Genomic DNA, 72089 nt, shown 5'->3' with positions numbered 1-72089 from the left:
TCCCGGGATGACCTGTCAATTGATGAGAGTGGGGTGTTAAAGTCACCCACCAACACTGTGTTTGGTGTTATCTGTGACCTTAGTTCTAATAGTGTTTGTTTGACGAATTTGGGAACCCCCATGTTAGGTGCATATATGTTTAGGATTGTAATGTCCTCCTGTTCGAGTGTGCCCTTAATCAATATAAAGTGACCTTCCTTATCTTTCTTGACTAATGTCGGACTAAAGTCTACCCTGTCTGATATTAGGATAGCAAACCATGCTTGTTTTCTAGGCCCATTTGCTTGAAACACCGTTTTCCAACCTTTCTCCCTAAGATAATGTCTGTCCTTTGTAGAAAGGTGAGTTTCTTGGAGACAACAAATTGTAGGATCCTGCTTTTTAACCCAGTCTGCAAATCTATGTCTTTTCATTGGGGCATTGAGGCCATTGATATTAAGAGATATTATTGAAAGGTGTGTATTTTTGTTTGCCATTTTTGTATATGTGTGTGTGTTTCTGGTTCTACCTGCGCTCTCTTCTCTTAACTAGTATTTGAGTATTTCTTGTTTTTTCTAGGTTCCTTATATGTGTGCTTTTCCTTTTCTTCAGCATGGAGGATTCTATCAAGTATTTTCTGTAGAGCTGGTTTTGTCTTCAAATACTCCTTTAACCTGCTTTTGTCATGGAATGTCTTTATTTCTCCATCTATTTGAATGGATAACTTTGCAGGATAAAGTAACCTTGGTTGACAGTTGTTATCTTTCAGAACTTGGAATATATTACTCCAAGCCCTTCTGGCTTTAAAAGTTTGTGTTGAATAATCTGCTGTAATCCTGATGGGCTTGCTTTTGCAGGTAACTTGATTTTTCTCTCTAACTGCTTTCAATATTTTTTCTTTGGTGTGTGTGTTTGGAAGTTTGATTATAATATGGCGAGGAGTGGTTCTTTCTGGGTTTTGTCTGGCTGGGGTTCTAAAGGCTTCCTGTATCTGCATTGGCACCTCTTTCCCAATTTGGGGGAAATTTTCCTCTATGATTTTGTTGAAAATGCCTACAATGCCTCTGGAGTGGAGTTCTTCTCCTTCTACTATGCCCTCAATTCTTATATTGGATCTTTTCATAGTATCCCGAATATCTTGAAATTCCCAGTCATATTTTTCAATAAGTTTGTCTTTCTCTTTGTTGGACCGCATTAGGTCTGCCACCTGCTCTTCTAGCTTAGATATTCTGTCCTCTCCCTCATCCATCCTACTGGTGAGATTTTCTACAGAGTTTTTTATTTCATTAACTGTGTTCTTTATTGCTAGTAATTCTGACTGGTTTTTCTTTATTATTTCTATTTCCTTATTTATGTCTTGTATTGCCTTCTTTATTTCATGAAATTGGTGTCCTGCGTCTTCTTTGATTCCTTTGATTTCCTCTTTAAGTTCCTCTTTGACTCCTTTGATTTGTTCTCTGACTTCTTTGAACATATTTACAATCATTCTTTTGAACTCTTTCTCAGGCATTTCCTCTAACTCTTTCTCACTGGAGGACATTTCTGATGCATTAATATTTTTAGGTGGGTTTATATCGTCTTGCTTTTTAGTGTTTCTTGTGTTATAATGTATATATTTTTGCATCTTGGATTAAGTTAATGCTTGGATTTTCTAGCTAGCTGTGTATTCTTAGCTGTATCAATTGATTTCATGTAATATATTTTCAGGGTAGGACCTTAAGGTGTTAGGTGTGGCTCTTAAGACTCTCGGAGTATCTACTAAGGTGTTCCTAGGGGTTGAGTTTTCCTACTATAGGAGTATTCAAGCAGGCTGAGTGGAATAAAATACAGGTAGGTTCTAAAATTTAACTAAACACTGTACACATTCAATCCAAAACAGCCCCAGGTATGTATGCAACAGTAGTTATTATAACGACCAGATCCTCTATCAACAAAGAGGTTAAGATTTCTGGTCTGTTGAGGGATCCAAGTCAGCTTGCGACCAAGTGAGACCCTTCCCTGGTGCAATCCCAGTTACCTTGGATGATTTTGGTCTCAGTCAAGTTGCTGCCTGGGCCGTCCGGCTGCTGTTCTGATTTCTGGAGCTGGGCACTTGCTTTTCCTGCAGGGCAAACCAAGCCTGGCAAGTGTGGCCCTGCAGATCAGCACCCCTGCTGCTGGAACTGCTGCTGCTCAAGCTGCCCCTGCTGGGACTATAGCCACTGCTGCTGAAGGTGTTGCTGCTGGACCCACCGCTGCTCCTGCCTCTGCTGCTGCTGTAGCTGCCACTGCTGGAGCCACCATTGCTGCTGAAGCTGCTGCTGCTGTGTCCACTGCCGCTGCTCCCCCTGAAGGTGCTGCTGCCGAGTCTGCCGCTGCTGCCACTCCTGGGTCTGCTGCTGCTGGGGCCGCTGTTACCGGTGCCAGAGCCGCTGATGTTGCTGCCAAACTCTGCTCCTGCTTGGGTCCCGCTGTTGCCCTGGCTGGGTTCCGGGCTGCTGCTCTGTTCAGGCGGTGGGGGAGGGAAGGGAGCCGCAGCTGCTCTGGTTCTCTCGCTGCTCCACGTGTTCTTCTACCTTGCGGTCTGCTCCTCCGTTGCTTGCTGCCGCTCTCCCCTCACGTTTCCCCAGTTGCGGAGAGCGTGGTGTGAGGGAAGCGCCCGCACCTGGCTTTTCCTGCGGCTGGAGCCGAGTCTGGCGGCTTTCTGGTGCGCCGCAGCCGCGGCGGTTGGCCGAGCTGCCGGAGCCGCTTTTCCCGCCTGTGCAGGCTCTGGATGCTCTAGAACTCTTCTACTTCTCCGCTGCCGCTTCAATTTCCTATACACCTCACTTTTTAGTAAAAGTGTGTATTTTGCTGAGTTTTTTTGGTCTTTTTCCCCAATAGGCTGCTTTGGCGTGGAACCTATGCCGCCATCTTAACCGGAAGTCCTGGATTGTTTTTTGTTTTTTTTTTGTTTGTTTCTATTTCATTAATTTCTGCCCTAATCTTTGTTATCTCTTCCCGTCTACTGATTTTTTGGTTTGCCTTGTTCTTCTTTTTCCAAGGCTTTAACGTGAAGCATTAGGTTGTTTACTTGCGACCTTTCTAATTTCTTTTTTTTTTTTAATTTTTATTAACATTTTCCATGATTATAAAATATATCCCATGGTAATCCCCTCCCTCCCCACCCCCACACTTTCCCATTTGAAATTCCATTCTCCATCATATTACCTCCCTATTACAATCATTGTAATTACATATATACAATATCAACCTATTAAGTATCCTCCTCCCTTCCTTTCTCTACCCTTTATGTTTCCTTTTTACCTTACTGGCCTCTGCTACTAAGTATTTTCATTCTCATGCAGAAGCCCAATCATCTGTAGCTAGGATCCGCATATGAGAGAGAACATTCTAATTTCTTAATATAGGCACTTAAGGCTATAAATTTATGTTGCAGTCTGGGTCGCATTGCTGGTAGAAATCACCCAACCAAGAACAGCTTCTGGGAAAAAGAGATTTATTTTGGGAAGAGATTTATTTATACAGGCTCGAGGGGAAGCTCCACGATGGCAGGGGAAAACGATGGCATGAGCAGAGGGTGGACATCACCCCCTGGCCAACATAAGGTGCACTACAGCAACAGGAGGGTGTGCCCAACACTGGCATGGGGAAACTGGCTATAAAGCCCATAAGCCCGCCCCCAACAATACACTCCCTCCAGGAGGCATTAATTCCCAAATATCCATCAGCTGGGAACCTAGCATTCAGAACACCTAAGTTTATGGGGGACACCTGAATCAAACCACCACATTCCGCCCCTGGGCCCCATAAACTGATAATCATACATGATGTAAAATGTAATGCATTCAGTCTGACTTTAAAAGTCCCCATAGTTTTTAATCAATCTCAATGATGTTCATACATCCCCATAGTTCAAGATCTTTTAACTGAGCCATAATACCAAAATATAACCTCAAAAAACCCAGAATGGCACAGAATAAATATTCACACTGCAAAAGATGGCATTGGGCATAGCAAAGAAACATTCAACCAATACAAGATTTAAAATAACCAGGGCAAACATCAAACTCTGTAGCTTCAAGTCCAGCAACTCTAGCCAGTGACAAGTCTTCAAGTCCGATAATTCTAACCAGCAACAAGTCTCTGGCATTCCAGTTCCGCCCCTCCAGCTAGGCTACTCACAGTCCTGGGAAACCTCATCGGGGCCGGCAGCTCCTCGGCAGCCATCTCATGGTCCCGGCATCTCCACTGTGTCTCCACTGCAAGCCACAGTTCATCCTCATGGCCCCATGGGGTCTCTATGCAGGCAACCAGCAAACCCGCTTCACACTGCCCATGGCCATTTCCAAAACACAAGACCATGTTGCAAACTCAATGACCCTCTTTCCAGCATTTCTTATACTCCATGATACCAGGTAGGGTGCCAATTTGTTAATCCAGGGGGGAATAAAGCAGACTTTGAAGAACAGGACACTCCTTGAGCACTCAGGCCCCTTCTAAAGAGTTGACATTCTTGTTGCCCCAGCGCAGGTCAGCTAGCCCAGTCTCAAAGGTTGTAATCTCTCAGTTGCAGCTGAACGGGCAGCAGTTCACCCAAAGATTTTTCTTTCTGTGCCATATCCCTCTGCTCACACCAGTTCATTTCTACGCAAAGCAACCCTGTACAACTTCTTAGGACATGGGCACAAGAGCAAGCTTCTCACACAGACTGCTAGCCCAATCCAGGCAAAAGCTCTTTCTCACCCTCATAAGCCAAACCTCACAGTCCATAGTTCTTACTGCCTTCAGGTCTTTCAGCTCTGACCAGGATAGACCATCAAGCTGTACTTACAGCACTGCAAGGCATCTCTTAGGCCAAGGTTTCAACTCCTTCCACATTCCTCTTGAAAATCAGCTTCAAAAGACTGAAGCCACATAGTCAGGTGTCTAGCAGCAATCCCACTCCTCGGTACCACTTTACTGTTGCAGTCTGGGTCGCATTGCTGGTAGAAATCACCCAACCAAGAACAGCTTCTGGGAAAAAAAGATTTATTTTGGGAAGAGATTTATTTATACAGGCTCGAGGGGAAGCTCCACGATGGCAGGGGAAAACGATGGCATGAGCAGAGGGTGGACATCACCCCCTGGCCAACATAAGGTGCACTACAGCAACAGGAGGGTGTGCCCAACACTGGCATGGGGAAACTGGCTATAAAGCCCATAAGCCCGCCCCCAACAATACACTCCCTCCAGGAGGCATTAATTCCCAAATATCCATCAGCTGGGAACCTAGCATTCAGAACACCTAAGTTTATGGGGGACACCTGAATCAAACCACCACAATTTACCTCTTAGAACTGCCTTCATTGTGTCCCAGAGATTTTGGTATGTTGTGTTCGCATTATCGTTTGACTCTATAAGTTTTTTGATTTCCTTCTTGATTTCTTCATTGACCCATTCATCATTTAGTAGTGTATTGTTCAGTTTCCATGATTTTGTGTATGCTCTATAGCCTTTCTTGCTACTGATTTGTAGTTTAATTCCATTGTGGAAAGATAGACTGCAAGGACTTATTTCAATTTTCCTGAATTTGTTAAGATTTGCTTTGTGTCCTAATATATGGTCTATCTTAGAGAATGTTCTATGTGCTGCTGAAAAGAATGTATATTTTGCAGCCTTTGGATGAAATGTCCTGAATATATCTATTAGGTCCATTACTTCTATGACCTCATTTAGTCCAGATGCCTCTCTGTTTATTTTTTCCCAGGGTGACCTATCAATTGATGAGAGTGGGGTGTTAAAGTCACCCACCACCACTGTGTTTGGCGTTATCTGTGACCTTAGTTCTAATAGTGTTTGTTTGATGAATTTGGGAGCCACCATGTTAGGTGCATATATGTTTAGGATTGTAATGTCCTATTGTTGGAGTGTGCCCTTAATCAATATAAAGTGACCTTCCTTATCTTTCTTGACCAACATTGGACTAAAGTCTACCTTGTCAGATATTAGGATAGCAAACCATGCTTGTTTTCTAGGCCCATTTGCTTGAAACACCATTTTCCAACCTTTCACCCTAAGATAATGTCTATCCTTTGTAGAAAGGTGAGTTTCTTGGAGCCAACAAATTGTAGGATCCTGCTTTTTAACCCAGTCTGCAAACCTATGTCTTTTTGTTGGAGCATTGAGGCCATTGATATTAAGAGATATTATTGAAAGGTGGGTATTTCTGCTTGCCATTTTTTTTGTGGTTCCAGTTCTACCTTTGCTTTCTTGTGTTAACTAGTATTTGAGTATTGCTTGTTTTTTCTAGGTTCCTTATATGTGTGCTTTTCCTTTTCTTCAGCATGGAGGATCCTATCAAGTATTTTCTGTAGAGCTGGTTTTGTCTTCAAATACTCCTTTAATCTGCTTTTGTCATGGAATGTCCTTATTTCTCTGTCTATTTGAATGGATAGCTTTTCAGGGTAAAGTAACCTTGGTTGACAGTTGTTATCTTTCAGAACTTGGAATACATCACTCCAAGCCCTTCTGGCTTTAAAAGTTTGTGTTGAATAATCTGCTGTAATCCTGATGGGCTTGCCTTTGTAGGTAACTTGATTTTTCTCTCTGCTTTCAATTTTTTTTCTTTGGTTTGTGTGTTCGGTAGTTTGATTATAATATGGCGAGGAGAGGTTCTTTCTAGGTTTTGTCTGGCTGGGGTTCTAAAGGCTTCCTGTATCTGCATTGGCACCTCTTTCCCAATTTGGGGGAAGTTTTCTTCTATGATTTTGTTGAAGACGCCTACTATGTCTTTGGAGTGGAATTCATCTCCTTCTACTATGCCTTGAATTCTTATGTTTGATCTTTTCATAGTGTCCCAAATATCTTGAAATTCCCACTCATACTTTTCTATAAGTTTGTCTTTCTCTTTATTGGACTGTATTGGATCTGCCACTTGGTCTTCTAGCTTAGATATTCTGTCCTCACCTTCGTCTATTCTACTGGTGAGATTTTCTACAGTTTTTTTTATTTCATTAACTGTGTTCTTCATTGCTAGTAATTTTGACTGGTTTTTCTTTATTATTTCTATTTCCTTATTTATGTCTTGTATTGCCTTCTTTATTTCATGAAATTGGTGTCCTGTGTCTTCTTTGATTCTTTTGATTTCCTCTTTGACTCCTTTGATTTGTTCTCTGACTTCTTTGAACATATTTACAATCATTCTTTTGAAATCTTTCTCAGGCATTTCCTCTAACTCGTTCTCACTGGAGGTCATTTCTGATGCATTAATACTGTTAGGTGGATTTATATTGTCTTTCTCTTTAGTGTTTCTTATGTTATAATGTATATATTTTTGCATCTTGGATTAAGTTAATGCTTGGATTTTCTAGCTAGTTGTGTATTCTGAGCTGTATCAATTGATTTCATGTTATATATCTTCAGGATAGGAGCTTAAGGTGTTAGGGGTGGCTCTTAAGGCTCTCAGAGTATCTACAAAGGTGTTCCTAGGGGGTGAGATTCCCTTCTATGGGAGTATTCAAGTAGGCTGAGTGGAATAAAATACAGGTAGATTCTGAAAGTTAACTAAACACTGTACACATTCAATCAAAAACAGCACCAAGTATGTATGCAAGAGTAGTTATTATAACAACCAGATCCTCTATCAAGAAAGAGGTTAAGATTTCTGGCTGTTGAGGGATCCAAGTCAGTTTGTGACCAAGTGAGACCCTTCCCTGGTGCAATCCCAGTTACCTTTTTGGATGATTTTGGTCTCGGTCAAGTTGCTGGCTGGGTCTTTGGGCTGCTGGTCTGATTTCTGGAGCTGGGCACTGGTTTTTCCTGTGGGGCAAACCGAGCCTGTCAACTGTGGCCCTGCAGATAAGCACCCCCGTTTCTGGAACCGCCACTGCTGCTAAAGCTGCTGCTGCTGGATCTGCGACTGCTGCCTCTGAAGCTGCTGCTGCTGTTGCTGGATCTGCCACTGCTGCTGCTACTGGATCTGCTACTGCTGGGGCCGCTTCTGCTGGTGCCAGAGCTGCTGATGTTGCTGTGAGACCCTGCTCCTGTTTGTGTCCCTCTATTTGCTCAAGTTGGAGTGGCTGGGTCCCGGGACCGCTGCTCTTTTCGCTGGAGCTGGGCACAGGTGGGCTGTGGTCTTCTCACTGTTCCATGTGTTCTTCTACCTCATGGTCTGCTCCTCCATTGCTCACTACTACTCTCCCTTCATGTTTCCTGAGTTGCAGAGAGCGCCAGTGTGAGTGGAAGCTCCCCATACCTGGCTTTTCCTGCGGCTGGAGCAGAGCCTGGCAGCTTTCCAGTGCGCTGCTGCCGAAATTAAGTACCTTAGTTTCCTCCTTACTCCCACCTCATGACAACTAACCCTAGATTGTAAACAGCATCTTCACTCCCTCTCCCCTCCTACCTCTAAAGAAGAAATCCTATCTTTTCTTGGTTTCACTGGGTTTATCAGAACACGGATTCCCAGTTTTTCCCTCCTGGCATAACCCCTCTATGACAAAACTAAGGGGCACACATGAGTTGCTCAATCCCAAGACTGAGACAGACCCTGTTTTTGTTTTTTTTGTTTTTTTTTTTTTTTGTTTTCTCCCGCCTATGAAACGCTCTCCTGACAGTACGAGCCCTAGCTCTTTCTGATCTCCAACAGGCATTTCTTCCCTATAGCTCTGAAAAGGGGGGAATGGCACTGGGAGTTGTGGGACAGATGAAAGGCCCCCCTTTTGCCCTGATGTATTAGACTCTCCAAGGAGTTAGAAACTTCTGTCCTGGGCTGCTAACCTTGCAAGACTACTACTGTCTGTCTTATGATCCCCAGGCTACTACCATATTAACCCACTTATATAATCTTTTCCATATCAGTGACAACCCCCTACAAAGATTCCTGACTCCACTTCTTTTGCATCCTTGCCTCTCCTCTCTGGTTTCCTCTGTGACACGGCCTGCTTTCCTTGCACTAAGGCATCCCCACAAGGTGGGGCCTGACCCTCTCCTTCCTTCAAACCTCACCAATACTGAGGCTTTCTCCCCAGGTTGATTGAAAAATAGACTTCACCCACATGCCCCTTCACAAAATGACTAAATACCTTCTCACTATGGTAGATACCTTCTTGGGATGGGTCAAAGTTTCCCAAAAACTCAGGAGAGTGCAAGCCTGATTATCTCTCACAGTCTCAAGTTCATTCTACCTCACTTCAGCCTTCCCCCTACTATCCAGTGAGACAATGGACTGGCTTTCATCTCTAAGGTCCTGGGAGTGGACTGGAAGCTCCACATTTCACATAGGCTCCAGTCCTTGGGTAAGGTAGAATGGGTCAATGCCATTCTCAAGACCCATCTTTCAAAGCTAACACCTGAACTTCACATAGCCTGGACTAGCCTCCTCCCTCTTGGTCTTACCTGAATCTTATCTACTCCATATGCTCCCTCTTTCTTCAGCCCATTTGAAATTATGTATGGCCACCCTTTCTTACTAGGAAACCTTTCTTCTTTACAAAAAAACTCTTCCATGGGTACTTGCCAGATTTCATACTTGTCAGAAAACTCCTTTGAGAACATGTTGATCATCTCCTACCTCAACCTTCAAAGGGATCCATCATCCTCTCTCTTAAACCTGGTGACCAGGTATACCTCAAACAATCTCACACACAGAGCCTCACACCATGTTCGACTGGTCCTCATTTAGTCATCCTCACCACCCCTAAGGCTGCAAAGCTCCAAGGCATCAGCAAGTGGATCACAGCTCAAGTAAGTGAAGACACTTCCACTTGACTCTATCTCATCAAGGGATAAGTACACCTCCACCTGAACCAGTCCCCTCAGACTCAAGATTTACCATGCTCTTAATGCTTTCTCTGATCCCAGAATGTTCTCCCTAAGTATGCTGACATTCCTCTGCCTCATCTCCCTCACCCTGAACTGTCTCTCTTCTGAATGCTCATCTCTGCCTTATGCCTGGTGTTTCAACATTGTAGCCATGGACAAAGACAACAAACTCCTTAAATCTTCCTTCTGCACTCTCAAGGATGTACAGAGCCTTTCCCTGTTACTTTCTCCATCACAGATGCAACTAATGAGTGTCCTGAGGCTAGTGCTGAAAAGAATAGGATGCAAGAAATCTCTTCTTTGCCTGGGATAAGGTTGACTCGACATGTTACACTGGTACCATTTGGGGATGCTGTGCCTCCATCTCAGACTCAAGATTTACCATGCTCCTATGCTTTCTCTGATCCCAGAATGTTCTCCCTAGGTATGCTGACATCCCTCTGCCTCATCTCACTCTCACTGAACTCTCTCACTTATGAATGCTCATCTCTCCCTTATGCCTGGCATTTCAACATTGTAGCCATGGACAAAGACAACAAACCCTTTAAATCTATCTTCTGCACTCTCAAGGCTGTACAGAGCCTGTCCCTGTTACCTTCTCCATCACAGGTGTAGCTAATGACTATCCTGAGGCTAGTTCCATAAAAGAATGGGATGCAAGAAATCTCTGCTTTGCCTGGGATAAGGTTGACTCCACATGTTACACCAGTACCATTTGGGGGTACTGTACCTCAATCTCAACACTGCTGATTCCATTTCAACAACCCTATCAGACAGGTTTCAGTGATGAAAAAGGCAACATCACAACAGATACCAGATAAATTAAAAAAATCATAGGGATATACTATAAAAACATATACTCCACTAAATATGAAAATCTGAAAGAAATGGGTGATTTCCTTGATTTATATGATCTACCTAAATTAAATCAAGATGAGATTAATAACTTAAATAAACCTATAATAAGTATGGAGATCCAAGCAGTTATCAAAAAGCTCCCAACTAAAAACAGTCCAGGCCCAGATGGATTCACTGTTGATTTTTACCAGACCTTCAGGGAAGAACTAATAACATTGCTTCTTAAGCTTTTCCATAAAATAGAAAAAGAAGGAATCCTACCAAACTACTTCTACGAAGCCAGCATCACCCTGATACCAAAACCAGGCAAAGATAGAACAAAAAAAGAAAATTACAGACCTATCTCCCTCATGAACATAGATGCAAAAATTCTCAACAAAATATTGGCAAACAATATAAGAATATATCAGAAAGATCATTCACCACAACCAAGTAGGCTTTATCCCAGAGATGCAGGGATTGTTCAACATACGCAAATTGATAAATGTAATACATTATATAAGCGGACTGGAGGACAAAAATCACATGATCATCTCATTAGATACAGAGAAAACATTTGACAAGATCCAATATCCTTTCATGATTAAAGTCTTACAGAAGATGGGAATAGAAGGAACATATCTCAATATCATGAAGGCTATTTATGACAAGCATACAGCCAACATATTACTAAATGGGGAAAAACTGGAAGCTTTTCTGCCAAAATCAGGAACAAGACATGGGTGTCCACTGTCTCCACTTTTATTTAATATAATACTGGAAGTCTTAGCCATAACAATAAGGCAAGAGAAATACATAAAGGGGATACAAATTGGAAAGGAGGAGATCAGTTATCATCATTTGCAGATGACATAATTCCATGCATAAAGGACCCTAAAGACTTTACCAGCAAACTGTTAGATCTGATAAACACCTATATCCAGGTAGTAGGCTACAAAATAAGCACACAGAAATCAGTAGCCATCCTATATGCTAAAACAAACACAGAGGAAGAAATCAGAGAAGCACACCCATTCACAATTGCATCAAAAAAAATTAAAGAAATAAAGTAACTTGGAATAAACCTAATTAAGGAAGTGAAGGATCTCTACAATGAAAACTTTTAAAACACTCAAGCAAGAAATTGCAGAAGACACTAGGAAATGGAAAGACATTCCTTGTTCTTGGATTGGAAGAATCAATATTGTGAAAATGGCAATCTTACCAAAAGCAATCTACATATTTGATGCAACCTCATCCAAATTCCAATGGCATTCTTCACGGAAATAGAAAAACAATTCAAAAATTCATTTGGAAGCACAAAAAAAAATCTCAAATATCTAAAACAATACTGAGAAACAAAAATAAGGCTGGTGGTATCATCATACCTGATTTTAACCTATACTACAGAGCCATAGTAATAAAAACAGCATGATACTGGCACAAAAGCAGGCAAATGGATGAATGGAACAGAATAGAGGACCCAGATGTAAGTCAGGGTAGATATAGCCACTTGATATTCAACAAAAATGCCAAAAACACTCATTGGAGAAAAGACAGCCTCATCAGCAAATGGGGTTGGGAAGACTGGATATGTATCTGTAGAAGGATGAATGTAGACCCTTCTTTCTCTACATGCACACAAATTAAGTCCAAATGGATAAAAGACCTTAATATCAGACCTGAAATTCTGAAACTGCTAGAGGAAATACTAGGAGACACCTTTCAACACAATGGTCTTGGCAAAGACTTTCTGAATATAACCCCAGTTCTCAAGCAATAAAACCACAGATTAACTGCAGGGACCTCATGAAATTACAAAGATTTTGTATGGCAAAGGACACTGAATAAAGCAAAAAGTAAACCTACAGAATGGGAAAAAATCTTTGTCAGCTATACATCTGATAGAAAATTAATATCTAGGATACACAAAGAACTCAAAAAATTAAATAATAAGAAATCAAACAAGCCAATTAAAAATGGGATATGGAACTGAATAGAGAGTTCTTAAAAGAAGAAATACAGATGGCACATAAACATCTCTAGTCATCAGGGAATGCAGATTAAAACTATGTTGAGATTCCATGTCACTGCTGTCAGATTGGCTACCATCATGAAATGACCATATGAATGAACAAATGACCATAAATGTTGGTGAGGTTGCAGACAAACAGGAACCCTTCTACACTGTTGATGGGAATGCAATCTGGTCCAGACACTGTGGAGGTTCCTAAGACAGCCAAAAATAGATCTAACATATGACCTAGCTATAGCTTACCTAGACATATATCCTAAGTACTCATCTCACTACCTTAGAGATAGTTTGCTCAATCATGTTAATTGCCACTCAATTGACAATAGCTGGGAAATGGAACCAGGCCTAGATTTCCTTCAACTGATGAGTGGATAATGAAGATATAGCACATTTACACAATGGAGTTCTACTCAGCAGTAATGAAAAATGAAGTTATAAAATTTGCAGGAAAATGGATGGATCTGGAAAGGATTATACTAAGTGAGGTAACCCAGACCCAGAAAGCCAAACATCACATGTTCTCTCTCATATGTGGATCCTAACTATAGATGATTGGACTTCTGTATGAGTAGGAAGAAAACTCAATATCAGAAGCCAGTAATCTAGAAAGGAGATATAAAGGGAATAGAAAGGAATGTGGGGGGTCCTTTATAAGATGGTATTACATATATATATATGTATGTATGTATGTATGCAAGCAGAAGAATAGATTATTGGGGTAAAAGGCATAAGTGAGATCAGAGGAAGAGATTGAGTAAAGGAAAGGTAGAGGGATGTCAAATCAAAATACAAGGGGGTATAAATAAATCATGTGGAAACCTACTTTTTTTGACAATGGAACACTCAAAATCCCTAGATTGTTACTAGAAAATTTTCAGTGCCAGGGATGGACTACCTTCCAGTGAGTTGTTGGCCAGAGGGGTCCCTGATGCCCATAAAACATTATAGGCCATTGCTGACGCTCTTGGTTTCCTACCAGGAATAGATGGTAAGACCCTATTGCCAAAGACTCCACATACTTGGGCTGAAAGGCCACTAAGAAATCCTCCTGGAACTGAGCTGATAAGCTCCTCCATGTAGACTGGGTGACAGAAACCTGGAAGAAGCCATTCTGCATGCAGTTCATTGGGAGAGAGAGAAATCACCAGTGAAGATACTCAACAGTGGACACTGCAGGCCTTATATTTGGCTAGCCAGGGAAAATGAGCCACGGGTGCAATAGGGGCATGTCTGTCATGGGGGAAATGAACTACATTCTAATTTTACTGGAGTCCCACTCCATGTGATGGAATACATCCCTGATACTGAAAACCTACATCATGGGTAGTCATGAGCCCTAGGGGTGTAACGTCTGCTGCTGCCTGGCTAAATGTATATACTATGCTTATCAAACTGCCCAGTAAACACTTCTCTTAATGTTCATACCTATATATTAATGCTACTCTCACTTTTGGTAGAGAACCTTCTCTTTTCAGTTTGCAGTGACCTTGGGATGACTCAGAAGGCATCATGGTGCTGAGAAGTGACAGAGAAGTGTTCAGCACTCCAATATCTCTATCACACCTTCAAAGGCTCAGGGTCCATTGAGGAAGAGGTGGTAGAAAGAATGTAAGAGCCAAAGGAAGGGTAAGACTCCTTACAACATGCTCCTCCAAACATAAAATGGCCTGTATATTCATGACCTCATAGTGCCTGATACTACCTACACAAGACCATCATAATAGGAGGTAAAAATGATGACATCAAAATAAAAGAGAGACTGACTGAGAGATGGAGAGGATACACTGGAGAATGAAGTTTCAAAGCGGAAACTTTTGGGAGGATGGGCATTACCGTGGGATATTGTTTATAATCATAGAAGTTGTTAATAAAAAATAAATTACTTGCCGGGTGTGGTGGCGCACATCTTTAATCCCAGCACTTGGGAGGCAGAGGTAAGAGGATTGCCATGAGTTGAAGGCCACCCTGAGACTACAGAGTGAATTCCAGGTCAGCCTGAGCTAGAATGAGACCCTACTTCGAAAAACAAAAAAACAAAAAATAAACTAAATTACTTAAAAAAAGAAGAACAAGCCAGGCGTGGTGGTGCACGCCTTTAATTCCAGCACACAGGAGGCAGACTGAGACTCCATAGTGAATTCCAGGTCAGCCTGGGCTAGAATGAGACCCAAACTCAAAAAAGAAAAAAAAAAGCCTAAAAATCTGGCAGAACAATTTCAGGTAGGAATACCAAGTACTGCAGGGTCATGGAATATTTTTGGAACTGTTAGGCTTTGGCTCTTGCTGCTACTGGGACCTCTGAGTATAGTATGCCTACTGTGTCTCCTGGCCCCTGCCTCCTGAAGTGCATCAAAATCAGGTAGACAAACTTACCCATCAAAAGTTTAACCAACTATCACTGACCTCTCCTTTTCCTAGTTCATATCAGCCTCTAGCCACTGTGGACCAATTTTCCACTGCCAACTCCAAGGGGACCCACCAGCCACAGGATCCAGCATCCCCTAGAGCAATAATGGCTCTCACTCAGCAGGAAGTAAATACAGAAGTCAAAATGGTGCCCAATTATTATTAATAACAGACTGGAAAGGTAGGTCAGACCAGGTCCTAAGACGGAGTTGCTGTGGATGAAAAAGTAGTGATGAGAAGCAGCCTTACAGAAAAACGAAGACCCAAATTGACTATATCCCTCAGTAACCACATGACCCATTCTTTCCCCTCGCCCCTAGGCCACAATTTCCTGTTTACCTTATCTCAAGAGGGAACTGACCTCTGTTTTATTGACACACCCTAACTGCCTGACCATAATCTTGTGATTAACAGAAAAATTCCCCTGAAGAAACTCCCCTACCTGACTTCACAATCAAGTCTCTTATTCTCCTATCCCTCACCCAGCAGAAAGGCCTTATAAAACCTAACCCATGCAAACCCAGGAATGCTGTGCTATTCTTTCATAAAACAGTCTGGCAGCTGATGTCTTTCATGACTAAAACTTTTACTTTGCTTCAGAGTGGTCTTGTGTGGACTGGTCATTCACAAGGCTTACAGTCCCATTCATAAACCCAAGCAAAGAGAGAAACCACCACCAGCCATCAACCATCAGAAGCAGAAAAATAGCAGGAAATTGTAGCAGGTAGGACCTCTCTCCCCCACCCCAGCTCAGACCTCTCTGCTTACCTTTGGGCTGGAAATCAGACCCACCACTGCCAGTGACACCTTAGGGTTAGACTCCAGAATCCACCCCCTAGTGACATCTCCTCCAGGTAGGAGGCTGGACATACAAGTTATAAGCTTTTTTTTTTTTCTTTTCTAAGTTATAAGCTTTAATAAAATGCCTGAGTCTATGGGGGACATACATTCAAACTACCACAGTGTCTTCCCCACCATGATGGGCTGAAATCTAACTGAAACCATGATCCAAAGTACATATTTCCTCCCCTAAGTTGTTTCTGTCAAGTAGTCACAGCCATATGAAAGTAATGAATACATAGCATGAAGCAGGATAGATAGTGAAAATCATGGGGATATGAGAAAGGAAAGGAACCCCTCACCCTGGAGTCTGGTTGAAGCCTCTTACCAGCTGAGAGTCAAAAATTCTAGCACAATTAATATTTGCTATGGAGGTTACCAACATACGGAGAATATTCCTCCTATAAATAGAGACATTTTTAAATAAGAATGTTAAATAACAATGAACCATGTTCATGGTTTTTATGCCTATATGACATTCTTTTTATCCAAATTTAGTTTATTTCTTTGAGGCAGGTTCTCACTGTAGCCCAGGCTGACCTGGAACTCACTGTTTATCCCAGGCTGGCCTCAAATTTAATGGCAATCCTCCGATGTCAGGCCTCCTGAGTGCTGGGATTAAAGGAAGGTACCACCATGCCCAGCTATTTTTTTCTTTTAAATCTTGAGACAGGGATTTACTCTAGCCTAGGCTGATCTGGAACTCACTCTATAACCCAGGCTGGCCTCAAACTCATGCCAATCCTTCTACCTCAGACTGGAGTTATAAGTGTGAGTCACCCAGCTTCTTTCCCAATATTTTCCGGGAACCTCACAAACAAAACTATTAAGATTTGTTTACATAAAAACATATTTTACGAGCTAGGCATGATGGTGCATACCTTTAATCCCAGCACTCAGGAGACAGAGGTAGGAGGATCATCATGAGTTCGAGACTACATAGTGAATTCCAGGTCAGCCAAAGCTAGAGTGAGACTCTACCTCAGAAAACAAACAACAAACAAAAATAAATACATTTCACAGTTGGGGACTGGGGAGATGGCTCAGTGGTTGGGAGCACTTGCTTGCATGGCTGGCCAGCAGGGGTTCAATTCCCCAGTACCCACATGGAGACAGATGCAAAGAGTGGTGAAGACATCTGGACTTCTTTTGGGAGGCACTGGCACACCTATTGTCATTCTATCATTCTAATTTTTTTCTCTTCATGCAAATAAAGAAGTAATATTTTTTAAAGTCTTATGTAGTAATCTACAGCACCACAGAAAACCAGGTGTGGTGTGGTGTGAGAGACCAAGAAATAACATGCTGCATCTGGCTTCTGTGGCCTCACTTAATGGCTGGACAGTGGTGCTGCCATTTTAAATCAGACAGCCATTTTGAGTAAATAAAGAGCCCAGGCCCGGCTGAGATGAGGAACTAGCTGACTAATGTGCTAGTTTTGCTTCTGTATCCATGCTTGCTTGGCTATAGCCCCCCCACCCAATTTCTGGGAAGCCTCCACCCAGGATATTCCAGAGATACCTAGCCATGAAGGCCCCGGCCTCTTGCAAAAGATAGGTTCTGCAAACAAGTTACTGACCTAAGATAAGTAGGCTGGAGTTCCCAGGTACGCCCTCTCTGAAATTCCCATGCGCTGCCTCTTAGAACCAGTCATTTTATATCTTCAGGGTAGGAGCTTAAGGTCTTAGGTGTGGCTCTTAAGACTCAGAGTATCTACAAAGGTGTTCCTAAGGGGTTGAGTTTCCCTGCTATGGGAGTATTCAAGTAGGCTGAGTGGAATAAGATACAGGTAGATTCTAAAAGTTAACACTGTACACATTCAATCAAAAACAGCACCAAGTATTTATGCAAGAGTAGGTATTATAACAACCAGATCCTCTAGCAACAAAGAGGTTAAGATTTCTGGTCTGTTGAGGGATCCAAGTCAGCTTGTGACGAAGTGAGACCCTTCCCTGGTGCAATCCCAGTTACCTTTTTGGATGATTTTGGTCTCAGTCAAGTTGCTGGCTGGGTCGTTGGGCTGCTGTTCTGATTTCTGGAGCTGGGCACTGGTTTTTCCTGTGGGGCAAACTGAGCCTGTCAACTGTGGCCCTGCAGATTGCCCCCCCCCCCCTTTGCTGGGAACCGCCACTGTTGCTCCTGAAGCTGCTGCTGCTGGATCTGTCGCAGCTGCTGCTAAAGCTGCTGCTGCTGGATCTGTCACAGCTGCTGCTAAAGCTGCTGCTGCTGGGTCTGTCGCCTCTGCTGGGTCCACTGCTGCTGCTGCTGCTTTAGCTGCCACTGCTGGATCCTCAGCTGCTGCTGCTGCTGCTGCTGGATCTGTGACTGCTGCCTCTGAAGCTGCTGCTGCTGGATCTGCTGCTGCTGCTGCTACTGGATCTGCCACTGCTGGGGCTGCTGCTGCTGGTGCCTGAGCCGCTGATGTTGCTGCTGGACTCTGCTGCTGCTTGGGTCCTGCTGTCGGCTCAAGTTGGCGTGGCTGGGTCCTGGGACTGTTGCTCTGTTCACTGGAGCTGGGCACAGGTGGTGTTCTAGTTCTCTCACTGTTCCACATGTTCTTCTACCTTGTGATCTATTCCTCCATTGCTCACTGCCATTCTCCCTTCATGTTTCTTGAGTTGCAGAGAGCTCCAGTGTGAGTGGAGGCTCCCCTCACCTGACTTTTCCTGTGGCTGGAGCTGAGCCTGGTGGCTTTCTGGTGTGCTGCCGCCACTGCGGTCAGCAGACCTTCCAGGGCCACTTTTGCCGGCCTGTGCGGGCTGTGGATCTCTTCTACTTCTGCACTGCTGTTTTGATTTTCTATACACCTCATGTTTTAGTAAAAGTGTATTTTGCTGAGTTTTTTTCATTCTCCCCCCCCCCCCCAGGCTGCTTTGGCGTGGTACCTAAGCCGCCATCTTAACCGGAAGTCAGAACCAATCATTTGAAAACTTGCAATATGATATAACCTTGGTGGTCTTTTTTCTTTATAAACCCCTTCCCTCTGAGGACTGAGGCTCTCTCCCTCACTACTGCTGTGCTGGATTGTAAGGCTTAGGCTTGCAACAAAGAAATCTGCTGCTTTTATATTCATATGTCTCTGTTTCTGTGGTGGTTCTCTGGGTGACTCCTGGGTGACTGGGGGAGTTGGCTCCTGGTCAGGGGTCTTGGCACAACATGGGGTGTTGCATACCTGTAATGTCCAACACAGTTGAGGGCCCTAGATCACTGCAGGCTTAAGCAGACCTGAGATGTCAGGCACAGCTAAGGGCCCCAGGCCACAGGAGGTTGTACCAGGCCTAGACCCTGATAATCTCACCTCAAGACTGGCAGGAGTGAGGCCACTCCCTCCCCCTCCTGGGGCACCTGGACGTACTCATAAGACTTAGGTTTCAGTTTTTCCATGGCCATGTGACCTGTACTCCCATCCTAACACTATGTTAATAAGGTATCATCCAGCAGCCTTCACACAGCCAATCCCGCTGTGACCCATACCCCATACCTTTTCCCATCACTACATGAAGCTTATAAGCCCATTCCCCTAACAAATAAATGATCTGTCCTCTGACACAGTCTCCTGGGTGTTTCTTCCTGTTGCACTCATGGCCACTCAAGACCCTGCTCCACAGTTGCCTGGGGCCAGGAACCACAGCTAGTACCTGAACAGGAACCCTCTGAGACATGCCCAGATAGGTGAGTGCTCTCCCTGAGGGACTTTGGCCCCCTATGGCCTTGCCTCCATGGCTGAGGGCTGACAGCTTTCTCCCTTTTCTCCTTTACTTTCAGTTCTCACCATTGCAAGGGACCAAATGTGGTGCCCTCTGATCTTAATGTCTCCATTCTTTTTCTATCATGGGTAACATCACCTCCCACCAAAAGGAGTCACAAATTCAAAGTTTATGAGTACTTCTCAAGGCTAGAGACACTAAGCTTTCCCAGAAGGAAGCCATCTCTTTTGGGAGGATGTCCTCCAGATTGCCCCCTGGATGATTTCCTGGGATCCATATGACCCAGACATATGGACTTGCATATCTTATCTGGCTAGGAGATGAGAAGTTCAGGAAGGAAATCCCCCCCCCACACACACACACACTCCCTTTTCATCTCCTTTCAAGCTTCTCCACTAGGGCAGTGACATGGCTGCAAGCTGGCCAGTGGTGGCTCAAGTCTATTGGTGGGCTCATGTATGCTGGGACAGTGGCACCTCAGCCAGCACAGGTGCAATGTCTCTGCTTCCCTCCCCAGGAGCCCTGGTCCCCTCCCACTTTTTCCCTTCACAAAGCTGGTACTGGGGCATACTTGCCCTGTGAGGAGGTTGGACTCCCTGGGAGGTGCCCTCTTCACTCCCAAAGACCATGTGCCACCTGGGCCAGTGGGCAGCCCAGTGTTTTCAGCCACTGCCTCTGTGCCTACCAGTCCTGACCCCAGGTGAGACCCTGGGAGCTGGGTGGGGCTGGTCCAAAGGTAGTGAATAATCTCAATTGATTCTTCATAGACAGTTATAGATTGAACTCCTTGTTCTACATTCACCCCTTTTTCCTCCCAATTATATCAGCTATTGAAGGACTCAGAAACTAAATGATGCCATGACAGGCTTCAGTAGAGTGCTGCCCTGGTTAGGCCTAAGTTACAAGTTTCAGCTTACACAAAGAAACTAAGGGGCAGCTGCCCTGCCCCAGGACACCTGAGACTGGCCAAAGACTTGTCCCTCCTACCTCCCTGTCTCGGCCAATCAAAATACATACAAATGTTATTTACTGCTTGTTGCTTAGTTACCTAGCTCCTGCCCACCAACCTTGCTGCCAATGTCCTAAGAAATCAACCAATCATGTAGCCACTCCCTACTTCTTTGTTCAAATCCCTATAAAAAACCTGCCCCCTGCTGCTCGGGGCTCTTGTACAGACCCACTGCATTGGTGAAGTCAAGAGCCTGAAAATAAAGCTCCTTGCCCTTGCATACATGTTTGGTTCTCCTTGGTGGTCACTGGGGGTGCTGAGAACTGGGCATAACACTATTAGATACCACCATACCAAAATCTGATGATGACATCGATGAGGAGGGCCCCAAGGACCAGCCAGTGGTCCTTAGTCTTAAAAAGTCTTAAAAAGACTATAGAACAAATTAGAAAAAATGACCCCATACTCTTCCACAACCACTTCACTTTACCCATCCATGCCACCCTACCCACCTCCTGATCTGGGCTGTCCTTCTGGGCTGTGACTTATGTTACACAGACCAAAAGAATCTCAACATGATAAATTCCCCTGACTAGGACCCTTCTCCATCCACCCCCTTACTGACAATCACACAACCATGTGAGCTCCTCCCTGACCAGCCTCCACCACTACGCCATGTCCTTTTGTTCAAGATGGAAGTGGCGCTGCTTTCTGGGCTGCCACTGCTGCTGCCGCAGGCCACCCACCCACCACACATGAGTGAAACTCGAGCCTCAGTGGGCATGGTCCATTGTCTGTCAAGCGATGGGAACTGACATCTCTTGGTCGAGGCCACCCTGAGAATACAGAATGAAGTCCAGGTCAGCCTGGGCTAGAGTGAGACCCTACCTCAAAAAACAAACAACAAAAAAAAGGTCAGATGTTACTAAAGCCTATGGTGGGCTGCAATTTTATGTAAACAATGCCATACTTTGTTACATGGTATCATAAATATAATTACTTAGTTATGTCCTAGGTCAACTTCAACTTACATAGAAGATTATTGAAAACAACAGAATTCTCTCTGAGGTGGTGACTCATAATTTGCCAGGTATTTTTAAAAGATTGTAATATCCTGTTACTTAAGAGGATGAGGCAACTGGTCTGAGTTCTAGGCCAGCCAGCCTCATTAGAGAAACAAAAATTTGCCTTAGTTACTCCTAATAAAAGCATTTCCAAATGTGATAGAGGCATTGAAAAAGAGTATCCCCAAAACGGTTGTCATATTTTGTCTGTATTCATAGACTTATAACTTTAAAAAGTGTATTTCATGGAGTTTATTAATAGGAGATATCTCAAATTAATGGGTTATATAAGATCTATAGGTATATATACTGCTATTATAATGCAAATCTGGTTGGTAGGTAGAGATTTTTGATGCCATAAAATTGTCTTGATCTAGACTACTTGCTTGTCAGTGAGTAATAGGATTAATCAATTTGGTGTAGTTTCTCTTAATAGTCTTACAAGAAATATGGGTAACTATGGGGTGAGATGAGTTGATTGAAGGAACTGAGAATGAATTTTTCAATGTTGGACATAGGATGCTCATTAAATATGCTTTCTGAGTGAAACTTAGATCAGAATGTTAAAGTATATGGATGAAGGTGTGTGTATGTAGGAAAGATATAGGAGATCCAAAAAACAAATTTTTCCTAAAATTAATTTCCTTTTATAAAGAACAGAAAGCTAACTTTCAGGCTAAACCTAAACACCATGCCTAAAGTTAAAGATTTTTCAACTGTTTATAGACTCTAAAGGAAGCTCTAAAAGTTATATAGGGGCATAGACTTAATCTAAATTCAGCTTACATTAGACACAGGTTCAATGCTAGTTAGATCACAAAGTCATAAACCCAGGTGTAGTTCACATTCTTTGGAGGTTTAACCAGATTAGACATAGACGAGACCCTATCACCTTACTTAAAAATGAAGTAAAATAAATTTCGTAGGTAAAAACAAGCAACTTCAGAGTAAGACAAGAAATGTCAGGGCCGTCTCCGCAGGCCGCTCTCCCAAGATGGTGGCTCCTCCGGGTCAGTTCTTTGGTGTTGAGAGCCAGGTGCCATGCTGGACGTGCCAGGAGCTGCGGCTACAGGGCGAAGTGGTAGCCTTTGACTACCAGTCCAAAATGCTGGCTTTAAAATGTCCCTCTTCCAGTGGAAAGCCCAATGGTGCAGACATCTTGCTCATAAACTTACAGTATGTTTCAGAAGTGGGAAATAATTAATGACCAAACAGAAACCCCTCCTCCCCTAGCTTCACTCAATATTAGTAAGCTTGCCAGCAAAGAGCTGATGGAGGAGGAGAAGCTGAGCCAGGCCTATGCAATCAGCGCTGGGTCTCCCTGGAGGGCCAGCAGCTCTTTAAGACCATTCACAAGACCATTAAAAAATAAATGGCAAGAAAAAAACATGGTAGTCATGGAAGAAGTTGTTATTACACCCCCATATCAAGTGGAGAACCGTAAAGGCAAAGAGGGGAGTGCACTGAGTCATGTATGCAAAAGAGTTGAAAAACATTTTTAGAGATGTGGAAAGCCAAAAGATACTGCAGCGCCCACAAGCCCAACAACCACAGAAGAAGGCCGCCCTGTCGTCCTGAGTCCACCCCCGGAGGGCTCTTCCAGCATCCAGCCACAGAGGTAGTAGTGGCTTCAGCGCAGGCAAGCTGGGGGAGAGAAGGGATCTTGTATTTCCTGTTGGCTCTTGTTAAAGGGTCAGCATTTTCAAAATTTAGACTTGAACCAAGAAAACACCCAACAAAAAGAACAAGAGAATAATTTAAAAGTTGAATCATTACTTGACTAACAGACTTTGGTCCATGTCCTTTTCACAGCCCCCTTCTGGAGCAGTCTTCTTGTTAATTTTATTTTTGAAAATTCCTTTCCCATGCTGTCCTTTACCTTTGACTTTCCTTTCTCCTCTCTTTCTGCCATTCTGTTTTTATAAGTGGATACACTTGCCTTCTATGATTGAAGAAACTTTTACATCTTTTCTTCCAAAATAAAAGTAACAAGTTGACTGTGATTCTTAAGTTGAGACCAGAGCAGTAGAGGTCTCACTTTAAATTATTCTTTTTATTTTGTAACTTTTTTTTTTTTTTTTTGCACAGGGCATGCATGGCTTGAATTAGTTTTATTTTTCTTAACTTTAAATATATATATGGAAATCTATATTAAAATGTTCTCTAAGTATTTTCTGCTTCTTTCAGGTCTCTTTTTACTAGATCATGGCCATTCTTCCCACCTCTTTGCTCTGAAAAAAATAAAAATAAAATGAAGAGTAGCCCTTTCTACTGTTGTGCCAAGACCCCTGACCAGCAGCCAAGTCCCCCGGTCACCCAGGAGTCACCCAGAGAACTGCCACAGAAGCCAAGACACTCAAATGTAAAAGCAGCAGGTTTCTTTATTGCAAGCCTAGGCCTGGGTTCTGCCCCCACAGTCTGGCACAGCGGTAGTGAGGGAGAGAGCCCCGACCCTCAGAGGAAAGGGGTTTATAAAGGAAAGGTTACGTCATATTGTAACTTTTAAAATGATTGGTTCTAAGAGGGCACGAGTGGGAATTTCAGAGAGGGTGCGCTTAGGAACTCCAGCCTACTTATCTTAGGTCGTAACTTGTTTGCAGAACCTATTGCAAGAGCGTTTTGCAGAACTTATCTTTTACAAGAGGCCGGAGCTTCCATGGCTAGGTATCTCTGGAATGTCCTTGAAGTGGAGGCTTCCCAGGAATCAAGGGTGGGGGGCGGGCTATAGCTAAGCAAGCACAGACACAGAAGCAAAAATAGCACATTAGTCAGCTAGTTCCTCATCAGAGTCAAAATGGCTGTCTGATTTAAAATGGCAGCACCACTGTCCAGCCACTAAATGAGGTCACAGAAGCCAGATGCAGCACATTGCTTCTCCTTGGTCTCTCACTACCACCCATAGCCAAATAATTAATTTGAGTTAGTTCACAACAAGGATCTCCTGCAGCATTTTGCAGAGCCAGTGTATGCAGATAGGATTTGGCTTTGAGGGTTCCTGATGGCTTTCTAGTTTTAAACTGTGTGTACCTGTCTCACATTTGGCCTCAACCTCAGGATTCCCTCTGCCTTTGTCTTCAAGGTAGTCGAAGAATCTCTCACTGGTCTACCTGGGAGTCAGCGACCCTCCCTCGTGCCTCTACAGGAAGAACTCACTTGCATGGCACATCTCAGCTCTTCATCCTCCAGGGCTGATTTTCTCTTCTAAGAAACCTGGAGTCCATCTACTCCAGCCTTTCTTTAAGTCTATATCCAGAGCCTCTAGCCCAGGAAAAAGCTCGAATGATCTTTAGTTTCTCTTCTCCTGCCACACTCCTGCTTTTCGGCCCCCTCTTACCCCCTATGATCTTACAAGCTGATGTGTTTGTATGTGCTCAGCCAATGGGAAGAAAACCTGGGAAGACTTTCTGGACTTTAGCCCACACCAGTTTGTCTGGTTTGACTATCCTGCTGAGCGCTGAAACTGGCACTTGTTGCTCCTGTGCCCTCAGGGTGGTCTCATGGGACACAGTGTGCCAACACCTGAATATCAGGCACTGAGTGGGACATGGTGATGCTCATGTGACTGGCTAGAGCTTTGGGGGAGGGATGGGGGTTAACTTTTCTTAGCCATGATCTCTTTTCCCTTTTCTTAAATAAATGGATCAAAGCTAAATAATTCAATCCCTACCTTCAAATGGAAATATTTTTGTGTTGTTTAGCAAAAACAATAAAACCCAGTTTTTTTTTAACCATCACTCATGTCTCGGGTTTGTGTGTAATTTAGAGACTCCAGAGAAAGTGGATCCAAGTTATAGAGAAGGGTATGTCTGCTTGGTTGATCTTCTCTTCAATTTCTATGTTTTCTTTCTTTATCCTCTCTTCTCATTCTCTGGGAACTCATCCAGAAACACACTGCAACATGGTTTATGAGAAGGACCCAGGATTCTGAGTTGTAAAGTGACATGGGAAAAAAAGGTGGATCTGTACAGAAGAGTATTCATTCTAGGCTGTTTACTAGAATAGCTGAGAAGTCAACCTGCAAATCTACCTGCCCTTGGTTGAAACTTGATTTCAAAAACAGAGAGGAGCTGGGAACGGTGGTGCACACCTTTAATCCCAGCACCCAGAAGGCAGAGGTAGGAGGATTACCATGAGTTTGAGGCCACCCTGAGACTACATAGTGAACAGGTGAGCTTGGGCTAGAGCCAAGGCCCTACCTTGAAAAACAAAGCAAAACAACAACAACAACAACAACAAAAAGAGGGCAGGAGAGATGGCTTAGGGGTTAAAGCATTTGTCTGCAAAGCCAAAGGACCCAGGTTTGATTCCCTAAGACCCATGTAAGCCAGGTGCACAAGATGGCACATATGTCTGAGTTCGTTTACAGTGGCAGATGGCCCTGGAGTGCTGATTCTCTCTCTCTCTCTCTCTCTCTCTCTCTCTCTTTCTCAAACAAAATAGGGCAAAAAGGGAGGGGGCTGAAGAGATGGCTTAGCAATGATCAAGGCACTTGTTTGCAAAGCCTAAGGGCCCAGGTTTGACTCCCCAGAAACCGGTAAGCCATGCACACAAGGTGGTACACACATCTGGAGTTCAATTTCAGTGGCTAGAGACCCTAGTGTGCCAGTTCTCCCTCTTTCTCATGCACACATCTGCTCTCATAAAATTAAAAAAAAAAAACAAAAAACTGAGAAGACCGGTATCCTGGGGTGCAAGATGATAAAGGAGTAGGAGAGACAGAGGGTGTGGGACTTCCAAGAAGGGAAGCAGAGGGTTTTCCATAGTCAAAGGATCTGGTCTGATTTTAGACAGCTGCAGTAGAACTGAAAGGCTATTCTGTGCTAGAAGGCTGCTGTGGTGGTCAAAGCAGGAAAATGATGGTGGCCAAAAAGTGGTTTTAGTGCCTGTAGGATCTAAAGAGCAACATGGTGAGGCACTGAGGAAGTGAAAATGATGGGAAGCAATAGGAGAGGCAGGGGGTTCTGGGACTAAAGGGGACTCTGGAGGTGCTGGGACTAAAGGCATGTGCCATCATACTTATTTCGACATTAACTTTGTTGTGACGTAAGAGAAGATGAGGGGATAGGATCTATGCCCACAGTGTGTGTATTTGCCTCTTATACAAACCCTTCCTTTATGTGGAAGGAGGCTGCAGTACTATCCTTTGCGCTCAGTAGGGTACTGGGTCCAGGCTCCCCAGTGTATCAAAATGTGGATGCTGAAATCTTTTATGTGAAGTGGCATGTAAAATGCACATTTTCACATATATTTTGTCATCTGTAGAGTACATACACAGGTTGAACATCATCCCTTCTCTGGAAACTTGAAATCCTAAATGTCCAAAATTTGAAACTGAACCAATGTGACACCACAGTGGAAAACTGCACACTTAACCTCATGTGATAGGTTTCAGTCAAAACATAGACATACCTGAAGAGGTGACGCCGCCTTTAGCCCTAGCACTCCGGAGTCTGAGGTCAGAGGATTGCCATTAGTTTGAGGCCAGCCTGGGGCTGCAAAGTGAGCTCCAGATCAGCCAGAGCTAGAGTGAGACCCTACTTCAAAAAAAAAAAAAAAAAAAGGACCCAGCTTTTTTAATTTTATTTTTTATTTATTATTTTTTATTATTAATTTTATTTATTTATTTATTTATTTTAATTTTATTGCATAAAATTAGGGCATATGTGTGAGATGCATGAAACACAAATTATGTTTAGATTTGGGTCCCTTCCCCAAGATATCTGATGTGTATTATCTAATGCAGATATTTCTGGAATCTGAAAATCTGATATCAAGCATTTTAGGAAAGGTATAGTTAGTCACCAGTAATAACTTACTAAAATGTAAATATTATGTAAAGAGCGTTAACACAGACATGATTTTTCTCTCCAAGGACCCACGTACACCAGATGCACAAGATGGCGCATGCGACTGGAGTTCATTTGCAGTGGCTGGATGCCCTGGCATGCCCAATCTCTCTCCTTCTCTCTCTCTCTCTCTGACTCTGTCTCTCTCAAATAAATAAATAAAAGTAAATTTTTTTATGAAAAAAAAAAAGAAATGTCAGGATGCTTAGCTCTCTTATCTGCTATCTCCTTTCACTCTTGCTTAGTGTTATATGCTATTTAAAGTCATGGCAAAGCTGGACTCTGGATAAAGGGATGATGCCCCCTTTATCTCAGACTCCATTCAGGTTTAAGCCATGTGTTCCCCAGACCCTGCCCAGAGACAAAATGGCCAATTGTCTCTGACAAGGAAAAGGGAATGACAAACAGCATATAATTCTGATTCTTTTTATAGTTCCTCTCTTTTGTACATCAAAAGTCACCTCTATCAAATGAAATTTCTCACTAGATAAAGAAGTCAAATAGGTGAACTGAGTCAAGGTATTTGATCAGGTTATAAACTCCTTGCATAAAACAAACATCAGCCTTATCTAAAGTGTATAACAAAGTAAAAACATGATAAAAGACATCAAGTACATAATCTCATCTATCTCACTAATATCAAAAAGGGCAGGATCCCTATATTTAAGGTAATAAAACCAAAGATTACCTTTAAAATAATAACAACCTTTTAGTCCCAAACATTCACCTACCACTTGGGGTCCCATATGCCAGACTCCCACAGAGCAAAGAAGGGAAAGTGGTCCCAGGGGAAGCCCTCCCTCCCCCCAGTTTGGCATCTAAGTGGCCAAGACAGGAGCAAGGGCAGTTAGTGTGACCTTATATGCCATGATGTAAGGTGCATGCCAGGGACTGGGAAAATACTGTGGAAGAACCCGAGCTTGGAAGCCGGCCTTATGGGTGACCATAGATACCTCTCTTGGACCTTCCTTGTTCCAGGAGGCACATAGAATGCACTGTGTGTCCCCTTTTGATTGGGGAGAAAACAGGGAAAAGTTTCAGCCAGGAATGCCATTGCATGCCTTTGATCCCAGCACTCAGAGAGGCTGAATAGAAGGATGACCATGAGTTTGAGGCCACCCTGAATTTCAGGTAAGCTTAAGATAATAATAAGAAATTACAAAAACTGGTAACCAAACCAGATAAGAACTTTAAAACAGCTGCTCCAGGAGGCATCTTCTGTCTTATTATAATTGGGAAACAAAGAAAAAAAGTCTAGAGAGGGTGAAAAAGAGAAAGATAGATATTACCAGGACATCATGATAGTAATGAAAGGTTGCTCAGGGAAGGGCATTTAATTGGATAAAATCTAAAATATGTTTACCTGCTGCCAAGGTTTAATAAAAAAAAACTGAGTCTTATTATTAAGGCCTCACTCATTAACAGCTCACTGATGCTAATTTGTTATGGTTTAACGGTTATAAAAACTGGCATTAAGACTCTCATAAAGTGAGTTAGGGTCCTCTACTCATCAAGATTTTAACCATTGAAGAAATTGACTCTTAAGATAAAGGTTCACATATAAGTGTTTAAGTTCCAAAGATGAGGTACTCATACCTAAAGACATTTTGACTTCAAAGGTACCTTTTTTTTATTCTAATTCTAATTCATCACTAAGTTTAATCACTTAGGTTTAAGTGATTTAATTTTGGTCACTATAACCTTTATGCTTCTGTTAGGTAAAATATGTTGGGATAGCTTGCTTAAGCTTTATTAAATTTAAGTCATGGGTAAAACATAAACTTGTTTTATGTTAATAAAAATTTCTATTGTAAATAAAATCAGTGGCTATTAAGATTAAGCTAAAAGAATTAGTTGTCAAATGGTGTTTTTTCTTTCAAAACAGATTTGTTAAGGGTTGTATTAGAGCTTAGCTGTTTTGGCTCAACAAAGACCAGATTCTGCTCTATTATATGTAAAGTGACTGTCTCATTTCTGGCATCTCAAGTCCAGTGCTTATAATAAAATTAACTCTTAAGACATATTCCCTACTTAAGCTTACAGCCTCGTGCTCAAATAATGATTCTCATCTGAGAGAAATAATTTCAAGCTCTGTGGTTCTGTTTCCAACATTCCCTGGGTAATTAGTGCCCACACAAGTATCTGAACTAATAAAAGTTGTTTTCAAACACAGGTGCTAAGACTTTATACTGTCTTATTTGTCCTTTTCTGACAATTTCTAGGCTAAATTAATTGGTTAAATTTGCATTATAGGTTCTGCCTGCATTTATAACTATTAGATAGTGTGGTGGTTTGATTCAGGTGTCCTCCATAAACTTAGGTATTCTGGATGTTAGGTTCCCCAGCTGATGGCATTTGGAAATTAAAGCCTCCTGGAAGTGGTGTATTGTTGGGGGTGGGCTTATGAGTGTTATAGCCAGTTTCCCATGCCAGTGTTTGGCACACTGTCCTGTTGCTATTGTCCATCTTATGTTGGCTAAGGGGTGATGCCCACCCTCTGCTCATGCCATCGTTTTCCCCTGCCATCGTGGAGCTTCCCCTCGAGCCTGTAAGTCAAAATAAACTTCTTTTTCCCACAAGCTGCTCTTGGTTGGGTGTTTTCTACCAGCAATGTGAACCTGACTGCAACAGATATTTAAAGGCTACATGCCTACTTTCTATGCCTCAGATATGGCTTATGCTGCACAGTACATCAAAATTTTGAAAGGTTGGACAAAATGATTTTAAGAAGCTCTTGTGCCATTCTTTAACTAATTCTATTTCAGTAATCAGATGTACTCTATATGTACATACACCCAGACTGCTGTAACTTCCTATGTAGAAGCCAAAGCTAATTGAAAGCATGACAGCAAAAGGCCTGTTCTCCCAGGTCAGGAAGCCACTAGAGATGATGGGACATTGCTACACTGGCCCCTGGTAAGTCACTTGTCTTCCTGAGCAGAGAGGATACTGAGACCCAAACAACAACAACAAAAATTGATGTATAGTCTGAAACAAGAGAGTCACAACTGAAGATCAATCAGTCCGCCTGACTTCCCAAAGAATGGCCCCTGACTCCTCCCAACATACAGAAAACACCAGTAAGCTACAGGGCCACTGCTGGGTCCCTAAAGTCTCCTGTGGAGAGCCATTAGTGACCTCCAAAATTAATCCTTGATTAAATTTTGGCTATCTGCTTGGTTTTAAACATTCAAAGAGATATGTATAACCAAAGATAACGAAATACCTCAAATATATAAATGGCCTATTAAGTAATACAACAAGAGCTTTTTAAGAGGGGAAACAAACAAGACCTTAAGACATGTTTTCCCCATGTCTAATCATTCTAATTCTATAATAAGGACAAACATCTATAGATGTCAAAAGGGTTATTTTCAAATCTAGAATATATATAGATGACTCTGCCTAAAGGTCACTTAATTCAAAAGACCTCCTTATACTGGGAACAATGGTGAATCTCTTCTAACTAATGCCAGGGCATCCTCAAGTAAGTTCTGAGACCAAACATATATTTGTACAGCCTTTAATGGGCCCAATGGTTCTATGGTACCAACCTTTGGCCCTGACTAGCCCCTGGATGAATTTTAATAAGGTGTAAGCATGGTGGTGCATGCTTTTAATTTTTTATTTATTTATTTATTTATTTATTTATTTGAGAGCGACAGACATACAGAGAAAGACAGATAGAGGGAGGGAGAGAATGGACGTGCCAGGGCCTCCAGCCTCTGCAAACGAACTCCAGATGCGTGCGCCCCCTTGTGCATCTGGCTAACGTGGGACCTGGGGAACCAAGCCTCGAACCGGGGTTCTTAGGCTTCACAGGCAAGCGCTTAACCGCTAAGCCATCTCTCCAGCCCCCCTGGATGAATTTTAAAAGGTACACTCTGGAAGGCTATTATCAAGGTTAAATGTTGTGTATATGTTTCTGATAACTCTGCTAATATCTCATCTGTTTTACAAGCCATACGGAAACAGGTTTTGGCCATGTCAAACATGACTGTGCCATTCAATGAACCATTCCAGAAGAAAATCTCAGCCAGCTCCATGTTCAGATGGTCCTAAGACAATCCAATTCCATGTATCTGGGTTTCCTTGAAAACTCCCCAATGCCTAGAAGTCCATAAGGATAGTCCTGAAGGCAACCAGTTTGCTGTGTGCTCACTTCTCATTGACTCCTTACTTTTATTCTTTCTCTCCAGTGTTCTTTTCCAAGACTCTAGTGAGATATTGAAGTCCCTTACTATGATGTTATTGGGATTTATTTCTGGTTTGTTGTCAAGTAGATTTTGCTTTATAAAATGCACCTATGTTTTGGTGAATTTAAATCTATGATTGTGTTATTCTTTTGTTGAATCATTCCCTTGAGTATGAAGTGGCCTTCTTTGTCTTTTTTTTTTTTTTTTTTTTTTTTTTTTTTGGTTTTTCGAGGTAGGGTCTCACTCTGGTCCAGCTGACCTGGAATTCACTATGTATTCTCAAGGTGGCCTTGAACTCACAGCGATCCTCCTACCTCTGCCTCCCGAGTGCTGGGATTAAAGGCGTGCGCCACCACGCCCAGCCTTCTTTGTCTTTTTTGATTACTTTTGGTTTGAAGGCTATTTTGGCAGATATTAGTATGACCATACCCACTTGTTTCTTATTCATGTTTGCTTGAAAAAATCGTTTTCACCCTGAGGAGGTGTTTATCTTTAATGGGAAGTTTGGTTTCTTGAAGACAGCAGGTGGATAGATACATTTTTCTGATCCATCCAGTTAACCTGTGTCTTTTGATTGTGGAGTTGAGACCATTGTCTAAAATTATAACTGAGAGGTTCAACTTAATCCCTGTCATGGTAAAGGCTTTGTGGGGTTTGGTGCTTTCTTGAGCTTTGTACATTTTCCTGTCCTAATTTCTGTTATTGTTTTTCCATTTTGTTGGCTCTTGAGGTTGGTTGTTTGAGTCTTCTGTGTGGATTATTCCCTGAAGTACTCTTACAAGGGTTGGCTTTGTTCTCACATACAGTTTTCTTTCATCATGGGAAGTTTTTCTTTCATCTTCTATTATGAGGTATACTTTTGCTGGGTATAGTAGTTTGAGTTGGAGGCCAACATTTTTTAGATTTTGGAGTACATTCCAAGCACCTTTTGACTTTTTAAAGTTTCTATTGAAACATCAGAGGTAATTCTCATGAGCTTAGCTCTGTTTGTAATGAGCTGTTTTTCTCTTGCTGCTTTTAGCATTCCCTTAGTTTTCATTGTTTAGAGTTTTAAGAATTATGTGTTTGGAGTTTTTTCTTTGGTCTTATCTATATTGTGTTCTGTGAGCTTCTTGTATCTAGATGGGTTTCTCTTTTGTGACAATAGGGCATTTTTCTTCAATGATTTTGTTGAAGATGTTCTCCATGCTTTTAGCCTATATTTCTTCCCCTTCTTGTATGTCCATGATCCAGATTTTTGGTCTTTCTAGGGATTCCCACAGTTCTCTCACATTCTGTTCACATGATATTTTGAACTTAGAATAGTTTTTGAACTCCCAGTCATTTTCCTTTGTTTTGGTTTTGAGTTCTGAAATTCTGACCTCCACACGGTTTACTCTGTTAGTGATGATTTCTAGGAAGACTTTTATAGGACCTAGTTGGAGCTGGAGAGATGTCTTAGCAGTTAAGGTGCTTGCCTACAGAGCCTAATGACCTGTGTTTGATTCCCCAGTGATCACATGAAAGCCAGATGCACAAAGTGGCACATACATCTGTTCATTTGCAGCAGCTGGAGGCACTGGTTCATTCATTCTCTCTGTCTCTCCTATCTCTCTCTGTGTAAATAAATAAATAAAAATATTTTAAAAGAATAAGTTAGGGCTGGAGTGGTGGCTTAGTGGTTAAGGAACTTTCCTGAAAAGCCAAAGGATCCAGGCTCAATTCCCCAGTAATTGACCATGTAAGTCAGATGCACAAGGTGGTGCATGTGTCTGGAGTTTGTTTGCAGCAGCTGAAGGCCCTGGAGTGCCCATTCTTTCTCTCTCTCTCAAATAAATAAAATAAATTTTTAAAAATTAAATAAAACAGCTATTCTTTGGTTTTCTGTTGCATTTTTCTGCAGCATATTCTTTTACTGAGTTCCATTTTCAGGTCCACATTCGATTTTTTTTTTTTTTTTTTGAGGTAGTGTCTTGCTGTAGTCTAGGCTGACCTGGAATTCACTATGTAGTCTCAGTATGGCCTCTAACTCACAGTGATCCTCCTACCTCTGCCTCCTGAGTGCTGGGATTAAAGGCATGTGCCACCATGCCTGGCTTTCCATTTTCTTGATGCTTCTTGCAATTCATTTTTACATTAGATCATGTACTAATTAAGCTTAATCAACTGATTTTTGAGATCCTCTATTTGTTGACTCTCCTTCAATTCATTTATCTAGTTATTAAGGGCTCTCTAATTTTCTTCAATTATGTTGAGATGAATGATGAGAATGGTCTGTTGTCATTGATAGTTCTGTTACATTTCATTATGTGGTTGTTGGTTTTTTGATGATTTTCTTTTCTTTTTTATTTTTTTATTTTAATTTTTGTTTATTTTATTTATTTATTTGAGAGCAACAGACACAGAGAGAGAAAGAGGCAGAGAGAGAGAATGGGCACGCCAGGGCTTCCAGCCACTGCAAACGAACTCCAGACGCATGTGCCTCTTTGTGCATCTGGCTAACGTGGTTCCTGGGGAATTGAGCCTTGAACCCAGGTCCTTAGGCTTCACAGGTAAGTGCTTAACCGCTAAGCCGTCTCTCCAGCCCTGATGATTTTCTTTTAATTCTGTTAGCCATTTGTTCATGGTCTCATTAAGTTTGTTTAATAAGTTTATCATGCTTTCATTCTGGGATTCTATGTCTGATGTCTCATCATTGTTTTCATTGGAGTCTTCCATTGTAGGCATTTTTGATGGAGATCTCTTGGCTTGTTGTCTTGCATTGTTTTTTGTTTGTTTTTACATTGTGGTTTGTCCCATCTTGGGGGTAGATGTCTTATTAAGGATGTAACTTTTGTGAGATCTTCAGTGAGTGTTCTGTTCTGGCTTGATCCAAACAGGAGTGGGATGGCATTCTATCCACAGGTTTTTGTTGGGTGCCCTTGGGTCTGGAGAGGGTCTTCCTTATATGTGCTGTCTCTTAAAGGTTCTGGGTGAGACCCTAGAAGGCCTGGCCAAGTCTATGGCCAAGCAGGGTCCTGTTCTCCCATGTTGCTTGCTTGCTAGCCTTTGGTGGTGAGATTGGCTGCAGCTGCTGGTGGCAGGCTCAGCGGGTGAGAGCATTCTACTATTGGAACTGGTCTTTAATCAGGGTGTATGGGGGGCTGTCTGGAGCACACAGTTGTATGGATGGTCTGGGTCTCTGTGACCCTGCCCCGAACTCATTGACTATGCAGGAGGCATTAGTGCTTTGGTGCATACCATTTTGCGTGTGTGGAGTAGGCAGGTTCCTTGCTTATGCAAGCTCTTACACTTATTGTTCAGTGTGTGAGATTCAGGCAGATTGCCCATTTGTCTTGCTCCCTCCAGGATGACAGTGTGCAGTGGTCTGGTAGACCCAGCTCCTGTGCCCTCACTGCACTGCTGTGGAGGTCAGGTTTGTCCTACCTGTACACAGACGTTCTGAGCTGATGCCTGTTTGTGGGCAGTGGGGGAGGTGGGATATGGCCCCCAGCTATGCTATGCCCATGGAGCTGGAGGTGGGGGAGGAGAAACGTATGTTTGTGTCAAAGTAAATTGGGCTACTGGCCAGCATAAGTGAGTGTCCCCGTTTCCCCTTCCCCCTGCCTCACCCCCATCACCGCAGCTGTGCAGTCTGTGGATGTTGGGCTGGTCCCACTCATCTGAGCACACTAGTTACTCCGAGCTAATCACCTTCTGATCACCTCAGCTGCTGCCTGTGTGGTCAGGGAGACCTTCAGCTGGTGTGAGCCTTCAGCTGTGCCCCACCCGTGCAGACCAGGGGTACAACTCACTGTGTGTGCGTGGATCTCAGGCCACTTGTCTGCAAGAATTCGTGCCCTAGCACAGCCACACAGCTTGTGGAGGCTGGACTGGCACTGCTCTTGAGCACACCACCTGCCCTTGTGGGCTGGTCCCCAGTCTGAGAGTTCAGTTCGGGGTTGTAGAGAAAAGATTGATCACCTGCCTGCCCCGCAGCAATCCGAGGGGCGGGACGGTGGGGGTTAGGCAGGCACCAGGAACCCCAGTATGAGAAACTGGTAGGTTGACTGCTTTGGCGCCTTAGTCTCAGAGCACAGAGAGTGTAGAAATCAGCAGATTCCCATATGTGCAATCCTGAGTCGGCCCAGTGGGTGGGTGGGGGTCTAGTAGATTCCATCTAGTACTGGAGCCACAAAATCTTGCCTCCTTTCTCCCCTGAAGTTCTAAATCCACCATTTTTATTGTCTTTCGTTGTTTTCTGTCCTCTTTCATCATCTATGGAAAAATGTTGATGGGTCTAATATTTTGCAAGTCTTGTGTGCAAGTAATGACAGTCACTATGAGGACATAAATGCAATAGCTACTATATGTCCAGAAAACAGCATTTCAAAGCATGAAAGCACTTCTTACCCTCTGGCTCTTAATCTTCGTTTTATTTATCTATTTACTCACTTTTTTATGAGAGAAAGAACTGGCATGCTAGGGCCTCCAGCCACTGCACTTGAACTCAAACAGGTGCACCACTTCGCACACATGTGCAACCTAGCACACTTGTGTCACCTTGTGCAGCTGGCTTAGGTGGGACCTGGAGAGTCGAACATGGGTCCTTGGGCTTTGCAGGCAAGCACCTTAACTGCTAAGCCATCTCTCCAGCCCTTGACCTTCTTTTTATTTATTTATTTGCAAGGGGGGGGGGGGTGAGAATGGGCATGTCACAGCCTTTAGCCACTGTAAATGAATTCCAAATGTGTGTGCCACTTTGTGCATCTGGCTTTATGTGAGTACTGAGGAATTGAACTCAGGTCGTGGGGTTTTGCAGGTAAGTGCCTTAACCATTGAACATCTGTTATCTGGCTTACGTGGAGAATTTAACCTGGGTCCTTAGGCTTCCAGGCAAGCACCTCAACTGCAAGCCATCTCTCCAGCCCCCAGTTTGTTAGATAACAAGGTGGCACATGCATCTGGAGTTTTTGCAGTGGCTGGAGGCCCTGGTGTGCCCATTCTCTCTCTTCCTCTCTGTCTCTCAAATAAATATTTTAAAAAACTAACAAGCTGTCAAGAACAGAGGCTGCCATACATGAGTATAATGCACTTATTACTCAGCATAATTACACAGAATTAGACAGAAGGCTGCTGTTTGCAGTCTATTGTATGCAGTCATAATTGGTCAAAAACTGACTGTTGAGTGCTCAGCCCTATATGGGACTCCTAAGGGGAGTCTCTCAGGGGCAGAAGGAATGTAAGATCTAGATGTTGGGAAGGCTTTGGAACTCTCTTGCTTGGGCATGACGTGGACATTCCACTACTGAACCCACAGCAACTCTGGTTATCTGCATAAGACAGGGCCAATCTGTCATGGATGTGAGAGGTGTTTTAGAGTCCCTGGCCCTTCCTTAGGAGCTATTGGTAGCCAATGGTTGCTGAAGGGAGGTGCAATCATTTTCCTCAATGATGTATCTCCATTAGTATGTTTGGAGAATAAGGGGCTCAGGGGCTGGGGAGATGGCTCAGCAGTTAAAGGTGCTTGCCTGCAAGTCTGCTGGCCAGAGCTCAATTCCTCAGCATCCATGTAAAGTGGCACATGTTTGTTTGTGATCCCACAGTGCCTATGGCAATGGGAAGCAGAGTCAGAAGGATCTGGAAGCTTGTGGGCCAGCTAGATTGGTACACACTAAGCTGAGATGGTATAGCGTTTAAGGCGCCTGCCTGCAAAGCCCAAGTATCTGGGTTTGATTCCCCAGTGCCCACATAAAGCCAGATGTACAAAGTGACACATGTATCTGGAGTAAGTCTGCAGTGGCTCGAGGCCCTTGCATGCCCATTCTCCATCTCTACTTGCAAATAAATAACACTATGTAAAAAACAAACGAAACAAACAAGGGAGACCCTATCTCAAGCAAATTGGAAGGAGAGGACAAACATCCTCATGTCCTCAGACCTCTACACATGCAGCATGGAATTTGCATGCCCATACACACACATGTACACATGTAACACTACCCACACATAATAAAAATGGGAATCAGTGGGAGAGGAACCAGAGTATAATGGGGATTTATGTGATCAAATCACAATATATTTATGTAAATGTATGATATTGTAAAAAAAAAAAAAACCTGTCAGCGTGATGGCACATGCCTTTAATCCCAGCACTCAAGAGCCAGAGGTAGGAGGATCACTGTGAGTTCAACGCCAACATGGAACTACAGGGTAAGTTTCAGGTCTGCTGGGGCTAGAGATCCTTACCTTGAAAACAAAATATATACAGCATCTCAACCTTGGCCTGTGATTCATGATAGGACTAGAAGATGGCCAATTCTTGTCTTAGCCTTGGCATATAGTAGATAATCAGAAAGATATATTTTTTTAACTTGGAAAAATACTCAGATATCCCTTGCATTCTTATTTGCACATGTGCACATACATGTGCATGTGCCAGTTTCTGGCTGCTACAAATGCCAAATGCATGCACCACTTTTTGTGTCTGGCTTTATGTGGGTGCTGGGGAATTGAACCCTGGCCCCAGCAGGCTTTACAAGCAAGCACCTTTTAACCTCTGAGCAATCTCCCCAGTCACCAGTGATTTTATTTTGAGGGGAGGGATTCCCATTATTATTTCCTTTCAGTTTTTTTGAGGTAGAGGCTTGCCCTAGTCCAGGCTGCAACCTGCTTACAATTACCAAAGAGAAAATACAAAGGTTTTTCTTAAAAGAAACTTAAAAAATATATTTTATGCTTATTTGTTTGACAAAAGAGGCAGAGAGAGAGAGAGAGAGAGAGAGGGAGAGAATGGGTATGTCAGGGCATCCAGCCACTGCATGTGCCACCTTGTGCATCTGGCTGATGCGGGTCCTGGGGAATTGAACCTGAGTCCTTTGGCTTTGCAGGCAAGCACCTTAACAGCTAAGCCATCCCCCCAGCCCCCAAGAATTGTTTTTAAATGCATGAACAGTGTGCCATGTTTAAAGCACTCACAGGCTACTGCAGTGTTCAGATGCTCTTTCCTCCTTGGTGCTCTCAGCAGAAATCACACATTTTCCATATAGAAGATACAGAGCTGGAAGTCATGCTTACAGTTGGAGGAGGCCATCCCCAATCCCATGGCAGTATCAAAAGATAATGGACACATTCAAGTTTAAAAAAAATATTTTTGGGGGGGGGGAGGGAGGGAATTACCATGGGATATTTTTTCTTATAATCATGGAAAATGTTAATAAAAATTAAAAAATAAAAAAAATATTTTTTAGAAAAAAAATTTTTTTTTTTGGTTTTTCGAGGTAGGGTCTCACTCTGGCTCAGGCTGACCTGGAATTCACTATGTAGTCTCAGGGTGGCCTCGAACTCATGGTGATCCTCCTACCTCTGCCTCCCGAGTTCTGGGATTAAAGGCGTGCGCCACCACGCCTGACGAAAAACTTTTTTTTGAGAGAGAATGGATGTAACAGGACCTCTAGCCACTGCAAACAAAATCCAGATGCATGTGCCATTTTGTGTATCATGCTTTATGTGAGTACTTAGGAACTGAACTCAGGTCGTGGGGTTTGCAGGCAAGCACCTTAACCATTGAGCTGTCTCTCCAGCCACCAATTCTTCTAATGAAGGTGAGAAAACAATTCCTAGTCCAAAACCAGTTCCTAGCTTCTTGACTGTATCCATCACACATAGGTCCTGCTTCTGCCAAGGTCTGCCTACCATATATTTCCCATCAGCAGCTCCAGCTTTCTTCACAGACAGCCCACCATGTTTCCTTTCAGGCAAATGTCCCCCAGAGATTTAAGAAAAAAATTACTTTTGTGAGGTAGGGACTCATTCTAGCCCAGGCTGTCCTGGAATTCACTATTTAGTCTTAGGGTAGCCTCAAACTCACAGGGATTCTCTAACCTCAGCCTCCTGAGTGCTGGAATTAAAGTTATGTGCCACAACATGCAGCAAATTTACATATCTATATATCTATTTTTTTATGGGGGGGAGAGAATGGGCATGCCAGAGCCTTCAGCCACTGAAAACAAACTCCTTTGGCTTTGCAGGCAAGCACCTTAACTGCTGTTTCTCCAGCTCTAAAAATATGTATACATCTATATATATATATATATTTTTTTTTTTTTCATTAGTCGCTTTGTCTCTCTCAAATAAGTATTTTTAGGACTGGAGAGATGGCTTAGCGGTTAAGCGCTTGCCTGTGAAGCCTAAGGATCCCGGTTCAAGGCTCGGTTCCCCAGGTCCCACGTTAGCCAGATGCACAAGGGGGCGCATGTATCTGGCGTTCATTTGCAGAGGCTGGAAGCCCTGGTGTGCCCATTCCCTATCTCTCCCTCTATCTGTCTTTCTCTCTGTGTCTGTCGCTCTCAAATAAATAAATTTTAAAAAAGTAAGTATTTTTAATAAGATTTGGGTGGGAGAGATGGTTTAACGGTTAAGGCATTTGCCTACAAAGCCAAAGAATCCCGGTTTGATTCTCCAGGACCCATGTAAACCAGATGCACAAGGGGGTACATGCGTCTGAAGTTCATTTGCTGTGGCTGGAGGCCCATTCTCTCTCTTTCTCTCAAATAAATAAGATATATTTCTTTTAAAACGATTTTATTTACTTGAGCAAGAGGCAATGGAGAATGGGTATGCCAGGGCCTTTACAGTGCAAACAAACTTCAGACGCATGTGCTATCTTGTACATTTGGCATTACATGGGTACTGGGGAATAGAATTCAGGCCCTTAGGCTTTGCAGGCAAGCACCTTAACTGCTGAGTCATCTTTCTAGTCCCTCAAATATTTTTGAGAGTATGGGTGCACAAGGGCCCCTCTTGTTGCTGCAAATGAACTCCAAACACATCTCTTAGCGCATCTGGCTTCACAGGGAAATTGAACCCAGGCTGGCAGGCTTTCCAAGTTTCCCTGCTCCCCCTTTTTCTAAGACAGGGTCTCATGTAGCCTAGGCTGGCCTCTCACTTACTAGGTAGTCAAGGATAATCTTAAAACTTCTGATCCCCAGACTTCTACCTCCTGAGTGCTGGGATAACAAATGTTTCACCAACAGTTCCAGTGTACACTGTGCTAGAGATGGAACCCAGGGTCTTACACATGCTAGTCAGCCTCACAACTGAACTCCATGTCTAGATTTGAGGATTTTTTTTGTCCGCTTGAGTGCCCCGTTTGTTTCACCTAGATCCTCCAGGTATCATCCATCATACACCATCAATTATGTCCTACCCTGCTCAAAACCAGGTAAGCTATCCCTTCTGGTCAGTGTGCAAGACCTTGGACATGTGGTGTCTGGCTGCCTGATTGCATATGCCAGACCCTCACCAACTATCAGCAGTGTTGGTCCATGGCACACCTGGTTCATCCACAACTACCTACTTAAACAGCCCTGGTGACTCATAACACTTCTACATGGATGAATCTGGGAATGCCCTTCCTGTCAGGGTGGCCAAGCTCAAGATCAAAAGGAACCCTCAAGGTATCCATCGTCTGAGCAGCCTCTTTAGCCAGAGGCTGGGGCTTCTGGGGTAGATAGGAAGCCCATGCCTTTTCATCAGTTCAGATCAGCTTTGCCCACATGGAGGGAGAAGCTGTATCCTGGGAAAAGGAACCCAGAGCTACCCACTCTGCCTGACACCCGTGTCCCCTCATTGGGCCTCTTCATGTCCTGGATAGAGTTGAAGTAGGGTTGGCACCACCTATACTTTCCAGGATCACAGATGAGGCAGTTGAGGACACAGCCACTCTTCTCCACCACCAACAGAGGGCAACTTTTGCCCTTAGAGATAGCAGTCCTAGACTGAAACTGAAGCATTGCCTTCTGTGGTAAGGAGGCAGATAGTCCTAGATGTAAGGTGTTTTCAAGACAAGGCCACCACCAGGTCACCATCCTTCCCTCCCTCTCTGCCACAGGAGCTGCTTGAGGAGGGTTTGCTTTCCCCTCCCCAGGGCTTAGTCCCTCTACTGGATCAGTTCAGGGGGCTTTGGCAGGTAACAAACTAAAGTTTTCCAAGACTAAGACATCTAGCCTACATTATACAACTAAAGGCATGCAGCTTGGCGGACAGAAAGAAGACAAAGGCTGGGTGGCAGGTTTCTGTACAGGAAGTTGGCTTATACATTTTAGTAATGGGCAACAGTGCAGGGGCCACAGGGAAAAATAAGAGATCAAGAGCTGGGGTTTGGCATAAATCTTACAAAGTGTATAAAGAATCTGTGTTTCTCTACAATAACAAAAACCAAAGGCTACAAGAGCAGTTATATATACAAAACATGGAAATATTGCTTCACTTGCAAATAGGTTCCTGACCAGACAGGGAGACAAGACAGAGAAGGGAAGACAGGTGGGGCTAAAGGAATTGCTGCGTGCAGAGGAGGGCAAGAAGAGGGGTGAGGGAATCTTCTCCCAGCATGAATCTATAGGCAGGAGCAGAAGTTTCGCAGGCCCAGGAGCACTCAAGGCCGCACTGGCTGTGGAGGTACAGGCGGGAGGCAGGGTCAAACGTCCACCTACCCAAGCCCTGCTGCCTGGCTCTTTGGGTATCAGCCTAGAGATGGGTCTGGGTGGGGATGTGGACCAGCTGGGCCAACTGGCCAGAGTGAAAGGGAAGTCATTGCTCCCTGGAGTCTGCCATGGAAAATGGGAGAAGCCAGCTCTGTCCACTCTTCCTCCTCACCTCTGGCTGGCACTATCCATCTTGCCAATCTCCCCACCTAGTCAAAATGCCCACAGGGACCCAAGGAAAGCAAGTACACAAGCAAGGGCTTCTAGCTTCTCTCAAACAGGCTAGAGGGAGGTTGCTTGATGCTCTGTTCTTCCTGGGCTGGGTGGCTGACAGGCAGAGCTCATTTGAAGGGTGGGGACAGTCCCAGAAGGATGAGGGGGAGGGCCAGGACACTGGTGAAGGGTGGGCTGAGACCAGCCTTGCACGCACGCTGGGTGAAGGTGGAGATGTGGGGTAATCACAGGTTCTGGCAGCACTGCAACTTATTGGGTTTCTGTCCATCAGTGGTAGGTGGCACGCTGATGTCCACCACATTATTGCCAGGGGACTCATCATGAGCTGCACGGTCAGCAATTTGCTTCTGTGACACAATGCGGTAGATTTCTGTAAATGGGAAGAAGCAGTGAATAAGCTGTGTGACCTGCACAAGACAAATTATTCCCCTGCAGGACACAGGCTGGGTGTACTCCCAAATGTCCCCATGGTGCCCTGAATAGTGCCCATCACATCAGCAGAAAACAGTAACAGGGGCTGGACTCCCAGGCAATGTGGGCAAGAGCAGGGCACAAACCTGGTCACAGTCAGCCTAGGTTTCTTGTTCCCTAACTTCAGAGGCCACTTACTTCCTCTGCTGCCCCAGGAAGGGTCCACACATGGGGAGCTGGGTAAAGGAGTCTGGTTCCATATGACAGCAAAAGCTACATATGGGGGCTAAGCTTACGGGATGTGACTGCCCAGACTGGCCAGCAGGTATAATGAGTAAAGACAAGGGGTTGCATTGTATCTTGTATGTCAGGTACCCTTCTCATGCCCACCTGTGAGAATGTTCTTGAATGCTTCCTCTACGTTGGTAGAATCCAAGGCTGAGGTCTCAATGAAGGATAAATTGTTCTTTTCTGGAACAGAGAGAATCCTCATCCAGAGAGTGGGAGTGGGTGTCTGGCTTTCACACTCCTCTCAGAGGTCATACCTGCCCACTCCCCGACCTAGGACCTGAAAGGCTGCTGCCAGTGGGTACAATCAAGAGGTTGACTCTTCAGGAAGGGGCTGTAGTAGGATGACCACTGGCTGCTGCTGGGGCAGGTGCTCAGGGATGAGAGGCTGGCACCGTGGCTATGGTGTGTGGGTGAGTGCCTGCCACTCCCTGGACATGTCCGTTACAAGCTCACCTGCAAAGGCACGAGCCTCATCAGTGGGCACAGCACGCAGGTGGCGTAGGTCACTTTTGTTGCCCACCAGCATGATGACGATGTTGCTGTCTGCATGGTCCCGCAGCTCCTTTAGCCAGCGCTCTACATTCTCATATGTCAGGTGCTTGGCAATGTCATATACTAGCAGTGCACCCACCGCACCACGGTAGTACCTGCAGGGTTGAAGTGCAATAGTGAGCTTCTGGCACTGGGGAAACAGCTTTATGGGAACTCTGGGGGAAGTGGCTTCTTGGTCCATGCATGCACAGGGCCCCGTTGAGGGGTGGGCTTCATAACTGAGGAAGAGACATGTATTCTGAAGCCACCCATATTCAGATAAGGGATGTGAAGGCTAGAGGAGGTCATTTGGGGCCTGGAGTTAGAAAACACAAAGCCATCAATAGAAGGTGATAAGGGTTCAGCAGCTGTGTGGCGAAAAGACCATTGTTGGACAGATGCTCAGATACCTGCTGTGCAGGCCAGGCCTGGACGGCATCAGAGATGGATGTTTTTACACTCCCTGGGGATTGAGGGACAGGGGGAGATAACCAGACCACAGTGAAGAGTCCATAGAACACTGAGGGTTAAGCAGGGGCCTAAGGGGTCCAGGAAGATGCAGGCTAGGTGGGTCTTAGCAAACCAGGAGTAGTCATGGAGGAAGGCTATGAGCCAAGACAGAAGAGGAAACCAGAAAGAAGGAAGAGAAGGCTTCCAGGCTGGGAAGGGGCAGAGTGGACTGACACAAGCCAAGCCTCCATGTGCATCCAGTGATACCCCCCAGGGCCACACTGGGTCCCAAGGTCACACAGCTGTAGGGCTTTCCCTCCACCCTTCACTCCCTGCTCTCAGTTTTCCATTCTTCTGCCCAACCCTTACAAATCCTTGCAGGCTTACTTCATGTGCCTGCATGACCCTGCTATTTCCAGGCCCTGGCCCTAGCCAACACGCACGCGGAAGTGATGGCACGGTAGCGCTCCTGGCCGGCTGTATCCCATATTTGTGCCTTGATGGTCTTGCCATCCACCTGAATGCTGCGTGTGGCAAACTCCACTCCAATGGTGCTCTTGCTCTCCAGATTGAACTCGTTTCGGGTAAAGCGTGACAGTAGATTGCTTTTGCCCACACCTGAATCCCCGATAAGCACCACTGAAAGGATATTGGGGAGGGGGGGAGAGAGAGACGTGAGGATCTGGGAATCCTCTAGTTTTCCCCATGTCCACATATCAGTGGTTCCTTGGATCCTGTCACCCATAGGCACCCACCCTATTAACACACAAGCAAGTGGAGTCTTCCATCTTCCAGAAACAGCCAGTGCAGACAGCATATCACCTCAACACCTTTGCCTGTCTCTGATTTTTGGAGGAGTGCTGTCTGCTGATGCATGGGGTATTTCAAGCAATGTGGGTTGATATTCATCAACCCCTAAGCTTCCACCTGCAGCCTGGTGTCTAGCTAAGAATGGTCAGAGAAAGCTCTGAAACTGGACAACTTTGTCAGTCACTTAACCTCTCTACATCACCTTTTCTACACGTGTAATCAGGGAAGCAGTAAAGGCCATTTTGGGTGGAAGAAATGAAAAAACACAGGGTCAGTACTTGGCCAGCATGTAGCACACAGAAAGAGACATGAATGAGCAATTGTCATCATTACTGTGGTTTTGTTTAGGGCAAAGGATGGGTCAAGATTCCAGAGGGCTGACACCTATGTGGGTAATGCCTGCTAAGTGACGGAAAGAGAAAAGCCACCCTGTTCCATGTCTCCCCTTGTCCAACTGTTGCAGGCATATACACATTCACCTCCAGCAATGTCCATTTATCTCCATGAGGAACAGGAATATGCACTGTGGCTGCAACATAGAAGGGACAGAACTGGCCAACAACCCTGCCTGGGGTCAGAACTGATCTATTAAACCACATCATGATCCTGGATAAGTTTTGGTGCAAGGGGACAAGGGGAGGGTCACACTTGTACACATAGGTACATGTCACAGGAGACACACAAGTGTGTTCTTAAGTCTCTCACGTCATGCCTGAGGGCTTGCTTCAGTGATGCGGAGAGAGGGTCGCCATCTAGCCCAGCACATGCCTGTTTGCAGCTGGAGTGACTCATTAAGATGCAAACCTAGGATTTTCCTGACTTCCCCTCTCAGCCTGACTTCCCAAGCCTCTCAGCTTGGGAAATTTTCTGCTCCCCCCCCCTCTAAAATTTTTAACAATTTGCCAATCTATGGCTAGGATATAGCTCAGTGGGTACAGCACTTGCCTAGTATGCACAAAGCCCTTGATAAAAAAAATCCCCAGCACCATATAAACTGGGCTTGATGGTGCAAGACTGCAATCCCAGCACCAGGTGGAAGAAGAGGCAGGAAATCAGAAATTCAAGGTCATCCATAGCTACACAGGGCATTAAGAGAGGCCATTCTGGAGACCGTGTCTCAAAACAAAGAAAATGCAAAGGAAAAAAAAAGAAAAGGCCAAGTAGCAAGGCCTGGGGGTGCACATCAGCACTCAGGAGGCTGAGATAGGAAGATAGCTCTGAGTTTGAGACCAGCCTGAGACTAGTAAATTCCAGGTCAGCCTGGGCTAGAGTGAGACCTTACCTCAAAAACAAACATACAAAATCCCAACAATTGAGAAGTGGAGGCAAAGAGGATTAGGAATTCAGGGGGTCACCCATAGCTACACAGCAAATTTGAGGCCAGCCTAGGTTTCATGAGACCCTGTTTCAAAATGCCAAAGATGGTTAAAAATAAAAAAGATGCAGTAGCCAGGTGTGGTGGCTCACACATTTAATCCTAGAAGAGATAGAAGAGGAGAATTGCTGAGTTTGAGACCAGCCTGGAACTACACAGTGAGTTCCAGGCCAGCCTAGGCTGGAGTTGAGACCGTACCTCAAAAAAAAAAAAAAAAAAAAAAAAAAAAAAAAAATCTTATTTTTGTTAGGGAAATCAGAGCAATGTGGCCAGGAAAGAGATAAGGAGTACCCCCGACACATTGGGCCTTATCCCAGTAGATACAGATTTTGCAGAAGGCACTGCCTCAGGCAGGCTGAGGAATATTGGAAGCACAGCAGGAAGGGTAGTCCAAGATGTAAAGTGAGACCAGCTCAGCCATGGACACAGCACCTCCAGGGGCCTGGGTGGTCTGTCCTCAGATCCAGGGTGCATCCTGTCAAGGGAGATTAAGGTGTGTGTATTAACACACGTTTGCATGTGGCACAGATGTTAACAAGTAGTTGGCTTCTAATCAGTTACTCCAGTCTGAAACCACATGGTTCTGGAAGCTTGGGGCCCTGATGACTGAGGGTAGGGGGTGTACCCAGATAAGCAGCACAGGACGCTACAGGCTTCCTCATACAAGACCCTAAGGAGAAGAAGGGTGTTCATCTTGGAGCAGGCTCCCTTGGTCTGGGTAGAGGCAGGCATGTCTGGGCTACAAACTGAGACTGAACTCATTGGCTCTGCTGAGTACGGCAAAGGGCAAACAGTAGAAAAAACCCTCTGAAGGAACCTAGAGCCAGCTGGTCAGCCCTGACTGACAACACAAGACTCCAGACCTCACCTGGCAGCTTCCCCTCCTCCTAAAAAGAACACATTCTTTTACTTTTTCTTTTTGGAGGGTTCATGAGATAAGTAGCCTTGGCTGGTCTCAAATTCATGCTCTTCCTTGCCTCAGTTTCCTAAAAGCTGAAAGTATAAGGATATAACACCATGTCCAGCTAAAAATTACATTCTTTCAGGACTCCTCTTAATGCTCCAGGTATCACCCTGATCTTCTCTTCTAAAAACCCAAAGCCCTAGAAGGTGGTGTCTATACTGTCTTCACCTCCTGTACTCCATACTCTCTAGGACTAAAACATAGCATAATCATCTGGGGCCTGAGGAGGAAGAGGGATATCTATCCTGGATCAGGCCTCCTTTACACAGGTAAGATGGGCATGACTAGGCCACAGAGTGAGGCTGAGCTTACTGGCCAATACTCAGAGGAGTTGGGACAGGCTGCTGGCAGGGCCAACAAGAGGGACCCAGGGCCTCTCATTCAATACATCAACCTGTAGAACTTGAAGGTGCTAGAGAGAATGGCTCAGCCCTGTGTTCCTATGCACTCAGCACTCAACAGCCACCCTAATCCATCCCCAACATTGTTTCTTCTTATGCTTCAGAACCTCATACTCTGTCTCCTCTGCAGGCTTTCCTCAGGATTAGGTCCCAAGGTGACCCTGTTCAGGCTTCTGGCTGCAAATACTGGCTTTGGCCTAACAACTCTAATTAACTTCTCTCTTGCAAACCAAGGATGACATGCCCTTTGCTTCTACATCCCATTTGAGGGCCACAGCCCATCAAGGTCAGCCTAGCAGAGCTGAACTCCTGACTTCCCCTCTCAGCCTGACTTCCCAAGCCTCTCAGCTTGGGAAATTTTCTGCTCCCCCCCAAACCTGCTCAGTGCCCTCCAAACACCTTCCCTATCTCAGTTAAATGTGGCATAGTCCTTTCTTTGGCTCAGGCCAAAATCTATTTATCCTTAATCCCTTTCTTCCTCTCACATTGTAGGATGAATCCTGAAGCCCCTTCAAAACTAAAATGTCACTGAGAGGGAAATTCAGGTGTTGAGTCATTGTTGTTTCTGGACCCATGTGTGGATTCCACAAAGTGGTCAGGTGGTGCAGCTCATTTGGTCAGTTCTTACCTAGTATGTACAAAGCCATCCCCAACATTGCATACAATTGAATGTGGTAGTACATACCTGTAATCCCAGCATCAAGAGGTAGAGGCTGGAGGATCAGAAGTTCAAGGTCATCTTCAGCTACATAAGTGAGTGTGAGGCAGGCATGGGCTGCATGAGATCCTGTCTCAAAAACAAAAACAAAACAAAAAAACAACAGCAGCAGCAGCAGCAGCAGCAGCAGCAGCAACAACAACAACAACAAAAAAAAACCCAAGAAAACAAACAGGATAACAAGAGGGAGAACAAAAAGACTACTGAGAAAGTTCCTGGTATACATAACTTCACAAAACCTCATGGAACCCATTCCACAGAGAAGAAAAATTAAAAGTTCTAATGTAGTATGATGAACTCAAGGCATGCTGTGAACAGGGGCATAAGGACAGAGCAGGAGTCAGAGCCTATGAAAACTTGCAGATTTGTCCCCACCTCCCAATCATATCCACCAAGCATGTCCAGGACCACCTGCCCAAAAAGTGGCCTAGACAGAATCTGAGTTCAATTTTCTAAGTCCTTTCCCTCTCAACTCATGTCCTCAAGCCATTTTTCCCTAGTCCCTGGCTCAGGGGTTTTGGTTCTGTCTCACAGAGAACTAAAGAAATAAGCGCCCCAGCCTGCCTACCTCTCTAGCTCCCACCAACTGGGCATCCTACTCTGGGGCAGCCAACAAGCTTCTACTCATCCTTCAAGAACCTTCAGCTTAGACCTCTCCTCTTCCTGCAGACTGGCCTACAAGACATGTAGCTAGCATATTCTTGTAACACTGTAGGTGCCTGGGACAAGAATGTCAAGTTCAGAGAAAAATGGAAAAGAGGTGAAGCCTGACCAAAGCCTTGAGCCTTGCAAGAACTTCCAACTATGTTGGTAGGGGCAAAAACTGTCTTCCAGGCCATATGTGGATCATTATCCACATCATGAACCTCTAAACTCCTTCCCATAGTGGTTAAAGGAGCCTAGCCATAGAAAAGGAACCCCATGCTCACAGGAATAGAACAGAAAACTTGGGCCCTGCTTAGGGGTCCCCATAATGTCTCCTCAGTTATACCTTGAATTGTACAAACTCAAGGACCCTTAGTGCCAGCAGCTGTTGGCCTGGCCAACAGTCTCCTCAGTTCCTTGGGTCAGGTTCATTCCCAAATACCTTGGAGACCTAGGCTTAGCAAATTCTCAAGGGCACAGACACAAACATTATTCCCTCTGCACAATTAGTGAGCCTCAACACAGTGCCTAAGTCCCTGGTCCAGAGTTACCCACCAAGAACAGGGTCAAAAGGCCATTCTCAGGTTAATAGCAGGAAGGCTGGTTCATTCTGGCTGTCCCTGGCACAGAATGCCTGATGCAGACTGGTAAGTGGTACAGTGGCTGGGCTGGCCCTGTGTGCACAACGGTGTGAAAATGGTACTGTGGAAAATTTAAGTGATCACTTGTCTTAAGGAAAAATGGGCCCTTACGTACACGTGCCCCAGCATTTCTAAAGAAGTCAGTGACTTTGCTGGCTGAGAAATTGTCCCCTGGACATGCCACTTGGCATGCCAAGCAGGCAAGCCCAGTTGGCAAAAACAAAGAATTGGCACCTCTCGGAAGCCCTGGATGCCCTGGTCTGTCTCATGATAGGGTAGCATCCCCAGAGTCCAGACTTGGTGTTCTGCTGACTGAGAGGCCATTCAGTGAGGACCTATCTTCCAGGAAGGAGGCCCTAACTGTTCCAGGAACACAGGAGCATTCTTATTACAGCTATTTCTTTTCTTTTCTTTTTAATTAAAAAAAAATTGTTAATTTTTATTTATTTATTTGAGAGCAACAGACAGAGAAAGAGGCAGAGAGAGAGAGAATGGGCATGCCAGGGCCTCCAGCCACTGCAAACGAACTCCAGACGCATGTACCCCCTTGTGCATCTGGCTAAAGTGGGTCCTGGGGAATCAAGCCTCAAACTGGGGTCCTTAGGCTTCACAGGCAAGCACTTAACCACTAAGCCATTTCTCCAGCCCTCTTTTTAATATTTTCATTTGCAAGCAGAGAGAGATAGAGGGAAGAAATACAGACACAGAGAATGGGCATGCTAGGATCTCCAGCCACTGCAAATGAACTCCAGATGCATGGGCCACTTTGTGCATCTGGCTTTATGTTGGTACTGAAGAACTGAACCTGGATTTGCAGGTAAGCACCTTAGCCACTGAGCCATCTCTCCAGGCCTCAGGGCAATTTTTACTCCACCAATGAATGCCTTGGAGCAGAAGAACAGGATTTTATCATCCTCCTCCTGTCTTCAATGAAGAGAAACATTTTGGCTACATGGCTCTACTACTCACAGCACATCTTGCCCTGGTCCACAGCCTGAGGCAGGCATCTGCTGGGTGCCTGGAGACCAAAACGAGGCCTCCTTTGAGGGCCACAAAGGAATGATTAGGAACGTACCACCTCAGCTATTTCTTAGGGAAAGAGGAAACTCGAGCTCCTGGTCCAAATAAGGGATGATGGTATGCTTGGACCCAATATAGCAATATTGCAACCTAAAGAGTAGGCCTGGTAGGGACCTTGCCCAGTCTGGTATACTCAGCAGAGAAGCAAGCTCTGGGTCTAGCCTGGTTCCTGGGGTCAAGCTACTTCTCTCCTCAGACAGGGATGGGCACAATTCAAAGTACAGGGCCAAGGGTCACCACAGTCAGTTTTCCATGTGACTCATGTCTTTGAGAGCCAGGTTGGCCAAGAGCTCTGGGAGAAGGGCAGGAGGGGGGGATACTTTAGTGGTCCCAATGTGAAGCCCCCACCCCAGTGTCTATCAAAGAAGTTACGGGGGTTTCCAGGGATCCTTCAGGAGGTTGGGAAAATGGCCAATGGCTGACAGGAGAAAACATTAGGGGATAAACGTGAGGATCTATAAATTAGTACAAATAAAAAACTTCAATCCTGGGGAGGAGAATGTTTGGGGAGAAAAACAAATGGTATGTGGTCACACATTCTTTGGAAGTATTGGCCCAATGTTGAGCCAATGTGTGATGTGGCTGCCAAAAACACTCTGGGGTGGGGGTGGGGGTGATGGCAGACACCGTCCCACGCAGAGATGTGGAGCCACCATGTCAGGGGAAGGTGACCAAAGTCCAGTGTAGGGAGTGGAGCAGGCTAGGTACAGGGTTAGGTACTGGAGACTGTCAGTCAACACTTCTAGCAAAACTGTAGGTTTTTTTAGTTTGGTTTTGTTTTTGTGACAGGTTTGCACTATGCAGCCCAGGCTAGCCTGTAACTCTCAGTCCTCCTGCCTCAGCCTTCTAAGTGTTGAGACGATGTGTGCACCACCACACTTAGCTTGTCATTATATTTTAGAGCTCTCTTCAAGTCAAGGTCACCATGAATGGCTCAGCTCTTCCAGGCATGGGACTCAGGAAGGCTGGGGGTGCAATTGATTTACGTTTCTGTGGACCTGCCACAGGTAGGCTGAGTGATGTACCTGGTAGTGGCTTGCCTGCTGCTGCTCACTTCTTTCCTTTTTAACTTCCTAGAGCCACAGAGAGATCCTTTGTCCAACTAATGGAGTGAAAACTGAAGCAGAGTGAAGAACAAATGTTGAAAGAAAACGGTGGGTGGGGGAGAGCCTCAGACATGGAGCAAGGCATAAATAGTGGTGGGGAGACCTGGGATTATGACGTCAGAAAATGCTAACCTTGTGGATGAGACTTTTGCTATGCCTAGCTCGAGAAGACACTTGCTTGACTCAGAGAAAGAAGGCCAGTTGGGGAAGGCAATAGGCAGGCTGGCACTCCCTTTATGCCAGCTGCTGCAGAAGCTGGACAGGCGCTTCCAAGAAGTAAGTTCTGGAGGCAAGTCCCGGGAATGGCAACACCACGCCATTGCCCCTGACCCAGTAACTGTGCTTCTGGGAACACACACACTGATCAAGGAAATAACTCAAAGGGCAAAAAGAGGGCTTGGGCAGTCATTCAATGCTGAGCTATTTATAATAGCAAGAGAATGACCACAGATTACTGGATGTGCCATTTGGGGAAAAGGCCTCCATTCTGCCATCACAATCCAAAGCAGCTACTTCAAGACGGGCTGATTCCTACCACAGATGGATCTGAGTCGGCTCCACTTGTCACTAAAAGGTCCTTCAAAGCTTCAGTCTCCAAGCCTCACGCCTTCACACCTGTGTGCTACCAGCCCATGGTACTATGTGTAAACACTCTCTCCCTCTGTCTAGGAGTCTTTTACCACATAAATATTCTGGGGCCCCTCTTCTGTCCTATTCTCCACGATCCCAAGATGCTGGATACTAAGAATAGCTTTGGGTGTAGGACACTCAGTATGACCAATCTCTCTCAACAAGAGGAAGAGACTGGCCCTTACCTCGAGGCTAGCTCTTACCAGCCAAGAGGACCAGCACAGAGACAAAGGATCAAAGCTCATTTTGGCACAGATGTACCAAGAATCCCTGCAGCTGCTCAACTGAGAAGTAAGGGAACCCCAGTGCAACGAAGGAAACCTCACAGCTGCCTGATATGCCTAAATGTTGTTACACAGGTGGGAACACCTGGACCTGAGCCATCACTGTGCATGTGTTGAAGGGAGGAGATCTGAAACCGCTATACCCCAAATATGAGGTAAAGCACACAGCTGGCCGTAGGCTCAACTCTGCTGTAATCCTTATGAATTTGTCTCTCAATCCTCACCCCCCTCACACACACAGTTCTTTTTGTCTATGGACAGTATGTGGTTGTGTATGTAAGCCAAATTCAACATAGAGTACCTTCCTCAATTGCTCTGCACCTTGGTTTTTGAGGCAGGATCTCTCAGTCACTGAACCTACAGATCACCGATTCCTAGACTACCGAACAAGCTCTTCAGTATTGGGGTTCCAGGCGCATAGCAAGGTGCCCAGCTGTCACATGGAAGCTTGAGTATCTGAACTCACATCCTGCTTGCTTGCACTAAGCACGTTTTACCAATCCTCCCTTTTCCTTTGCAAAAGGCTCATCCTGTGTAGCCCAGGTGGATCTTAAAACTTCTGATCCTTCTGCCTCTACCTCCCAAGTTACCCAATCTATGAGGTATTGAGTATTAAATCCAGAGCCTCGTGTATGCTAGCAAGCGTTTTATCGACTGAGTTGTATCCCCAAGCCTCAGTTCTTAGAATTAGTGCTGTACACACAAGGAACGCTGCACCCACTTCCTTCCTCCACACTACAATTACAGGGCTCCCTAACCACCACTCCATCACGAAAGTCCCACCTCGGCCTGGTCCCCATGGCTGCCTCTCCCCTCCCAGGCTCGGCCCAACGCAGGTTGCCACCAATCAGACCTCGCCTCGTAAGAGTCCGGGCGCCACTTCCACCACGCCTACCACGTTCGGGGCCGCCTCTAACGGCTTCCGGCGCCGGGAGCTCCAGAGGCCCAGTGGCTGCTCCGCCCCCTCAGGAGGCCACGCCCCCAACGGCCTCTTCCACCACTCGGGGCCTCACCCTCTATAGGCCCAGGCCCCGCAAGCTTCGGGTCTCTGGCTTCTCAGCATTTCGCACTAGGGCCCCAAGCTGACCGAGCTCGGCCTGCCTGGGGCTTTCCCGGCTCGCTACCTGCCAGGCCTCAAGCCCCGAACTCCACCTTCGGCCTCACCGCCCCGGAGCGCGGCCTTGACCCGCCTGGTGCCACGTCTCTGCATCGCCCTTGCCTGTCTGGGCCCCGCCGGTCGCACCTTTAAATAGGTAGTCATACTCGTCGTCCCGGGTCCCCATTGTCCTGGCGCTTCCGGCGGATCGGCGACTCCGCAGCCCCACCACAAACAGCCGACGTGGGCGGAACCAACGCAGCACAGAGCGGGTCTGACGACCAATCAGCGGAGTAAGCACTCGCGACTGACACCCAGGGTAGCCACTCAGAGGCAGAAGCAGAGCCTCTCTGGTGGGTTTCTCCTGGGATCCACCCTCCTCGCCCTCGGTCTCCTGGAGAAAGGCGGAAGGAATGCGGACCTTTCTGAAATGACAGCCTCAGCAGCCTATCAGAAGTACGGTTAGGAAGGCGGGGCGGAAATATGATGTAATGAAATGGATTGACGGAATGCTTACCCAATAAGAACCTAGATTCAGACCCTTTAGTATTAAGACAGGGTCTGTCAGCGAAAGTAAATTAAGTTGGGTCCAGGTGTGGGTACGTTGTTTAACGTTCTATGCCATCATAGGACAGTTTAACTTGGCCTCTTCCCCACCCCAGCCCATAACTGGTGGGAGTGAGGAGGGGTGGTCTCCTTTCTAGGCTACAGTTACCATCTAGTGACTTGTAAGTTACTCTTTTCCTCAGTTTTCTCCTTTTGTTCCCTAACACGTGGAGCATATCCTTAAACACAAATATTTTACAGATATTTAGAGGCAGGGGGAATACTAGAGGACGCAGTAATTAAACATTTTTCTAGAATATGTAAAGATAGGTTTAGTCCTCAGCATTGCTAGAAAAAGACTATAACAGGCATTTTAGAAGGTGCTTTTGGTAAGAAAGCATTGAGGGCTGAGGAAATGGCTCAGTGGGTAAAACACTTGAAACTCAAGAGGGTTCAGATCTTCAGACAGTCTTAATCCAGTTTTCATGATGATAGAGGGCAGACACAAGAGAATCCCCAGTTCTCCTACCCAAGAACTAGGAGACCCTGTGTATAGGCATTAGCAGGTTGAAGTCCCTTAAGGGTGGACCCCTTCCTCGTGCCACCCTTTTCAATGGTAAAGGGAGGAGAGTTGGGCTGGAGAGATGGCTTAGCGGTTAAGCGCTTGCCTGTGAAGCCTAAGGACCCCGGTTCGAGGCTCGGTTCCCCAGGTCCCACGTTAGCCAGATGCACAAGGGGGCGCATGCGTCTGGAGTTCGTTTGCAGAGGCTGGAAGCCCTGGCGCGCCCATTCTCTCTCTCTCCCTCTGTCTTTCTCTCTGTGTCTGTCGCTCTCAAATAAATAAATAAAAAATAAAAAAAAAAAAAAGGGAGGAGAGTTGTCAGAAAACTTTTTCCCTAGGGAAACTCCGACTCACAATTTAGATCTTCATCCTAGACAAGGCTAAGATGGCAGACCAAAGTATATTACACCAATACCAGTTTGGTGCCTTGGGGTGCTTCTCCTTTGGCTGCTTCTCCCTCAGATTCAAGCTGAACAGTGCAGCTACAGCACTGAGATACCTTGTCTCATCCTGGTAGACAATGTTCTGGTGGCCGCAAGGAGCTCCTTGTCTCTGCCCAGGAGTAAGAAGACCCCAGAGCAGCCACACCACAGAGAAGTCTCAACCTATCCTGGATGAGAACCTCCCACAACTGCTTAGATGGTGCTATTTCTGGGTTATCCCTGTGGATGCTCTTTCCTCAGTCTCAGGGTGAAGACTTTACAGTGCATGGAGACCTCACAGGCTGCCAGGGTGGGAAGGGACATTTTTTATTAGTATTTTTACTTTTTAATCTCTTTGTAAATATACACCTTAAAAAAAACTCACTTTTAAAAAAAATCCCAGGTCCATGCTTCCAGACCATGCTGCTATATTTACCTTTCCTTCCTTCCCTGTGATATTTGGATAAAATGTTTTAATTTAAAAATCATTCTCTTTAGTCTGGATTGCAAATTCTGTGGTTAGTTAACAGACACAAACTCAGGGGTTGGGGCTCCAGGATTATTCCCAGCCATCCCAGCACCCCATTTTAGTTCCAGCTCCCCATATCAATATCACCTGGTTTAGAGACCACCCTTCACCTATAGGCGTGCTGAGCAGTTGGGAAGAATATTATCTCCTTAATGAGATCCTATACTTAACCACAGAAGCCCCTCATCTGAGGCAGTTTCTTGCAGATCACGGCTAAACCTGCTCCATTTTCTAAGTTCTAACAAAAAGCATAATTTTTTCCTTCTGCTGCTTTCTGTCTTGGATTATGGCCAAAATCCTAAGCATGCTTGCCCAGACACTCTGGGTTTTCTCACTGCTTCTCTGAAGATCCACAGTAGGCAGTTGCTTGAAAGCCCCCTCCCATCCATGTAGCTGCTTGCAGACCTCCACTGCTGAGCCTGCTTCCTTTCCTGGGCCCTACCTCCAAAAGCATGACTTTCTCTCCTCTTTCCAACAGCTGTTGAGATTTACAGCTTGTCTGCCCTGTTGCTCCCTTCTCAAAGGCTAACAAAATTGTCCTGGAGCTTTCTTCTGAGTCCATTTCTGAGTTATTTTATTAATGGATTAACAAGCCCTATAACCTGTTTCAAAGTTGAAGGTGTGTACTGACACCTGAAGGCTGTTCTCTGATCTCCAAATGCTCACCTTGGCACATGTATACCCACACATCTGTGTACATACAATGATTTTTTAAAAATTGTGTTGGATGCACACCTTTAATCTCAGCACTTGGAGGACAAGGTAGGAGGGTCCCTGTGAGTTTGAAGTCAGCCTGAGACTACATAGTGAATTACAGGTTAGCTTAGGCTACACCCTACCTTGAAACAACAACAAAAATTGTGTCCTCAGGCCCACATGGTAACTAAAAACAGGATGAAAGCCTGGCCTCTCTGCCTTCATTTTGCATTTGTCCATTCAATGTAGGTTAGACTCCTTCCTGCTTGACTGGCCTACAATGCATGTCTATGCAACCTACGGCACCCCTCTTCAAGACTGTAGATACAGAGATAAGTCAGTGTTCTAAATGAGCAGTGACCTTGAATTTCAGGAAGAATGAATCTTTGTAGAACAGACCTCTCTCTTCACCTTGGAGCAAAACTCATCTTCAGGGACCAGCCAGAACAACTTCTGTAGACCAACTGGCAGAACCAGAGCTGAGATAGTGATCAATGAGACCATACCTTGACCATGACTGATTAACTAGTCATACCTCAGGGGTAAAGGGACCTCTGGTTTCCTAGCAAGAATGAAGCCCTAGGTTCAGTTCCCAGCACCATTAAACTGGCCATGGTGGCACATACATTTCATGGTAGTACTGGGAAGGATGGAGCCAGGAGGATTAGAAGTTCAAGATCATCTTCAGCTACATAGCAACAAACCTAACAAAGAAAAAAGAACAAGAAAAGAAAAGAACAGTAGGTCAAGGTCATCCTCAGCTACATAGTGAATTTGAGACCAGCTGGGATATTTAAAAACAATGGGCTGGAGAGATGGTTTAGCAGTTAAGGCACTTGCCTGTGAAGCCTAAGGATCCAGGTTTGAGTACCTAGTACTCACATGAACCAGATACACAAAGTGGTACATGCATCTGGAGTTTGCAGTGCCTAGAGGCCCTGGCACACCCATTGTCTGTCTCTATCTTCCTCTTTCTCTCTCAAATAAATAAGTACAATATTAGAGGTGGGGGGAAGCCACACCTTGCTTGCTGCTCACATCTGTAGTACCAGTTCTTGGGAGACTGAGGTAAGAGGAACATGTGAATTCCACATTAGCCTAGGTAGGTTAGAGTGCCAAAAAAATAAGAAAGAAGGAAATAAAGAAAAAGAGGAAGGAAAAAGGGAAGGAAGAAACGAAAGGAGAAGGGGAAAATAAAACATATAGATTTTTAAAATTTTTTTTAAATTTTTATTTATTAGAGAGAAATGCAGAGAATGGGCATGCTAGGACCTCTAACCACTGCAGATGAGCTCCAGACACATGTACCACCTTGTGCATCTGGATAGAATCTAGGTCCTTTGGCCTAGCAGGCAAGTGCTTTAACTGCTAAGCCATTCTCTAGCCCCAACATAGAGATTTTTAGTTAATTATTATTCATTTGAAACAGGGTCTCATGATCCCAGGCTCACCTTGTACTCCTGATTCTCTTGATTCTGCCACCATATTGTAACCATATCTGTTCCAGCAGTCCTGACTAGCTGGGCTCAGCTGTCTCAATATGCCAATTAAGTGGTTAAGTGGACAAGTGATGTTGAACCTTTAATTCCAGCACTTGGGAGGCAGAGAAAGGATCACTGTAAGTTCAAGGCCAGCCTGGGACTACAGAGTGAGTTCCAGGTTAGCTTGGGCTAGTGTGTGACCCTACCTTGAAAAAAACCAAACACACTGGGGAAGCAGAGATAGGTGGGTCACCATGAGTGTTGTGCCAAGACCCCCAGTCACCCAGGAGTCACTGAGAGAACTACCACAGAAGCCGAGACACTTGAATGTAAAAGCAACAGGTTTCTTTATTGCAAGCCTAGGCCTGGGCTCCGTCCACATAGTCCGGCACAGCAGTAGTGAGGGAGAGAGCCCCTTTTTTTGTGGGGAGGGAAGGGGTTCATATAGGAATTCGAACAAAGAAGTAGGGGGTAGATACATGATTGGTTGATTTAAACAGTTCTGATTGGCTTGGGGTTTCAGCGGGCAAAATTGGGGGCAGGAGCTAGAGTTGGGGGCAGGAGCCAGGGGCACACCAGGCAGATGAGGTAATCTCCAGTGTGATAGCTAAGCAAGCAGTGGTACATTACGACTTTTGAAATGATAGGTTTCTTATCTAAGCAGGTGGTCAGAACACCCCCCCCCCCCCCGCAGTGGAGTGTTTCTGCAATGTCCTTGAAGTGGAGATTCCTCAGAAACTTTAGGGGGAAAGGCAGCAATTGAGCAAGCAAGCAAAGTTTATAGAAGCAAAGGTCAGCACATTAGCTGGCTAGTTCTCTAAGTCAGGCCTGGGCCTTTTTACTTAAAATGGTTATATTTGGTCTCTCATAAATTTGCAGGCAACCTGAGATTACATAGTGAATTCCAGGTCATCCTGGGCCACAGTGAGACCCTACCTCAAAAACCAACCCCCCCCAAAAAAAAACCCTTAAAACAACAACAAACAAACAAAAAGCAGAAAAGGAGACCATCAGTGGATGCTGGGGAAAGGAACAGAGAAAAGTATCCAGTAGCACCAGATTCTTTTGGTGAACTGGTATCACCTTTAGAGCTTTGAGTTTGCTTTTACTAAAAATGGTTTGTAGCAGACAGTTTCAGGTTGCTGAGATGACCTTATAGAGCAAGCACAGTTATGGAGGAAGAGATTTGAGGCTTACAGATCCAGAGGAATTTCCATAATGGTAGAAGTGTTATGGGGTCCAGTGTCACACAAGTAAGACCATCAAATCACGGAATGTGAGGCAAAGTTTTATTGGGTAAAAAAGAAAGTCTGGTATATCAAGAGTCAGGATCTCGGGAAGCAGCCCTAAACTGTTCAGCTTGTCAGTCTTATTGAGAATAACCACATGGTGTTTATAGAACGGAAAAAAAAAAAAAAAAAGAATGTCAGTTAAACCATAAATCAGTTAGAGAAAGTGCCTGCAGGGTGTGAGGTAGGCCTTGACCAGGAGTCTCCCAATGTCCTGCTTATCTGCCCTTAAGGATTTTGCTCAACAATGCAGGCCTAGGGCTAGAGAGATGGCTTAGCAGTTAAGCGCTCGCCTGTGAAGCCTATGGACCCTGGTTCGAGGCTCGGTTCCCCAGGTCCCACATTAGCCAGATGCACAAGGGGGCGCACGCGTCTGGAGTTCGTTTGCAGTGGCTGGAAGCCCTGGCGGTCCCATTCTCTCTCTCTCTCTCTATCTGTCTTTCTCTCTGTGTCTGTTGCTCTCAAATAAATAAATAAATAATGAACAAAAAATATTAAAAAAAAAAAAACCCAATGCAGGCTAGTGCTATTCAGACCAGCAGAGCCTCCTGTTTACCTACCATCAGCAGAGCCTCCTGTTTATCTACCATCCACATCTGCTTAAACAAGTGTTTCATTCCATTCTTTTATGAGCTCCTACAAAGAAGTGACTTCTATTTTTCTCTAAGCTAGATATAAAGAAATGTAGAGAGGGCTGGAGAAATAGATTAGCTGTTAAGTGCTTGCCTGTGAACCCTAAGGACCCTGGTTCGAGGTTTGATTACCCAGGACCCATGTAAACCAGATGCACAGGGTGACATAGGCATCTGGTTTTCATTTTCAGTGACTGGGGACCCTGGCATGCCCATTCTCTCCCCCCCCCTTCTCTCTCTATCTGTTTACCTCTTTCTCTCTCTGTCACTCTCAAATAAATAAGTAAAAAATAAATAAAATTAAAAAAAAAGAAGTGTAGATATAACATTTTGCTCACTTTACAGAAGAAGCTGGACCCTTCTTAAAGGACCAAGCAAGAGAGAAGCCAAAAGCAACACCACACAGCACACTTCAGGAACTCCAGGAGAAACTAGGCACTTTGCATATTTTTAGATTGGAATTTCAAATCCACCACCACACCTTAAGGCTGGACCTTATTTGATATGCCCAGTGACAACTCCTCCAGCCAGGTAGCTGGAAAGCCAAGAAGTTTTTTTGTTTTTAATATATTTTTATTTATTTATTTATTCATTTGAGAGACAGGAAGAGAGAGAGGCAGACAGAGAGAAAGAGAGAATGGGTAGGTCAGGGCTTCCAGGCACTGCAAACGAACTCCAGATGCATGCACCCCCTTGTGCATCTGGCTTACGTGGGTCTTAGGGAATCGAACCGTGGTCCTTATGCTTCACAGGCAAATGCCTTAACCACTAAGCCACTTCCCCAGCCCAAGAAGTTTTAATAAACTACTGAAACTACTAGGGGACATTTATTTAAAATACCACATGGTTCATCATAATTTATATTAACATACATAGCTTTTTGTCTTTTTTTTTAAAAGTAATTGACTGAAAAGAGGCAAATACAATAGTGTTGCTGAATCATATTCCCTTCAAGGATCATTTCCTTCTTGCTTGGCCTGTTCAGATACAAAGACTAAAAAAGGGAAGTCAGGCTGGAGAGATGGCTCACTGGTTAAGGTGCTTGCCTACAAAACCTGATGGCCTGGGTTCAGTTCCCCAGTATCCACATAAACCCAGGTAGACAAAGTGATACATGCATCTGGAGTTTGTTTGTAGTGGCAGCCAGCCCTGGCATGCCCATTCTCTCTTTCTGCTTGCAAATAAACAAATATTTTTAAAAGAAAGGAATATAAAAATATGGATAAGTTTCTTGCCTTTTTTACATGATTTGTAAGCTTATGTTGAAATATTCATAATTGACTTTGTTAATTTTCCTTAAAAAATAAATCCAGTATTAGTATGGGGTTGCACACCTTTAATCCCAACACTTGGGAGGCAGAGGTATGAAGAGACCTGTGAGTTTAAGATCAGCCTGGGACTACAGAGTGTGTTCCAGGTCAGCCTGGCCTACAGTGAGACCATACCTCAAAAAATCTAAACAAACAAAAAGAGCTGAAATACTTTATAAAGATAGAAATATCAATAGGTGGAAATAAAATGTAAAGTTAGAGTCATTTCCATAAAATAGTAACCTTATACCAAGTACAGTTTTTAAAACTTGCCAAGGTTTTGAACATATATGAAGTTCTTCAAAACCTGAGAGATAAACACTGAGATATATTTCATTCAGTACACAGAAATCTATATCTATAAAACAAAAAAATGAACTTTGGTTAAGATGGTGGCGTAGGAACCATGCCAAAGCAGCCTAGGGGAGAAAAAACAAAAACTAAACCCAGGAAAATACACTCTTCTATTAAAAAGTGAGGAGTATAAGAAATTATTAATGGCAGCAGAGAAGTAGGAGAGATCCAGAGAATCCAGTCTCCACAGAAGCAGGCAAAAGCAGCTCCAGCAGCAACATAACCAGGTCCATGTGGCCACAGCTGCAATGCTTGGCCAGAGCCACAGAAAAATCCAGGTGAAGGGATTGTCCACTCACACCAGCCTCCATGCAAACTCAAGAAACAAGGGAGGATGGCAGAGCCAACAGAGGAGCACCTCATGAGGAAGAAGAAAGTGAGGACCAAGAAAAGAACTTCAGGCACAATCCACAGCCTTCCCTACTCCACCACCAGCAAAAGTGCCAGCAAGCAGCAGAGAGTGGGAAAAGGAGCTCACCTACACAACAGCTGGCACAGACGATCAGAGCAGCAATCTAGTGACCCAGTAAGCATACCTGAGCTCATGGTGCAGCAAAGAGGAACCCAATCAGTTGTGCAGCACAACTGAGACCAAAACCACCCCAAAAGGTAACTGGGGTTACACTATGTCAGTACCCACCAAATAAGCCTGCTATCTAGGCTTGAATCAGAAGTGCTAGTATACCTTCAATGACAAGATAAGTTATATGTTAAATCTGATGGATGGTTGGGTTTGCCATTCTTAAATAAGATATTTTGGGCTTGTCATTTGGTGTTTCCTGATTTATAGTGCCTTTGTTTCCTCTTCTGTTTTTCATTGGTGAAAGGTGTCCTTTGATCATAAGCTGACCTGGAAACATCTACAGACCAGAAATCTTAGCCTCCCAGTTGACAGGATTAAGGATGTGAGGCAACACTCATTCTTAGGGATTGTGACTTTGTTAGAGGATCTGGTTGTCATAATACTTACTCTTGCATAAATTTTCTGTTCTGTTTTTCATTGAATGTGTACATTGTTTAGTTAAATTTTAAAAATTGACTGGATTTTGTTCCACTCAGCCTACTTGAATACCCTCATAGCAGGCAAACCCAATATCTAGGATCACTTTTGTACTTACTCTGAGAGTCTTAAGAACCATACCTAGCACTGTAAGCACCTACCCTGAAGATGTATAACATCAGATTGATTGATACAACTGATAATACTGCAGAGAATTTAAAAATTCAAGCATTAAATTAATCCAAGATGCAAAAATCTCTACATTATGTTACAAGAAACACAAAAAATCAAGACAGTATAAACCCACCAAAAAGTATTAATGCATCAGAAATGACCACCAGTGAGAATAAGTTAGAGGAAATACCTGAGAAAGACTTCAAAAGAATTATTATAAATATGTTCAAAGAAATCAAAGAGGAAATAAAAGACATGAAAGAAGACACAGGAAACAAATTTAATGATATAAGGAGGTCAATACAAGACATAAATAAGGAAATAGAAATAATAAAGTAAAACCAGTCAGAATTACTACCAATGAAGAACACAGTCAATGAAATAAAAAAAAAAAAAACAACTCTGTATAAAATCTCACCAGTAGAATGATTAAGGAGAGTACAGAATATCTAAACTAGAAGCCCAGGTGGCAGATGTAATATAGTCCAACAAAGAAAAAGACAAACTAGTAGGAAAGTTTGAATGGGAATTTCAAGATATTTGGGACATTATGAAAAGATCAAACATAAGAATTCAGGATATAGTAGAAAGAGAAGAATTTTACTCCAAAGGCATAGTAGGCATTTTCAACAAACTCATAGAAGAAAACACCCCCCAAATTGGGAAAGAGATGCCAATGGATATACAGGAAACCTTTAGAACAGCAAAAAGACAAAACCTGAAAAGAACCTTTCCTCGCCATATTAAATTAAACTACTCAACATGCAAATGAAAGAAAATATATTTAAGGCAGTTAGAGAGAAAAATCAAGTTACATATAAAGGCAAGCCCATCAGGATCACAGCAGATTACTCAACACAAACGTTAAAAGCCAAAAGGGCTTGGAATGATGTATTCCATGTTCTGAAAGATAACAACTGTCAACCAAGGTTACTTTATCCTGCAAAGCTATCCATTAAAATAGATGGAGAGGGCTGGAGAGATGGCTTAGCGGTTAAGCAGTTGCCTGTGAAGCCTAAGGACCCCGGTTCAAGGCTCGTTTCCCCAGGTCCCACGTTAGCCAGATGCACAAGGGGGCCCATGCGTCTGGAGTTTGTTTGCAGAGGCTGGAGGCCCTGGCGCGCCCATTCTCTGTCTCTCTCCCTCTATCTGTCTTTCTGTCTGTATCTGTCACTCTCAAATAAATAAATAAATAATTTAAAAAAATAGATGGAGAAATAAGGACATTCCACAACAAAAGCAGGTTAAAGGAGTATTTGAAGACAAAACCAGCTCTACAGAAAATACTTGAAATAATCCTCCATGCTGAAGAGAAAAAAACAAAAAAACATAAGGAACCTGGAAAAAACAAAACATACTCAAATTCTACTTAATACGCAAAGGCAAAGGTAAAACTGAACAACTACAAAAAGAAAAATGGTGGGGAGGTAATATGATGGAGAATGGAATTTCAAAGGGGAAAGTGTGGGGGAGGGAGGTTGGGAATTATATGGGATATTTTTTTATAATCACAGAAAATGTTAATTAAAATTAAAAAAGAAAGAAAAATGGTAAAAATAAATACACACCTTTCAGTAATAACTCTTCATATCAATGGCCTCAGTGTCACATCCAAAAGACATAGGTTTGACAGACTGAGTTAAAAAGCAGGGTCCTTCAATTAGTTGCCTCCAAGAAACTCACCTTTCTACAAAGGATGGACACTATCTCACAGTGAAAGGTTGGAAAATGGTGTTTCAAGCAAATGGGCCTAAGAAATAATCAGGAGTTGCTATCCTAATATCTGATGAGGTAAACTTCAGTCCAACATTATATGAAAGGTCACTTTATTTTTTTTCTCAATTTTATTAACATTGTCCATGATTATAAAAAGTATCCCATGGTAATACTCTCCCTCCACCCCACCCCCCACATTCCCCTTTGATATTCCATTCTCCATCATATTCCCTCCCCATCTCAATCAGTCTCTCTTTTATTTTGATGTCTTGATCTTTTCCTCCTCTTATGATGGTCTTGTGCAGGTAGTGTCAGGCACTGTGAGGTCATGGATATCCAGGCCATTTTAAGTCTGGAGGGAGCACATTGTAAGGAGTCCTACCCTTCCTTTGGCTCTTACATTCTTTCTACCACCTCTTCCGCATTAGACCCTGAGCCTTGGAAGGTGTGATTGAGGTGTTACTCAGTACTCCATTCATTTCTTTCCAGCACTGTGATACCTTCTGAGTCATCCCAAAGTCACTGCCATCTGAAAAGTGAGAGTAGCCTTAATATAAGGGTATAAATATTAAGAGAAGTGCTTACTAGGCAGTTTGATAAGCATAGTATATACATTTTTCCAGACATCATAAAATGTTACATCCCTAGGGCTCATGACTACCCCTGTTTTAAGTTTTCAGTATCAGGAATGTGTTTTCCCCCATGGAGCGGCCCTCCCGTCCAATTGGAGGGTAGTTGGTTTCCACCATGACAGACATGCCACTATTGCACCCGTTGGCTCATTTGGGCTGGCTGGCCAATTATAAGGCTTGCAGTGTCCACTGTTGAGTATCTTCACTGGTGGTATCTCTTTCTCCCATTGGACTACATGTAGAATGGCTTCTTCCAGCTTTCTGTCAGCTGAAAGGTCACTTTATATTGATTAAAGGCACATTCCAACAAGAGGACATTACAATCTTAAACATATATGCACCTAACATGGGGGCTCCAAACTTCATCAAACAACTGCTGTTAGAACTAAGGTCACAGATAACACCAAACAGTTGTTGTGGGTGCCTTCAAAACCCCACTCTCATCAATTGACAGGTCATCTGGGAAAAAAATAAACATGGAGGCATCTGAATTAAGTGAGAGCATGGAACAAATGGACCTAACATATATACACAACATTTCATCCAAAAGCTGCAGAATATACATACTTTTCAGCAGCGCATGGAACATTATAGTAGACCATATATTAGGACACAAAACAAATCTTAACAAATACAGGAAAATTGAAATAATTACTTTCACTCTTATCTGATCAAGATGTGATAAATTACAAATTAATAGCAAGAAAAGCTATAGAGCATGCACAATTTCATGGAGACTAAACAATACACTACTAAATGGGTAAATGAAGAAATCAAGAATAAAATCAAAAAGTTCATATAGGCAAATGATAATGCGAACACAACATACAAAAACTTTTGGGACATAATGAAGGCAGTCCTAAGAAGGAAATTTATAGCTTTAAGTGCCTATGTTAAGAAATTAGAAAGGTCACAAGTATACAACTTAATGTTTCACCTTAGAGCCTTGGAAAAAGAACAAGGTAAACTGAAAATCAGACGGGAATAAAGAATAAAGATTAGGGCAGAAATTACTGAAATACAAACAAAAAAAATCCAAAGAATCAATGAAACAAAGAATTGGTTCTTTGAAAGGATAAACAAGATTGATAAACCCTTAGCAAATATGTCTAAAAGAAAGAGAGAAAGAGACACAAAATAATAAAATTCGAGAAGAAAAAGACACTATTATGACAGACACCAGAGAAATTTAAAAAATCATGGGACATACTATAAGAATATATACTTTACTAAGTTTGAAAATCTCAAAGAAATGGATGACTTCCTTGATTTATATGACCTAACCAAATTAAATCAAATGAGATTAACCACTGAAATAGACCTATGAAAAGTATGGAGATCCAAGCAGTTATCAAAAAAATCTCACAACTAAAAAAAGTCCAGTACCAGATGGATTCTCTGGTGAATTTTACCAGACTTTCATGAACTAACACCAATGCCTCTTAAACTATTCCATAAAATAGATAAAGAAGGAATCCTACCAAACTCCTTCTATGAAGCCAGCCTCACCCTAATACCAAAACCAGGCAAAGATAGAAAAAAGAAAGAAAGAAAGAAAGAAAGAAAGAAAGAAAGAAAGAAAGAAAGAAAGAAAGAAAGAAAGGAGGGAGGGAGGGAGGGAGGGAGGGAGGGAGGGAGGAAGGAAAGAAAGAAAGAAAGAAAGAAAGAAAGAAAGAAAGAAAGAAAGAAAGAAAGAAAATTCCAGACCAATCTCCCTCCTGAACATAGATGCAAAAATTCTCAATAAAATACTGGCAAACAATACAAGAATATATCAGAAACATCATTCATCCTTACCAAGTAGGCTTTATCCCAAAGATGCAGGGATGGGTCAACATACGCAAATCGGTAAATGGAATACATTATATAAATGGACTGAAGGATAAAAATCACACTATCATCTCATTAGATGCAGAAAAAGCAATTGACAAAATCCAACATCCCTTCATGATAAATGTCCTACAAAGACTGGGAATAAATAGAAGGAACATATCTGAACATAATACAGGCTACTTATGACAAGTGTACAGCCAACACATTACTAAATGTGGAAAAACTTGAAGCTTTTCCAATAAAATCAGGAACAAGACAAGAGTGCCCACTGTCCCCACTTTTATTTAGTATACTACTGGAAGCCTTAGCCATAGCAATAAGACAAGAGGCACACATAAAAGAGATATAAATAGTAAGCCGGGCGTGGTGGCACATGCCTTTAATCCCAGCACTTGGGAGGCAGAGGTAGGAGGATTGCCATGAGTTCAAGGACACCCTGAGATGACAGAGTTAATTCCAGGTTAGCCTGGACCAGAATGAGACCCTATCTCAAAAAACCAAAAAAAAAAAAAAAAAAAAGATATAAATTGTAAAGGAAGAGATCAAGTTATCATTATTTGCAGATGGCAAGATTCTATACATAAAGGACCCTAAAGACTTTACTAGCAAACTGATAGCACTGATAAATACCTATAGCCATGTAGCAGGATATAAAATAAGCACACAGAAATCAGTAGTCTTCCTATATGCTAACAGCAAACACATAAAGGATGAAATCAGAGGATCACTACCATTCACAATTGTATCAAAAAGAAAAAAACAAAACAAAACCTTGGAATAAACTTAATCAAGAAAGTGAATATCTCTGCAATGAAAACTAAAACACTCAAGTGAGAAATTGAAGAAAATACTAGGAAATGGAATGACATCCCTTGCTTTTGGATTGGAACAATAAATATTGTGAAAATGTCAATCTTAGTGAATGCAATCTATACATTTAATGCAATCCCCATCAAAATTCCAATGGCATTCTTCAAGGAAATAGAAAAAACAATCGAAAATTCATTTGGGAGCACACACCAAAAAAAACCCTCGAATATCTAAAACAATTTTGAGCAACAAAAATAAGGATGGTGGTATCAACATACCTGATTTTAACCTATACTACAGAGCCATAGTAACAAAAACAGCATGGTACTGGCACAAAAGCAGACATGTAGATCAATGGTACAGAATAGAGGACCTAGATGTAAGTCTGGTTAGCTATAGTCACCTGATATTCAACAGACATGCCAAAAATACTCATTGGAGAAAATACAACCTCTTCCAAATGATGCTGGGAAAATTGGATATGTATTTGTAGAAGGATGAAAATGGATCCTGATCTTTCTCCATGCACAAGAATTAAGTCCAGGGCTGGAGAGATGGCTTAGCAGTTAAGCACTTGCCTGTGAAGTCTAAGGACCCCGGTTTGAGGCTTGGTTCCCCAGGTCCCATGTTAGCCAGATGCACAAGGGGGCGCACACGTCTGGAGTTCGTTTGCAGTGGCTGGAAGCCCTGGCGCGCCCATTCTCTCTCTCTCCCTATATCTGTCTTTCTCTCTGTCTGTCGCTCTCAAATAAATAAATAAATAAATAAAAATGAACAAAATATATTTAAAAAAAAAAAAAGAATTAAGTCCAAATGGATCAAGCACCTTAACATCTGAATATCTCTGAAACTGCTGGAGGGAAAAGTCAGGGAAAACCTTCACCTTATTGGTCTTGACAAAGACTTTCTAAATATTACCCCAATTGCTCAGGCAATTTAACTGCTGGGACCTGATGAAATTACCAAGATTTTGTATGACAAAAAACACTGTGAATAGAGCAAAGAGGCAACTTACAGAATGGGAAAAAGTATTTGCCAGCTATATATCTGATAGAGGATTAATCTCTAGGATATACAAAGAACTCAAAAAATTAAATAATAAAAAATCAAACAACCCAACTAAAATATGGGCTATGGAGCTAAACAGAGAGTTCTCAAAAGAAGAAATAAAGGTGACATATAAACATCTAAAAAAGTATTCTACATTCCTAGACATCAGGAAAATGCAGATTAAACTATGTTAAGATTCCATCTCACTCCTGTCAGATTGGCTACAATCATGAAAACAAATGACCATAAATCTGGTGAGGATGCAGAAAAAGAGGAACCCTTCTTCATTGTTGGTGGGAATGCAATCTGGTCCAGCCATTGTGGAAATCAGTAGGGAGGTTCCTGAGACAGCTAAAAATAGATCTACCATACGACCCAGCTTTACCACCCCTAGGCATATATCCTAAGGACTCATCTCACTACCTTAGAGATATTTGCTCAACCATGTTTATTGCTGCTCTATTCACAATAACTAGGAAATGGAATCAGCCTAGATGTCCTTCAACTGATGAGTGGATGATGAAGATGTAGCACATTTATACAATGGAGTTCAATTCAGCAGTAAAGAACAATAAAGTTATGAAATTTGTAGGAAAATGGGTGGACTTGGAGAGGAGTATACTAAGTGAGGTAGCCCAGGCCCAGAAAGCCAAAGATTGCATGTTCTCTCTCATATGTGGATCCTAGCTACAAATGATTGGACTTCTGTGTGAGTAGGAATAAAACTCAGTAGCAGAGGCTAGTAAGCTAGAAAGGAGATATAAAAGCAATAGAAATGGGGGGACTTAATGTGATGATATTTTATATATGTAATTAGAAGAACAGATTAGTGGGGGTGAAAAGGCCTAAGTGCAATCAGAGGAAGAGATTAAATAAAGGAAAGGTGGAGGGACGACTAATCAAAATCTAAGAGGATATAAATAAGTCATATGGAAACCTACTTTTTTGGGCAATGGAACACTCAGAATAGATTGTTACTAGAAAATTTTCAGTGCCAGGGATGGGATACCTTCCAGTGAGTTGTTGGCCAGGGAGGTCCCTGATGCTCCCAAAGTATTACAGTCCATTGCTGAGGCCCTTGATTTTCCACCAGGAATAGATAGTAAGACCCTACTGCTGAAGACTCCACATAGTTGGGCTGCAAGGTCACTGAGAAATCCTGCTGAAACTGAGCTAAAAACCTCCTCCATGTAGACCAGCTGACAGTAACCTGGAAAATGCCACGCTGTATGCAGTTCAATGACAGAGACATAAATGACCAGGGAAGATACTCAACAGTGGACACTGAACACCTCAAATTTGGCCAGTGAGGCCAAATGAGCCAATGGGTGCAATAGTGGCATGTCTTTTATGAGGGAAACCAACCGCACTCTCACTTGACTGGAGGCTTGCTCCCTGGGAAAGAATGCATCCCTGATACTGAAGACCTACTACATGGTTAATCATGAGCCCTAGGGGTGAAAGCTGTCTGGCTAAATGTATATATTATGCTCATCAAACTGCCCAGTAAGCACTTCTCTTAATGTTCATACCCATATATTAATGCTACTCTCACATTTGGTAGAGAACCTTCTCTTTTCAGATGGCAATGACCTTGAGATGACTCAGAAGGTCCTGAGAAGTGAAAGAGGAGTTCTCAGTACTGCAATATCTCTATCACAACTTCCAAGTCCCAGGGTCCATTGTGGAAGAGGTGGTGGAAAGAATGTAAGAGCCAAAGGAAGGGTAGGACTCCAGACACAAAATGGCCTTTATCTCTATGACCTCACAGTGCCTGATACTCCTACACAAGACCATCATAACAGGAGGAAAAGATGATGACATCAAAATAAAAGAAAGACTAAGCATGGGAGGGGATATGAAGGAGAGGGGAGTTTCAAAGGGGAAAGTGGGGGGAGGGGGAATTACCATGGGATATTGTTTACAATCATGGAAGTTGTCAAAAATAATAATAATAAATTTTTTAAAGCCTGATGCACAAAGTGGAGCATGCATCTGGCATTCCTTTGCAGTAACAGGAGGCTCTGATGTCTCCATACTCTCACTCTCTGTCTGTCTCTCCTTCTCTCTCTCTCATATATATATATATATATATATATATATATATATATATATATATACACACACACATATATATATATACATATATATATATATATTTTTCTTGATATGGTCTCACTCTATCTAGCCCAAGTTGACCTGGATCTGACTCTAGTCCAATGCTAGCCTCAAATTCATAGCTGACCTTGGACTCATGGTGAGCTCCTTTCTTCAGCTTTGTGAGTGTTGAGATAATAAATTAAACCACAATGCCTCAAGGTTTAGAGATTTCTAAAACTAACTTCACCTGCCTCTCCTCTCTCTCTCTCTCTTTCCTATAGATCAGGCTGGTCCCAATATTCTAATCTTTGTGGTCTCCCCTTGAGTACTGAGATGCACCACTTTGTCATTGTTTGGGATGGAACCCAGAGCTTCATGAATGCTAGGGGTACCAATAAGCCACATCTTCAGCTCATTTTTTGTCTTTTTGTTTTTGGCTCTGAGGTCTCACTGTATACTCTAGTCTGGTTTGGAATTTATAAACCTTCTGTCATGTCTCCTGAGTGCAGAAATTACAGGAATGTACTATAATGTCTGGCACTGATCAAGAAATAGATTCTCAGGTTGGACAGATAGCTCAGCAAGTGGTAAAAGGCACTTGCCTGCAAAGCCAAAGGAACAGGTTCAATTCCCCAGGACCCACATAGGCCAGATGCATAAGTTGGTGCATGCTTTTGCAGTGGCCAGATGCCCTGGCATGCCCATTTTCTCTCTCTCCCCCCCAAATAAATAAAAATAAAATATTTTTAAAAAGGAAGTAGATTCTCAGGCTGGAGAGATTGTTCAGTGGTTAAAGGTGCTTGCTTGCAAAGCCCAGTGGCCTGTTTGATTCACCAGTACCCATATAAAGCCAGATACACAAGTGATGCATGGGACAAGAGGTCCTGGCATGCCCATATTTTCCCTCGCCCTCTCTCTCTCTCAAATAAATAAATAATATTTTCTTTTTTAAAAAAAGAAAAAGAAACAGATTCTCATTTTCCCTGTTTACCTGCTTCCAAATGACTGAACTATGATAGTTTTGTGTTCTGATGTTTTGAAAGAAAAACAAAGGAAACCTACATCATGAAATAATAAGCAGGGAAAACTGGAATCAGTTGTTAGAAGTGGAAGGAATAACCAGATCTGGCATTAAGGGACCTGGGAACACATCTTCCACCCTGGGAACATGTTTATGTGGACTTTGAAACTGTTCACTTTTAAAA

General features: G+C 43.7%; 1 protein-coding gene and 1 pseudogene across 2 annotated transcripts; one reads left to right on the top strand and one right to left on the bottom strand.

The window, feature by feature from the left end:
* The first annotated feature begins 22591 nt into the window (after positions 1–22591).
* Positions 22592–23175, top strand: LOC101601304 (annotated as a pseudogene).
* Positions 23176–41670: 18495 nt separating this feature from the next.
* Rab11b (RAB11B, member RAS oncogene family) lies at positions 41671–54056 on the bottom strand. 2 transcript variants are annotated; one of them, XM_045150247.1, is made up of 5 exons: positions 53872–54056; positions 44442–44637; positions 43471–43664; positions 43117–43197; positions 41671–42685 (listed from the first exon to the last, which is right to left on the bottom strand). In XM_045150247.1, the coding sequence occupies exons 1-5, from the start codon at positions 53933–53935 to the stop codon at positions 42540–42542; spliced, it is 681 nt and encodes a 226-aa protein (XP_045006182.1). In that variant the 5' UTR covers positions 53936–54056; the 3' UTR covers positions 41671–42539. The 2 variants fall into 2 exon arrangements, with proteins under 2 accessions (XP_045006182.1, XP_004672257.1); XM_004672200.2 differs by having other exon boundaries at positions 53896–54052.
* Positions 54057–72089: the final 18033 nt, after the last annotated feature.

This window comes from Jaculus jaculus, chromosome 5 (assembly GCF_020740685.1).
Source record: "Jaculus jaculus isolate mJacJac1 chromosome 5, mJacJac1.mat.Y.cur, whole genome shotgun sequence".
NCBI lineage: Eukaryota > Metazoa > Chordata > Mammalia > Rodentia > Dipodidae > Jaculus > Jaculus jaculus.
This window is presented reverse-complemented; position numbering and strand designations above follow the sequence as displayed.

Excerpts from the sequence above, each read along its gene's own strand:
- Rab11b (XM_045150247.1), bottom strand. The coding sequence starts at position 53,935 with ATGGGGACCCGGGACGACGAGTATGACTACCTATTTAAAGGTGCGACC. Across the intron at positions 43,665-44,441 it reads TACCGTGCCATCACTTCCGC|GTACTACCGTGGTGCGGTGG; the intron begins GTGCGTGTTGGC and ends TCAACCCTGCAG. Across the intron at positions 42,686-43,116 it reads ATTCAAGAACATTCTCACAG|AAATCTACCGCATTGTGTCA; the intron begins GTGGGCATGAGA and ends TCCCATTTACAG.